This window comes from Sorex fumeus, unplaced genomic scaffold (assembly GCF_029834395.1).
Source record: "Sorex fumeus unplaced genomic scaffold, SorFum_2.1 ptg000067l, whole genome shotgun sequence".
In the NCBI taxonomy this organism is placed as follows: domain Eukaryota; kingdom Metazoa; phylum Chordata; class Mammalia; order Eulipotyphla; family Soricidae; genus Sorex; species Sorex fumeus.
Window position 1 is genome coordinate 3,257,850 of NW_026606124.1, and position 68,505 is coordinate 3,326,354.

A 68,505-nucleotide genomic window follows, 5' to 3' on the forward strand; every position below is an offset into this window, starting at 1 on the left:
GAGGGGGCTTTGACACAAACATCGAGGGAGCTGCCAGAGGATCCCCAATCCGGGGCGTGCAGAAAAGGGCAGAGGGAGAGTCCAGAGGGTGGGGGGCTGCGCAGTAACGGCTCCTCAAGGGACATCTGAGAGGGGGCCAAGCCACAGAGATGCCCTCAGATGCTTCTAACCTCGTCTCTCGTTTCCTCTGGCTCGGGGGTCCACGGTGGGGCAGGCCGCATTTTGCAAAGAACAGTCACGGGGTGGGGGCAGGGGCTCGTTCCACAGTCACTGGGTGGTGAGGAGGGGGGCGATGGTGGGAACTGTGCCTGGCCTTGCTGCGGAACTCCACCCGCAAGGACAATGGGGGGTGTGTGGGGAGGACAATTCCCACTAGAAGCCCCCAGTAGTCCAAGTGGGGTGGGTGGGGCGAAGTACGAGTGAAGGTGGGGGTGGGAAGGGCATAAATCCGGCCAGCCTGCGGCTTCTGCCCCCGGTGAGGCGCTTCAGCCCGCGGTCTGCCGGTAGTTGCCGTTGATCTCTGGGGCGATGTTGACCGCCTCGGCCCCCAGGGGCAGCCGGTCACTGTACTCGGAGCCCGCCTCGAACTCCTCCGGGTTGGCCTTGGACTGGCACTCGGCCAGCGAGCAGGCGGCCAGGCTCTCCTCCCGCGGCAGGTGGCCGCCCGCGTCCCCGGGCTCCGCGTCTTCGTCCAGACCCTCCCCGGGGGCCTCCTCCTCGGGCTCCTCGGCGCCCGCCTCGCCGTTGTCGCCGTCGCCGGCCGGGTAGCTCTTCTCCGACTCCAGGTAGGAGGCCCGCGGGTCGAAGTCGGCGGCGATGCGCTTCTGCATGGGGTCGGGGGCCTGCGGCCGCAGGATGAGGCGGTAGGGCTTGCCCGGGTGTTTGGCTAGCAGGTGGCAGCACGCGGCGCCCAGCAGGGGCACGGTGGCCAGCACCAGCAGGAACACGCTCACCGCCACGATGACCAGCAGCGAGGGCAGCTCCTTCTTGGTGGCGAACACCACCTGCACGTGGCAGGCCTCGCCGGCCAGCGCCAGGCACACCGAGTAGTTGGTGCCCGGACGCAGGCCCCGGAACCAATACGCGTTGACGCCCTCCTCCACCCGCGACCACTGCACGGCCGCGCCGCCGCCCGCCGGGCACAGGTAGAGCAGGCGCAGGGGTCGCCGTCCAGGTCGCCCAGCTGCCCCCACCGCCGCAGCGCCCGAGCCCCAGCGAGACGCCAGCGGCGTCAGCTGCACCCGCGCCTCGCGCTCCGCCACGTCCAGGGCGATGACGCCCAGCTCGAAGACGTGCGGCTTGAGCTCCGCGCTCTGGTTGAATGCGTGATTGGACACGTACCGCGAGGGGTCCCCGCGGCCACAGCGCTGCTCCTCCATCGGGTCGGCAGAGACCTGGTCGTCCTCTGCCACTGCCTCCTCTTCCCCCTCGCCCGCCTCGTCCTCCAGCCCCGTCCCAGTATCCCCGAGGATGCTGACCCGGGCCAAGCCCTGACCTTTGATTTTGCCCTCGGGTTTGGAGGGTAAGACGCTGTTGCCTTGGCCTTTGGCTGCAGACTTGCGCTCAGAGGTAGGCGTCTGACCACCGAGGCCTCCCCCTGCACCAGGGGCGTGCTTGGGGGGCCCGGCCGCAGCAACCGTCACCCGAACCGCCGTGGAGTTGGAGCCCAGCTCATTGCGCGCACGGCACGTGTAGACACCCGCCTCCTTGGTACTCAGGACAGGCACCAGCAAGGAGCCGTTTGTGAGAGCCTGGAAGCGCGGGGTGGCTGGGGGCGCGGGCCAAGCGGGTGCTGGCGCCGGGGTTGGGGTCTGGGTCTGCGTGGGTCCGTCGCCGTCCACTTCTCCCTCTGCGTCCTCTGCCGCGTCTCCTCCATCCTCTCCGCCCTGGAACGGCGGCTCTAAGACCACCGTGCCGCCGGGGATCTGCAGTTCCCACTGCAGGCGTGGCGCGGGGTGTCCTTCGGCCACGCAGTGTAGCATGAACGCCAGGCCAGCACGCAGGGGAGTGCCGGGAGTCTCCAGCGGCGGCTCGGCACTTAGCCGCACGCTGGGCGGCACGCACGACAGGGCGGGTAGGCGGTGCACCGGTACCCCCTGCAGCGCGGGAGGCGAGGCGCACGCGATGGAGTCGGGCTCGGGTAAGGAGACCCGGGTGCTCGCGGCCCAGGCCTGCAGCCACAGGAGACTGCAGCCGCAGTGGAAGGGGTTGTGATAGAGCTGCAGGTGCGAGAGCGCGCTAAGCGCGTCGAAGGTGCCCGGCGCCAGGGTGCGCAGGCGGTTGTTGTTGATGCGCAGAGAGCGCAGGTCCGGCAGGGAGACGAGGGCGTCCCGGGGCAGCGAGCCTAAGTGGTTGTGGTTCATTTTGAGCAGCTGCAGAGCGCTCAGGTTCCGCAGGTCGCCCCACGGGAAGCTGGAGATGAGGTTGTGGCTCAGATCCAGGTTCTTGAGCTGGCTGAGCACGGCCAGCGCGCCCGGCTCGACGGTGCGCACCTCATTGTGCGCCAGCCACAGCGACGTGACTTGCGTGACGTCGGCGAAGGCCCCGCGCCGGAGCACGGCGATCTTGTTGGCCGACAGACTAAGCGTGGTCACGTTGGCGGGCAGTCCTTCGGGCACCTCACGCAGCTCCTTGTAGGCGCAGTCGGCAAACTGGTGAGCGTACTTGTCCACGCAGGCGCACGGCTCCGGGCACGCTCGGGCCACGCCTAAGAGCGCCCAGGCCCACAACGCGGCCCACAAGGGCACCATCTCGGAACCTACAGAAGAAAGGAAGGGGTGGGAGGAGGGTGGAGAAGCTGACTCCTCACCCCCCATCCATGCTCCCTCTGGGACAGGCTAGGGCGACCTTCAGCTCCGCACAGGGGCCTTTCGTTAGCGGGATTTAATAAATACACGACCCCCCTACACACACAGTCCCCCTTCGTCTGGGGCCCTTGAATTGTTCGCTAGCCCCCCAGGACTCACTCCTTTCCCTCCTTCTAGCCTCCCATCTTGGCTCTGGCCTGTGCATAGGCCTGGTCACTGACTGGTCTGCCCTGGGTTCTAAGCCGACCCCTGCCTCCGCTTCCAAGCCTTCATTGATCCCATGAAGAGCCACACTGAAATTGTTGGTTCGCAATTGGTGGTGCTGCCGCTAACTCTTTGTCCCATGCAGGGCGCTGCCACCTGCGCCCACATGGGCGCACCACAACACAAGGGGGCTGGGGCTCTGCCGTCCAACCACCCACTTCCGTAGGGCTTTGGAGTTCCACAGCACACGAAAGCACACGGGCACCCAGACATCAGACACAGAAGCCCTGGGAGACCTCATTGTTCTCCGGGCTGGGCTCCTGCATTTGTATAGCCATTTCCACCACGCAAAGCACCTTCCTGTTCTTTGTGAGAGCTGACAGACACAAGGTCACAAATCCTCACGCTATAACGGACCCACCCACAGGAGGGGCTAGGTGCACGAAGTCCTCTCGTCTGGCTGTGTGAACCTGCGGGATGGGATCCCGAAAACCAGGCTCACAGCCTCTCTCTGGCTCTTGCACAGCCTTTTTTTTTTTTTTTTCTCAAGCTGCCTGCCTGGGCTGTGGCTCCCTCCAGGGAATAACGGGGAGGGTGATCCTTCTGCCTCCTCCCCCAAATAGGGTCCCACAGAGTCCAACCAACTTCCTAGGGTGGAGACGGGTCCCTACCCAACAGGTTATGGGGGTGGCTATTAGGTAAACAAGGAGAAGTCTCAATAATTTGACCCTCTTCCCGCCACCCCCCCCCATCATGCCCGAACGCCCCATCGTCTCTCCCCAACAACACACAAAAACGTTTTACCCCCAAGACACAAATGCATTGGTACAGATACCAGCTCCCACCTCGGGCGCCCAGAGGGTTCAGCAGAGCCCCTCCCACACGCGCTCTCTGGAAATGCGGGTCCCCCACTCCGCCTGTCTCGGGCGGCGCTCGCCCAGACGGCGCCGCGGAGGAGCAGGGCACCCTAGGCGGAACCAACTCTAGCCCAGGTCTCAGGGCACTGTCCCGACTTACGCTGCTCGCAGCCTCCCGGCGCGCAGTCCCGGCTCTGACGCCTCTTCTCCAGACTTGGGGTCGCGGGGCAGGACGAGAAGCCCCGATCACTTTCCACATCTGTTGCTGCAGCTGTAGGGAGGACGGTGGGGTGGGGGGCAGCAGAGAAAGGGAAGTTGGGGACCTCCCCTGACCCTGAGGTCCGACTCCAGGTTCTCCTCTCGGTCTGTTACCCCCCACGTCTCGCTGGCTGCAGACCCAGGAGCGCGCGAGCGCGCGCCCGGGCCCAGCAGGGGCGCGCACGGCCCCTTCCCCCTCCCGAGTCAGCGACATTGGTTAAAGCCACAGAGACTCGCCCGTGGCCCGAACAGCTGGGGCCCAAGGACGCTGCCACGCCACTGCCCTCCTCCACTCCCCCGCCCCTCCCCATTTACACATCTGCTGACACCGCCGCTTGCACATTGTCACCTGCCAACACAATGCCCCCACGTCCAAACACATTCGCACAGACACAGACGGACTCTCACGCCCTCCCGGCACCGGCTCCTCCTCGGCTTAGAAGGACCCCAGCGCGGTAGAAGCCGGGTCTTCTGCCCCCATTACCCGCACCCCCCCCCCAACACACACACACACACACAGTCACGCGCTCACCTTCCGGCGCGGGTCTAGCCAGGGCCCCAGCTTCGCTGCTAATTGGATGCGAGGTGCCTTTCACGCCCTGCAACCTGTGAAATAACCCATCTTTGAGGAATTGGGGGGACGGAACAGAAGGGCACGCGGCGGAAGGGGGGCGTGTCTCTGCGATTAAACTCTCTCGTCTCCCCTCCCCCCCATCCCCAAATGCGGGAGGTGGTGCAGACAGACACACAGAGGGACGAGTAGAGCTTCGCACAGCCTGGCTGGTGCCGGCAGGTCTTTTCCCCTACGTCCCCCCTCCTCACCGCCGCCCCCAGCGGCTTCCTCCTCCCCGAAGCCACGTTCAACACGATGCATAATTGATAGTGTTAGCAGAGCGCCTAGCCCTCCCCGCTTTCCCCCAGCCCACTTAATCTGAGCCTGGTCTCTCCTACCCCCACCCTTCACTCCCATTCCTCCAGTCCTACCCACTGGAAGAACGATGTCCCCTCCTAGACCCCCTGTTTAGCAAGCAATGCCTCTGGGTTTTTATGTGGCTCAACCAGAGGTGGAAGCCACTTCTCTCTTCCCCAAGCTCCGGCTCACAAGTATCCACCTCCGCTTTCAGGGAGCCCGCCTGGACTGGCCCCAGCCATTCCTCTTCGGTTGCGCAGGGCTGGAGGCGGGTGGTCAGGGCCTCTCGATGCACAGGAAGGGATGGTTACAAAACCTCTCCTTTGGACCACCGTAGACTGGGACACAAGGCCCGTGCATCTCTCTGCCTCCTCCTCCTCCTGCTTCTCCTCCTCCTCCTCCCTTGAGAACCTTCACAGCTTCTCAAGCAAACGCACAGCCAACCTCACCCCTACCCCTCAAAGCATCCACACTCCCCGTGTCTCACACCCTCACCCCACTGCCGCCTTGGCAGACTCCAGTATCCATGGTGCGTTGCCCCCTCCCTCCCCATCCCCCCTCACTCCCGACATTTCCCTTCAGCGACGAGGAGGCGGAGGCGCCTGGTTGTCGAGGCGTTTGGCTAAAACCCGGCTCCTACCCCCACTGTACTGCCCACGGCTGCCCTGGAGCCGGGACTCGCAGGCTGGAATTGGGGTAGAAATACCGGCTCACAAGAGCCCTTCTTCCCAGACACCTCACTGGGGGGCAGGGAGCCATGGGTCCCCCAGCCTTCACCAGGAACTTGGGGGTCTCTGGCGGTGGGTCGATGGCGCGGGCTGTGGTCCTCAGCAGCGATCAATCACTGGATTTGAGTGTGGAGCATTTTAATGAGCTGGTGGAGGCCAGGCGGGCCAGGAGCGCCGCTTCTAAAGAGACCACCCGACCCCGGTTTGGAGGCGCCTTTGTAAATTAAATATGAACCGACTGCGCACGCAGACCCGGCGCGCCGCGGGCTCCCTCTTCCACCCCTTCGGTGGCTACCGGGTGCGCAGCGGGCCGCGACCGTCGCGCCGCGCTCAGCCCAGAATTGGGAACTCGGCGCGGCCCGCGGGGGTCGGCTGTCTGCGGCGCGCACGCAATCTGCACAGGCGTCCCGCGGGGAGAGGTGGCTCCGAGGAGCGCAGAGGGTGCGCGCGCGTTGAGCCCACCATGGGGGAACGGGAGAGGGGCGGCGAGTCAGGGTGCGAGTCCCTCAGGCCCGGCAGGGTGGGGGAGTAGAGAGGTGGCCCGCGCGCCCCTCTTTGTCTGCAGAACAGGGGGAGGGAGGCTGTTCTCTGGGCCGGTCCTCCGCGTCCAGGAAATGCTACGGGGGTGGGGGATTGGTTCTGGGGAGCCTTAACCAGAAAAGAGGGATTTGGGGAGGCGGGAGATACGACCTGGAGGACGGCGAGTCGGTCCCTGGGAGCTTCCCAGGCAAGGGGAGGAGCGCGGGGCGGGGAGGCACAGTGCGCTTGGGCCCCCCACACCCAGTTTTCTCCGCTTTTCTGGTTCTCTTTCTGCCTGTGGCGAGAAGGAGGACCAGGAGGAGGACCGGGAGGTGGTTGGGCAGGGACTGCTTAGGAGGATGGGGGTCCAAATGCAAACAGAGATTGGGAGCGTAACGAGAAAGGGCTCCCTCGCTCTCGGGGGCAGCGTTCCTGGCCGCAGGGACCAGCGGCTCCAGTGCGCCAGGAATCTCCGGATCTGAGGACAAGGGGGTGGGGGTGGGGGACCTAAAATCCTCTTTCTAGTTTCCTTGCCGGGGATGCAGGAACCGGGTGAGAATACCAGTGGAGCCCCGACTCAGAGCGGGATGCCCGGCCACTCGGACCCCCGCGGCGCCCGTGCGCTCCCCGCCAACGCTTTTGTTCCCGGACTCCGCCCGGCAGGAAAGACAGCGCTTACCCCCTCCTTGGACCCTGCGCCGTCCGGGACCGCCCCGGCGGACAGCCGCGCCAGTCACCCCGATGGAGTCCGCTAGAGCCCGGGGTGGCAGCCGCGGTTCCGAACGCACCTTGGAGCTCCGCTCAGAGGAGACTGAGCGCTCGCCCGCGCGCAGGAGCCGTTTTGATGTTGATAATGTTAATAACGGCGCAGTTAGGGAAGGGCTGGGGAGCCGCGAGCGGAGAGTCCACCCCCGCCGCCCACGTCTTTGATCGTTAAAGAAACAGGCTCCTCATCAGGTGTGTGGAAGTTGGCGCGGGGAGAGGAGGGATCCAAGGTTCCCGGACGCCGCCCCTTTGGGCATGCACGCGTGGAATCCAGGAGAAGGATTTTGGACCGGGCTGAAGTTCTGGCTCTAAGCAGACCTAGGCGGGGAGACCCCATATACGGGGCAGCTCTTTGCTGAACGACCTCTGACCCAGAAGATGCGGGAGGCGCGCTGGGTTGATACCGGGTGGATCCCGGTGCTCGGCATCCCGGGGATGGGGAGACTCCGGGGCTCGGGCCCGGTTCGTGCGCGCCCCCTGCTGGACACCATCCGTCGGGCGCAGAATCCGGGGCAATGACTGCGGGAGTTCAGGTTCAGCCAGAGACACCTAGACTAGACTTCCAAGCTTTTCTCCCATGTCTATCAAGATCGTGTCCCCTCCTCTGCCCCAAACAGGGCACCGCGTCGGATTCGTAGTCCATTGTGTTTCCAGTGGCCAGAGCAGCCTGGGCACCCCACCCAGCGCGAGCCAGAATTGACAAATGAGGGTTTTTTCTTTTTTTGGGGGGGGGGGGAGGGGCACACCCTACCGCGCTCAGGGCTTTTTTCCTGGTTCTGTGCTCAGCGATCACTCCTGGCGGGATCAAGGGCATCATGTGGGATGCCGGGGATCCAACCTGAGTCTTTCTCGTACATAGCAAATACTCTACCTGCTATACTGTCACTCTGTCCCTGGGATTAATACTATCTTGTCCACCTTCCCTCCCTCTACATCTTGCAATCGCTACCCTGTGTAGTTACCCACAGCAGCCAGTGCGAGTCTATGAAATGTTTGAGATTTGAAATATACATATCTTTATATATATATATATATATATTATGCCAAAGAGGGGGAAAGAAAAACATGTAAGGTTGGAAGTAATAGGTGTTGAATCTAATGTTTACACATAACACTGTGCAAATGATCCTGCTGTGGTTGTACATGTCCTTGCATTTGGCTTGGCATTCCAGTGATTAATGGGCAAGCCAGAATGGAATAGGTCCTCAGATATCCCGAGTAAACATAGCAGCTTCCCCAGGAGCCCTCTCTGCTACTGCACCGAACCAGCCACTATTATTCTTTTGTTGTTGTTGTTGTTGTTTGTTTTGGGGTCACACTCAACAATGCTTAGGGTTTATTCCTGGCTCTGCACACAGGATTATTCCTGGCAGCACTCCAGAGACCACATGGTGTGCTGGGGATTGAACCTGGGTTGGCCACATGCAAGTACAAATGCCCTAACCACTGTACTATGGCCCAGGCCCCCCACTTTTTTTTATAGATTTGATATATATTTATTTAATTTTTAAAAAATTTTTATCAGTGAAACACCATGAGGTACAGTTGTAGACTTACAAATTTTTGTGCTTGGGTTTCAATTATACAATGACCAAGTACCCATCCCTCCACCAGAGCCCAGTTTCCACCACCACAGATCCCAGTATCCCTCCTCCTCCCCATCTCCCCTGTCCCACCCTGCCTCTGTGGCAGGGCACTCCCTTTTGTTCTCTCTCTCCTTTTGGGTGCTGTGGTTTGCAAAAGAGGCATCAAGTGGCAATCCTCTTCGGTCTATAGTCTGCTTTCAGCATGCTTCTCCCATCCTGGGAGGATCCTCCCAAAACCCTTTGTTTGGTGCTCCCTTCTCTATCTGAGCTGCCTTTTCCCCTAGCATGTGTTGCTGGCCTCCAAGCCATGGAGTAAACCTCTTGGTACTTATCTCGGCTAATCTTGGGTATTAGTCTCCTATTTTGTTACTTTATGTTCCCCAGATGAATGCAATCTTTCTATGTCTGTCCCTCTCTTTCTGACTCATTTCACTTAGTATGATACTCTCCATGTAGTACCATTTGTATGTAAATTTCATGACTTCATCTTTTCTCACTGCTGCATAGTACTCCATTGTGTACATGTACCAAAGTTTCTTTAGCCAGTCATCTGTTCTTGGGCACGCAGATTTTTTCCAGATTCTGGCTATTGTAAAGAGTGCTGCAATGAACAAACAAGTGCAGATGTCACTTCGACTATACTTTTTTGCCTCTCTGGGATATATTCCCAGGAGTGGTATTGCTGGGTCAAGTGGGAGCTCAATTTCTAATATTTTGAGAATCGTCCATACTGTTTGCCAGAAGAGCTGAACCAGTCAGCATTCCCACCAGCAGCGAAGGAGGGTCCCTTTCTCGCCACATCCGTGCCAGCACCGGTTGCTTTTGTTCTTTTGGATGTGAAGCCCCCCCATATATGACCCCTTCCAGTATCTTCAGCTTTTATGACCCCTTCCTCATCCACACCCCATACATTCACTCAGTATTTCTATCATCCCAGCAAGAAGCTACTTTCGCTACCTATTTCCAGCAGGAAACTCGCATCTCTGGGAAGTTAATCTCTTTATTAGCTCCCTACCACCTACCCCTTTCTTCCCTTCATACACTATCTAGTGGTTGGAAGGAAAGTTCTAGCACCAGACTCTGCCATGTATTAGTTGCGTGACCTTGGCCAAGTTATTTAGCTGGTCTGTGCCTTCAAGGAAAGGTATAATACACGGTCCATTTGATTAGGTTCCTATGAGCCTTAGAGTCTATGCCTGTGAAACATTTAGTCCCTGGCATTCATAGATGTGCTCCTAAGTGACGTGTGTGTGTGTGTGTGTGTGTGTGTGTGTGTGTGTGTGTGTGTTGCACATCTGGTTACAGGTATGGTGAGGTACACTCATGCAACCCCCTCCATGCTTGTGTCTTGCCTCCACGGGGAACATTGCTCCCCAAATGTCTCTCCTCACCCCACCCCACTCCCAACATCTCATGCCTTAGGCAGCAATCAGAATCCCTATTCTTTTTCTTCATTTTTAATTTTAATTTTTTTGGTTTTGGGGTCATACCCAGTGGTGCTGAGGGCTTGCTCCAAGCTTTATGCTTAGGGATCATGCCTGATGGTGCTCAGGGGACCCCAGGCGGTGCCAGGGATTAAAAACCCAGGTCAGCTGCATGCAAGGCTAGCACCCCACCTGCTGTGGTATCTGCTTACCCCCCAAACCCTAATATTTGTGAGGTTTCTAGTCCCAGAGATGTCACCCGTCTGCCTGGTTGGGAAGAGAAACCTGCATCTGTTGCTGTAGTGAAAGTTTTTAATTAAAACCACAATCTGTTTAAGTATTTATGGCCAAAGTGACTTTAATGACTTTCCAGGGAAGAACAATATATCCGTATATATACACTTGCACCCTGGAAAGATGCCGATGATTTTAGAGGAAAGTAGTAACCTGTGGCTGCTTGCCGGGGGCCGTGGGGAGGCACCTCCAGAATGGCACAGATAAAGCTCAGCCTTATTAATAATCTGGGCTCCGGTCCGCGACCTTCCTCGCGGTGCTTTCCTGAAATCAGCGCGGCTTGCTGGCAAGGCCCTTTATTGCCATCAGAATTAATGACAGCTCTTCCGGGGGGTCTCGGGTAATTATCTGAGCCTGGGCTTGTCTTGCTAAAGATGAGGAACTCCTGGGGGTGGAGTGAGAGTACAGTGAGTAGGGCATTTGCCTCTCACACAGCCAACCAGGATTCAATCTCCAGCATCACATACAGTCCCCTGAGCACCGCCAAGAGTGGTCCCTGGGTGCAGAAACTGAGCATTGCTGCATGTGGCCTAAAAACAAACAAACTAACAAAAAATGAGGAACTCCGATCTGGAGTAGGCCACCCTTGCTGCTGTTGTGCCCAGACCTGCAGGATGGGATCTCCTGAGAAGGAGAGTCCCAGGCTGCCAGCCCCACCAGGGAAGCTGGGGGCAAGGCAGAGAGAAGGGTCACCCCGCTGTACAGAACAAAGCCCCACCTCCCAGAGTTCTCTCTCTCTTTCTCTCTCTCTTTTAATTGAATCACCGTGAGATCCAGCTACAAAACTTGCATGTTTGAGTTTCAGTCATACAAAGATTGAACACCCATCCCTCCACCAGTGCGCATTCTCCACCACCAATGTCCCCAGTCTCCCTCCGCCCCCCTGCCGCCCCCATTCTACTCCTCCCCCTGCCTCTATGGAAGACAATTTCCCTCTTACTCTCTCCCTACTTATGGGTATTATGGTTTGCAATACAGATAATGTGGAATATAAAATATCCTGGAACTCCCTCTATGTCCACATTTGGGTTCTGTTGTTTGTGCAGTGGCAGGGACCTCACACACACTCGCTTGGACACTTGTCCTCGGTGCTTGCTGGTGGGCACACACTTGGGATTGTCATCCTTGCACATGCATTCATGGGGGTCCACACGCCTGGTCACAGTGTTCATACTTCCTTAGCTGCGGCGTTCACGCCCCTTGCTGTGTGCTAATGCTCACCAGGTGAGAAGGTGTGGGGGGTCTCAGACAAGGCTGCAGGACTGTATTTGGTGCGTGTGGGCAGCATCGGGACATTCGACATGAGACCTTGCATTGAGTAGGCTGGAGCCTTTTACTGCCAAGATATCCCTTGTCTCCTCAAAGAGCTTGAATTCGGGGGTTGTTCTTGTTTTAGGGGATCAGATGCAATGCTGGGAATTGAACCCGGTCAGCTGCATGCAAGGCAAGTGCTTACCCACTGTATTATCCCTCCTATCCTGAGTTTTAAATGATTATATCATACAACAAGCAGAAAGCTCCATGATGTTGAAAGATCAGTGACATCCACAGGCTTAGGATTTTTCTGTTCTCATCTGCCACTGTTGACGGGGCTCAGGTCAGAGATTTGTGCTGTTGGGATGCTTTGGCTGAGCCTGGGGTACCAGCAGGAGAGAGACACTCGACTCTCTTCCCAGAAGCCAGAACCTCTCCTTAGATCTGATTGACAACTAACCTGATCCACCTTTGCACTTATCACTTAATCACTTACCTTCCCGTTAGTCGTCGATTTGCTCGAGCGGGCGCCAGTAACGTCTCCATTTGTCCCTGTCTCGTGCTAGTGTAGCCCAATGGCATCTGTTCGCTCCGGGAACATGAAGGGCCTCAAACCGATCGTTCATGATCTTGACAAAGAAGTCTGACCATCTGGTAGGTGGGCGGCCACGCGGTCTCTTGACATCCCGTGGAATCCAATCAGTAACAGCTCTAGTCCAACGGTCGTCTTTAAATCTCATTACGTGACCAGCCCATCTGATTTTCGACACCGTGGCAAATGAGACAGCGTCCCTGATCCTTGATCGTCGACGGATGTCAGAACTCCGGATTCGTTCTCTCATTTGAGTGAAACGTGATATTCCAAGCATAGCTCTTTCTATTCTTCTTTGGGAGACCTGAATAGCGTTCTCATCTTGTTTGCGTAGGGCCCAGGTCTTTGCACCTTTGCAAGGGTGAAAAATCAGGAATGAGGGAAATTTTAAATTTCAAAGAGACTTTGTGAAACTGCCAACTGTATGCCTTCTTGGGCTTAGAATGCCCGTCTCTGAGCCTCTCTGGTCAGCTCAGTCAGCTAGTCCTGAGGTGGACAGTGAGGAGTCAATCTCGAGTCACTTCAGGGCCTGGAGAGATAGCACAGTGGGTAGGATACACGGTGGACCCAGGTTCGATCCCCAGCACCCCATATAGTCCCCAGAACCCTCCAGGAGTAATTCCTGAGTACAGAGTCAGAAGTGAACCATGAGCACTGCCTGGTATGGCTCAAAATATAATAATAGTAATAGTAGTAGTAGTAATAATAATAAACAATCACTTCAAGCAAGAAATCCCCTTTAAGGAGGCCAGAGAGAGAGTCCAGTGGGCAGGGCACGTGCCTTGCTTGCGTTTGACCTGATTTAAGCTCTGGCATTCCATAGGATCCTCGAGTCACTCCAGGAATGATCCCTGAGTGCAGAGCCAGAAGAAAGCCCCTGAGCACAGCTAGGTGTGTCCCCCCAAAAGAGAGATCATCTTTAAATATAAGTGTTGGGGGGGGTAGGGCTCAGCCTTGCATGCAGGAGACCCGAGTTCCAGCCCCAACACTGCAAAGAAAGACACTGTAGCACTGTAGAACTGTCCTCCCGTTGTTCATCGATTTGCTCGACGGGGCCCAGTAATGTCTCCATTTTGAGACTTTTTGTTACTGTGTTTGGAAAGACAAAGATAAGGAAAATAATCCAGCTGGGAGCTGGGGCTGCTGATGCCACCAGGCGCATCTGGGGAGGGGGTGTCCCTGGGCCTGCAGGCCCAAGCAGCACGTGTCCTTGGATGCTCACACCCACCCAGATGCCCCCAGGGTTTCCCCTGAGCACCTTTGGGAAAGCCCCCTTAAAATGAATAAAATCCAAAAGCTGGGGAACTGCAAGCCCATTGAAATCTAACACTGTGTCAGAATGAATTGAAATGAAAGTGCAGTAGGTGTCTTGAGCCTTGGCAGATGCCCCCTCAGGAGAGCCTCTGTCCCGTGTATGGCTGGGACTGAGCTGAGTGTGACCAGGACTGGGTTGAGTGTGACCGGGACCGGGCTGAGGTGTGTCACCGGGTCACACTCAGGAGCACACAATGCAGAGAAGTCTCTGCTCTCACAGAATTCTTGAAAGGAAGAAAATCTGTTCTAGCAAATGCCAGCGCTGGGGTGCAGAGCTATTTCGGGAGTGACGGGGGAAGAGTGTCTTTCCTGGAAGACGCGGCTGCTCCCGCATGACCTCACACCCTGAACCTGTCACTGCTCGCCTTCTCTCAGGGTGGGAGGCAGGAGGGACAATCCACAGCCACTGCCACCGCCCGACACCTGTGCTCTGAAGGCCCCTGGGCACAGGCTGGAAGAGGGGTCCTCATCTGCCCAGTGCTCCATTCTTTCTCAGCCAGTGGGGTTTGGGGGGTAAGTTGAGGCATCTGGGGGGCTTCCTGGAGCACTGCAGTCTTCAGGGGATTCGGAGACAGTATCTTGTCCCCCCCCCCCACCAAACAGCAAGCTACCTCAAACTTGTCCTCAACTGGTCTGTGGTAAGAAGTCCTGCTTCCAAATACACCTTTAGACCCTTTGCAGGATCGGAAGGATGAAGGGGGCCCGGAGACTAATATCCTTAGCATTAATCCATCCCAGGGTATCTATCTCAGGGGTCAGGAGGCACGGCCAGGGGTCTCCTGACAGGGTGGAGGGGAGCAAACAGAAGGAGCCCAGATACTTCCTGTGGGTCTGGCACTCCTGCCTGCTCTGGGACCCCAGGCTCTCTCCGAAGATGTGGAGAGAGGCCACCGTGAGCAGTCTAGAGGTGCCCCCCTGCCCTGGCTGGAACTCAGCCGTCAGCCCTGACTCAGAAATCCAAGGGCACTGCAAAGCCTTTCCCTTCCTCCACGCCACTCAAAGCCCAGAGAGCACAGGGCTCCCGCCTCTTCTCCCTGAGCATGTGGGTTCTGTGCTGCTTTCTGGGGTGACTTTTGCAGTCTGGAGACTTACTGTGTCTGTTGTATGTCTGGACTGGGATGCCAGCGTGCACTCACAGCGAGACATAAGGGGTGAAACATCATGGGGTTGTGACCTGGGGCCAGATGCCAAGTTTATTTTTTTGGGGGGGCACACCTGGCAGTGCTCAGGGGTTACTCCTAGCTCTGCACTTAGAAATCACTCTCCTAGTGGTGCATGAGTACCATACGGGATGCTGAAATGAAGCCAGGCCGACCTCATGCAGGGCAAACGCCCTATCCTCTGTATTATGGCTTTCTTTCACTTTTTGATGGGGGGGGGGGGCGGGCAGAGGGAGGGTCACACCCAGTGATGCTCAGGGCTTACTCCTGGTTCTGCACTCACGGGTCATTCCTGGCAATGCTCAGGGGACCATATGGGATGTGGCGGATTGAACCTGGATCTGCTACGTGAGAGACAAGTGCCCCGCCCACTGTACTATCACTCCACCACTGTCCTGGCTGGCTGTGAGGTTCCTGTGATATTTCTGGGTGACAGAGGTTCCCTATTAGCCCCCTCCCCCCCCCACTGCATTCCCTATGTCGGGAGAAGCAGATTTGATAACAGCACGGATCCCTCTGCCCCCCCCCCCCCCCACTAGCCAGCCAGCCCTCTTAGCAAGATCCCCTCCATGAAGCAGCTGATGGGGCAGAAGTCCTTCTGGGGGTGGGACCTGCTATGGAAGGGTCATGTGCACGGGCAAGCTGGACATTTCTGATACCCTTGGCATGGGGGCAGTTGGACTCAATATAGTATCGGGGCTCCAGAGATGGGGACGGCACCTGCTTTTACAGTGATTAAAGGTAAAGGTAAAGGCCCTCCCGTTGATCGTCGATTTGCTCGAGCGGGCCCAGTAACGTCTCCATTGGAGACTTTGTTGTTACTGTGTCTGGCATATCGAATACTCTCGGTAGCTTGCCGGGCTCTCCGAGAGGGGCAGAGGAATCGAACTCGGGTCGGCCATGTTGGCCGCTTGTAAGGCGAACGCCCTCCCCGCTGTGCTATCGCTCCAGCCATTATCCTATGTGATTATCCTACAGTGATTATCCTATGCAATCCAGAGGAAAGCCACTCTCCTTCTCCCTCAGTTGCCCAATATGCACTTGGAGCTGATCATCTTGCCCCGCCCTCCCGCTCAGCTGGGACTCCAGCTCTGATCTGTCACTTTCTTGTCCATCAGACCTGCCCCTCCCAAATCCAATCTCAGGGTGAGTGTCCCCACACAGCCTCCCTCCGGCAGGCAGCCCCCAAGCCTCCCCATTCCCTACAGTCTTCTTAGAGCTGAAAGCAGGTTTTTCCCTGGGCGGAGACCCCGGTGGAGGTAGGCGAGAAGGGGAGGTCCCTACGCTCTTATCGCCAGCCCCAGCTGGAAACTTGATGTGTTTATTTGCTTCTCCCAGGACCTCCTCTGTTCAACCCACATTCTGGGGGGGGGGGGGGGGGGGGGGAGGGGGGAGAATCGGAAAAGTGACCTTCCTGCAGACGGCTGCATCTAGCAGCCAGGGAGGGGCTAGAGGAGGCCCTGGCTGTAAATCCTTCCTGACTGGGGTGGGTCCCTGGGGCTGGGGAGACCTCTAGGAAGCTTGGAGAGCTGGAGACTGGGGCTGCAGGGGAAGGAGCTGGGCATGGAGCTGTCTAGATCTCAATGAAGCTGAGAGGAAGGGAGAGAGGAGAAAGAGGATGGAAGAGAGGAGGGAAAGGGAGGAGAGAGAGGGAATGGGGAGGAGAGAAAAGAGAAGAATGAAGAGGAAGTGAGGAGAGAGGAGGAAATGAGGAGAGAGGAGGGAAGGAAGGGGAGGGGAGGGGAGGGGAGGGGAGGGGAGGGGAGGGGAGGGGAGGGAGAAGGCCACAGTGGTTCCTGGGAATTAGCATAATGAATGCTCTCCTAAGTGTTAGATCTGTAGTTCTTTCTGTTGTTGTTGTTTGTTTTTTGCTTTTTGGGTCACACCTGGCAATGCACAGGGGTTACTCGGTGGCTCTGCGCTCAGGAATTACTCCTAGGTGGTGCTCGGGGGACCATATGGGATGCTGGGAATCGCTGGGAATCAAGCCCGGTTTGGCTGCATGCAAGGCAAATTCCCTACCTGCTGTATTATCTCTCCAGTCCTAGTTATTTTTTTTTTATTGAGCATAGCCAGTTCTCTAAATTAAGTCCTTCCATGTGTTATTATCTCATTTAATCCCCACCATCTTGGACCTATGTGTTATCACCCCCCAGTTTGCATAACTTGTATCCCAAGGGCACACAGCAGAGCTGGGGTATGAACCCAGGTTCCCTCCACCCTTCTTCCCCCAGGGGACTCTTTCTGCCCATGGCCTAGCTGCGTTCACTGATTTACTTGGCTCTAGGCTCCTCTTACCTGGTGTGATCTGGGCTTCTGGGCTGTGGAATTCTGGGAGAGGGTCGGTTGGCGGGGGGGGGGGAAACCTTGGCTACCCCCTTCCCGCCCACCTGCCCACTTGGGTGCTGGCTGTGCCATGGTCAGACAGTGACACTGGATGTCAGCTTCCCCCAACCCCAAATCTGGTTGGCCTTGTGGGAAACATCTGTGGTTACCTAGCCAGCTTTGAAACCAGCTTGGCTATCAAGTTGGGATATTTATAATTATAAACTGACTTTAGCACAGTCTGGGCAGCTGATCTTTAAAGAATTCCTCAGGGCTGAGTTTGAGGAAGAAGCTGGAGCCAAGAATCAAGGAATTTACCACTTGCTGTCAGCACAGGCAGGGTTGGATAGAGAGATTTCCAACATTCTGTTTGGTTCTGTTTGGGGCAGGGGGCAGGGAGAGGAAATTCTAGGACCGTCTCTTGGTAGGCTAAAAGGGCTGCTTTATCCATAAGGTCTGAGATAGGAATAAATGGGGGTGATGGCTTGCCCTGATGCTCCCAGCGAGCGGCTGAGTCCAAGAGAAGGTCCACCCCCAAAAACATGTCCTCTGCCCACCCTGCACCCCCACCACACCCCAGTGGTCTCCCTGAGCCCTCAACTACCTCATCACCGTTTGAGAATTAGCCTTATGGAATGGTTAGCCCCATCATGGGGAGGGTGAGAGGTGACAGGGGGACCGTAGTGGGGTGCTTGGGGCATTTTGGTGGTGTAGATGTTGTGACTTGAAGTCAAAGCATCCACCGTGGTTCTCCTATATAGCACTGATGTGGTTTTTAAAGAAAGAATCAAACACCACCCGTGGTATCCTGCAGAATCACTGAGGTTGTGACCTCACCGAGTCACACATTCTCACTACAGACACTCAAACTCCACAGAAGGCGAACCGGTTGAGGGCCAGGGGGTGAAGTACAGTGAGGATGACAGTGGTTTTGCACAGGACAACCCAGATTCCATGAGACCCGCCAGCAGTGACCCCTGAACACAGAGCCAGGAGTAAGATCTGAGCATCACTGGGTCTGGTCAGCTGCCAGCCCCACCCCAAAAGAAGTGTCTGCCCTGTAAAAGAAATGACGACCACACTGAAAGGAAAGGGGCAGGGCCCCCAAGACCTTCAAGTCGTCCCTGGTTCCTGGAGCCCAGAGGAACAGGTGTATGTGCAGGAGGTCATGTATGGGTGTGAGAGGAGAGAGGATTTTGCAGGTAGGAAATTCTAGGGCTGTACTGTGTTTTCTCTGTATCACAATTCCGCTGGAGGAAAACCAGGTCCAAGGAAAACATGTCTGGAAGGGGCCTGATGGGTCCTGGAGGGGAGAAGGATCTCAGAGGCATTGCCTGAAAGGAATCAAGGTTGGGATAACTTCAAACTCTGAGTGTGTGAGCTCGGCAGCCAGGCCCACCTGCAGCTCTGTCATTGAAACATCAATGACAACCAGGGGGATGTCGATGTGGAATAACAAATTTTAAATTAATTTAAAACTAAAATGGGGTAGAGATGCTTCCAGACCCAGCGCCAGGCTGAGTCACCCAGGACACCCCAGAGAGGGGCGGGTGAGTCCACCACCCACCCAAACAGAGCCCTGGCAGCCAAAAAACTCCACATACCACAATCACTGCCATGCTCACGGTTGGACTCTGTTACTCTGGTTGAGTCTCAAAACCCAAACAAAAACAAAAAGAAGGATCAGAGTGATAGTACAGCAGGTACTTCTGCTTTGCACGTGACCAACCCAGGTTTGATCCCCAACATCCCATATGGTCCTCCTGAGCACTGCCAGGAATAATTCCTGAGTACAGAGCCAGGAGTAACCCTTGAACATCGCCAGGTGTGACTCAAAAAATCAAAAATAGATAAAAAAGGAAAGAAAACAGAGACCAAAGAGATAATCCATTGGATAGGGCACTTGCCTTGCACACAACCCACCCTGTTTTTATTTTGGTACTGCATATGGTCCCCTGAGCTCTGCTAGGAGTGACCCCCTGAGCACAGAGCCAGGAGTAAGCCCTAAGCACTGCTGGGTGTGCCCCCCATCAAAAAAAAAGGGACCAGAAGGTGGGTGACCAACCTTCTAAGAGCTGCATTTCTCTTCACCGGAGATTCACAGTCATGAAGGCAGAGGAGGAAAGGGCAGGAAATGGGTCACAGGCAGCTCCAGTTTGGACATAGGCTGCCATGGGCTAAAGCCCTGCATGGCCACAGCCAGGATTCAGGCCTCCTGCCCCTTCCCCGTCCACATGGAAAAGGAGGTGGACGCTGGGGCGAGGAAACCAGTTCCTCCTGCTGGATGAAAGTAGCACCCACAGGAGCTGGAGCGATAGCACAGCAGGTAGGGCGTTTGCCTTGCACGCGGTCGACCCGGGTTCGATTCCCAGCATCCCCTATGGTCCCCTGAGCACCGCCAGGAGTAATTCCTGAGTGAAGAGCCAGGAGTAACCCCTGTGCATCGCCAGGTGTGACCCCAAAAAAAGCAAAAAAAAAGAAAGTAGCGCCCACAGGGTGCCCATTGTCCCCGGGGTTCCCTGAGCCCTGCTGAAACAGAGTGTGCCAGGAGAATGCAGCCTGCTCTCAGGTGACCTTCTTGAGGGCAGGAAGGGGGGGTCCTGTCCATGTGTGCATTCCAGCATGGATTTTTCTCCCCAAATTTTTAATTTTTATATTTATCTTGGTAGAAGGGCCACAACCGGCAGTGCTCAGGGCTGACTTCTGGCTCTGTGCTCAGGGATCAACCCTGACAGGGCTCGGGGGACCACACCAAGTGCCGGAATCAAACCCACCCGCTGCACTAGCGCTCTGACCCCTGGACTTCTCCGTTTAAAGTAATAATACCCGGGACCAAGGTTAGCTCCAACCTTAGCTCACTCCTAATCCTCGCTGTCAGATCTCTGCGGCTCCGTGTGCCCCTGGAACGAAGCCCTTCTCTGTTGTCTCGTGGTTTAGCTTAGCTGAGTTTTCCTGAGCTTGGAGTGACTCGGTATTTGCCCTTTGATTAGTTCTGCTTGGGACAAATCCCACTTTAGTTACCGTTCTAAGTGTGTTTCCCAGATCACAGTTTGGATTCGCTGATTCTACCTTTTCGAAAGCGTCTTCAGAGGCATGTATGCACCAGCAGTTACCACTCGGAATAAGTCTCCCAGGCCCAAAGGAAGGATGGAGGCTTTTAAGATAGAGACCCCGCGGCAGGGTGTGTAACCCCAGCCCACTACCCAGTCTGCCCAGGCACACAGGGCTGCAGCGCCCTCTGCTGGCCGCGGCTTGGAGCAGTCCCAGCTCAGCTCTCTTGCCCACGCTGGGCTGCTCCTGGATTGGGGTCTGTCTCCATCAGTCCCTGGAGAGAAGAAAGTCCCTCTTCCCGTCTGCAGAGAAGCCGAGGGGCGCCTGAAATGTGGGGTGAAGGCGAGTCTGAGACTAGGGGCGGGGAGATAGGAAGGAGCAGGGCAGGGGTTAGGGACGGGGCCTCGTCGGGCTTGGGTGGAGCAGAGGTTTGGGCAGTCAGCGGTCAGGGCTGGGAAGTAATGCCAGGAACAGGGCGGAAGTGGGCGACCAGGGTGGGGCGACACTTCGGGCCAGGTCAGGGTGTGGCTGGGACGGAAGGTGCAACAGCTGGGCAGGAACTGATGTCTGGGTGAGGTCCTGGGGGGGTGCGTGGGGAGTCCCCCAGCAGGGGCTTGAGGCGCAGGACTCCACTGGTGCTGGGCTCTGCAGGTTGGTGGGGATGGATTCCGCGCCGAGACCAGGCAGACCCCTGTGTTTCTTCCTGGCTCCCCAGGTCCCTCACTCTGACTCTTCATTCTACAGAACCAGCACAGGCATTTGAGGGCTGGGGCCTAACATCCCTCTCTGGTCTTTCTAGACTTTATAAAGCAGCACAGTGGCAGTGGTGTTTGGGAGGGAACTCAGATCTTCTGCTTGCATGTTTTATCCCCCCACCCCCCCATTTTGAAGCCACACTTGGCGATGCTCAGGGGTTACTCCTGGCTCTGCACTCAGGAATCACTCCTGGCAGTGCTCGGGGGACCATATGGGATGCCGGGGATCAGACTTGGGGTGGCCCCATGTAAGGCAAGTCCCCTACTGCTGTGCTATTGCTCTGGTCCCTTTGTGTGGTTCTGCCTATGGCCAAAAGCTGTTCTCACAAACCTCTGCGTGTCCACCTACCCACCATCCTGGGTCTGAAAACCACCCATTTCACCCCACAGGACAGTCAGAGACTGAACGTTAGCAAATCTGGGGTCCCAGAGCAGGGTCCCAAGTGTTGACTGCCCAGCAAGGTCCCAAGGGTCCAGGAAAGGAATGGAGGCTGGGGCCTGTCTCTGACCCGGCTGTGACCTGTCTCTGACCCTCCTCTGCCGGCTCCCAGGGTCCATCTGGGGGAGCAGCCCAGGGCTGGGTGTTGACGTGGGTCTGCTAGAATGCCCACTGGCCAGGGCAGTGCCTCGGCTGTGGGGGTGTCAGGTGGGTCCCTCGGGCATCCATGCGGATTCCTGGTGACAGCCGATACAGAGACTAGACATGACACTCACACGTGGGTCTGTCGGGTCTCCTCAAGTCCTGGCAAAGGCTCCAATATCTTTCTGCCCAGGGTGCGGGCAAGGGTACAAAGAGCCCCCGATGGGGCCAGAGATCCAGCTCTCGATGCCTGGGACTCTGTGCTGATGCCCTCCGGGGATCACTCGATCGGCCTCCCTCCTTTTCCCAGGTTTGTGTCACACCTGGTAGTCCTCCTGGATCACTCCTTCTCTGTGCTCACAGATCATCCCAGGTAGGCTCGAGGGGCCATGCAGGTGTGCCAGGGCTTGAACCCAGGTCTGACAAGTGTCCAGCCTGCTGGTAATAGCTCTATGGCCCCCAGGAGGCTACTCGTGTTTTTTTTTTAATTGAATTACCCTGAGATGCAGTTACAAAGTTGTTCATTATTGGGTTTCAGTCACCCAATGTTCCAACACTTGTCCCTTCACCAGAACACATTTCCCACCGCCAATGTGCCCAGTTTCCCTCCTGCCACCCAACGCCCCAGCCTGCCTCTATGGCAGGCACATTTCTTCTTTCTCTCTTTCATTTTGGGCATTATAGTTTGCAGTATATATGTTCATACTATTATGTGTATCCCTTGACTGACTCCCAGAACCTAGTTATTGTCCAGAGTGATCATTTCTGCCTCTTTGTCATAGTGGACTTCTCTATCCTAACTGCCCTGCCCACTCCACCCCTTGTAGCAGGCTGCCAACCTGTGCCAGTCCTCCTGGTCCTGGTTTCTCCTGTCCTTAGGTCCTAGTCCAGGAGGCCACTCTTTTGTTTTTTGGCTTTTTGCGTCATACCTGGTGATGCACAGGGGTTACTCCTGGCTCTGCACTCAGGAATTATCCCTGGTAGTGCTCAGGGGACCACATGGGATGCTGGGAATCGAACCCGGGTTGGCCGCGTGCAAGGCAAACGCCCTACCCGCTGTGCTATCACTCCAGCCCCAGGAGGCCACTCTTGATGCTGGTGCCCCCGCCCTTGAAGATGATGCCAGCAGGCCCACCCTGGTCTCCCCTATTTCCCAGGAGGTTCTCCTGCGGCCTTGAGTCCCCACGCACTGATGAGGTGGGGCCCTCAGCTCTGTTAAGTACTGGAGGTCACAAAGACCAATTGTACTGGCCCCTGTCTGCTCTCCCCATACCCGGGGACACCCCCACTTCATCAGACAAGAGGCCGAGCAGTATGTCTGGGGGACACTGAGCACTGAGCAGGGAACAGCAGGCTTGTCAGATTCTGAGCTTTACTGAAGGTGGTGATGGTGGGGACATTGAGGCAGGCTAAGGGGGATCACACCCTTAGCTCCTCAAGGTCTTAAGGCAGCAGGCAGGGTGGGGGCAGGGGTCTGCGGGAAAGCGGTGGGTGCCATCAGACCTGGGGGAGTTGGGGATGGGACCCTGAGCACTGCCATGGGTCCCCAGAGCCCACCCACCTGTGCTCAGAGGGCCTGGGGTGCCCTGCTTGATGCCAGGCTGCTATCTGAGTGCATCGGGTCCAGGATTGGGGCGGCTAGGAGCACACTGCACCCCATTCCCAGGAGACTCGCTGAGGAAGTTGGGGGCACAGTGGAGCTGCAGGTCAGGCAGGGGGCCGTGGGCTGCAGGCTGCGCTCTGATGACCCTCAGGCGGGGCCCCAGCTTTGGATCCCCTAGCTGGGAGCGCACACAGTCTGTCCTGACCGGCGTCTCAGAGGCTGTGGCACTGTGTGAGTGCCCAGAGGCAGCACATGACGGACCCACTGGAGGCCTCAGGAAAGACTTCTCTGAGGTCTCACTCCTGTTCCCCTCTGCAGCTCTGTGGAGGGCAGGGCCCTCGGATGGGGCCCTCAGGACCTTTGGTCCGGATGGGCTCCCATGGGCTAGGGCATGGGCTCTTGGGGTGCAGGTCCCACAGGCCCCCAATTTACCTGGTTAGCAGCCTGGGGTGATCTCTGGTTGTGGTGGGTGGTCTGGGGTGAGCAGTGCAGAGAGTTGGGGGGCGGCCTGAGGCTGGAAAGTGAGACCTAGTGAAGCAGGAGGGAGTGAGGAGGCAGGGCCGAGAAGGAAGTATGAGTGGGAAGCAGTGAAGGCTGGTGTGGGGCCTGGGTCTGGGCAGATGTGGTCTCAGGGGCCGGAATGCCCGAAAAGAAGTGAGGAGAGAGCGGGCCTCAAGCAGGTGGCCGGGGGGATGGGGGAAGTGGGTGGACCTTGGGGAGGGCATTATGCTTACAGAGGCACTTGGTTCTAGGGAGCCACTGGTGGTACAGCCCTGTGGGAGCTGGCGGAGTCAGTCTCCCCAGCTCACTCACGGGGACCCCTCAGGGATGTGTGGACGGCCTGTCGGGGGTGAAAGAGAAGGAAATCTTGTCCCAGAGAAGCAACTCCTGATTCTGGACCAAACACAAGCCAGGACCCAGGCCCAGAGGACGCTGTACCTGGAGGGGCTTGGCTCGGGGACCCCAGCCCTGTCTGGCAGCAGAGATTTCCGGCCCCTCAACTCTGCTGGGGGTTCCCTCCCCACTGCGTTGGAGCTGTGGCCGGGGCTGGCGGTTGTGGTCCCCAGGTTCTCCACCCTGGCCTAGACCAGGCTCTGTGTCAGGCTTTTGAAGTAGGAGCTCAGGGCCTGCAGGACGGAAGTAGACTGGGTAAGGCCCTCCGGGGCCCCCGGCAGGCTCAGGTAGCGGCTGTACCTTCTCAAGCCGCCGAGGGGGTCCTGCTGATACGTGCTCTGCAGCTCCGTGAAGTCCACGTTGCGCAGGGCCAGCACACGGGCCTCCGCCCGGGCCAGCACTTTCGCCTGCACCAGGGGCTGCAGGGACGAGAAGCAGTGCAGGTTGCCGAAGGAGTAGACGTGCCGGAACAGCCATGGCCCGGGGGCCACCTCCAGCAGGCGACACAGGTCACGCATGGTCAGCACGGAGGCCAGCGCGCTGCTCTCATTTATGGTCCGCGCCAGGTAGGTGGTCGCCAGGCTCTTGAGCTGGAAGCTCTCAGCACCCGGCACGTGCTCCCGGATGAGGGGCAGCACGGCCAGGAAGCCCGATGTGACCTCCTGCAGCTCGCCCAGCCGGTTGATGTCGTCCAGGGCGTGGAAGAAGAGCGGGAGGCTGGACCCCCACAGCTTGTAGCAGGCCAGGACGGGCCGGGGCATGGTGCGGAGGAAGCGGAGGAAGTACTCCAGGCCCACTTCCAGGGACACGGTCTTGGAGTAGACATTGAAGCTGGCCTCGGGTCGGATGAGCACCCGGAATTTGCTCTCCCCGTTCACGGCCGCCAGCTGGCTAATCTTCTGGGCTGGGCAAGAGAGAAGGGCAGGTGAAGCCTCGGGACACGGCAGGCCTGCAATGGGGCCTGGGGGACACCCCCGTGCCCGCAGGCTGCCCCCCACCCTCTGGAAGTCACGGTGGGAATGAAACCCCAGCCTCCGAGCGGGCTCTGACCGGGTCGCTGCCAGCTCGCAGCTGCGGCTCACACCTAGTGAGGCTCTCACCTAGTCCCGCTTCCCTCCCGGCCCGGCCCCCTGTCCCAGGGTGGCCCCAATAGGCAGGTTCCTACTGTCTCCCGACAGCCTCACCCACTGCACTCCAACACACGGCCCCATGTGGTTGGCATAAGCCCCCACCCACCCTGCCCCATGCGGCGGCGACTTTGCCATCACTGAGTCCCTTCAACATCCCAGGACAGACGTGGGTCTGCCAGGCCCATTTCATTCAGAGCTAGACAAGAACCTTCCCCAGAGAGCTACGTGTGCCTGTCCTGTCTTAGGGGGGCAAACGCCACTTTGGCCATCAGGGCTAATCCCACAGTAGCTGCTGCTGGGGACCTGCCAGTTTCAGACAGGGACGCCACAAGGCCAGGGAGAGTTCACAGGCCCTGTGAGAGGGGCCCATTTCCTGGGAGGAGGGGCCCTATGTTCAGGCCAGCACACGGCCCAGAGGCGTGGACACATGCCTTGCACAGGCAAGGCCCTGAGGTCACTTCCTGGCGCGCTGGCCCCAGCTCTGGGTGTAGCCCAGTGCTTCCCGCACCTCAGGGTCCGAGCAGCGCCACATTAAATGCAGGGACTCAGCACGAAACCCGTCTGAACCAGAACTGGAGGCAGCTGGAGGCCTGAGCATTGCTATGAGCCCTAAGCAAAAAGGGTTCGTAGCTGAGAGTACAGGGGTAAGGCACTTGGCTTGCACGTAGCTGACTCAAGTTGGATCCCTGGCATTCAATACGATCCCCTGAGTCCTGCCAGGAGTGATCTCTGAGCAGAGCCAGGAGTCAGCCCTGAGCACTGCTAGATGCAGCCACCCGCCCCCCGCCCCCCCACCCCAAAGAAAAAAAAAAGAAGGGGACCAGGCACACACACTATGTCTCGGGGCCACTCAGACGTGTGCAGTGAGCGCTAAGGCCGGGCCAGAACAGGGCACCCCACACCCCTCAGTTTACCAGTGAGCTCCAGAGGGACGCTGCGGTCAGAGATGAGCCTGGCAGGCCTGGCCCCCCGCCTGCTACCATCCCCGCAATCAAGGGGTATACCTGGGCACCCTGGAAACGTGGACCCCTGGGCTGTGCGGGTGGCAACTCAGAGACCGAACTACAAAGGTGGGGGTGCCCCTGAGGGACGCACTTTCGCTGTCAATCCTGAGGTCGAAGAAAACCAGTGGCCGGTCTTCTGCCTGGGGATCAGTAAGGGCCTCCTCCACGTCCTGCAGGGAGTTGGGGCCTTCCAGCTGCACGTTGCTGGACTCGCTGCTGCTCTCGTCCATGTCCCGTAAGGTCTGCAACAGACAGACATGGGTTGGGCTCAGAGGGGGGCCCCAGGGAGGGGGCAGGCGCAGGAGTGCGTGGGCACAAGTTGGAGGTGGGAGCTGGGCAGTGCAGGCCCGTCCCTGGGCGAGGGAGGTGTGACCCTACGGCGGGGGGTGGGGGGTGGGGAGTGGCATCCCGGAGTGGGGATGAGCAGGTATCCCCTGTGGAGGGGATACCCCTCTAACACTCCTTGCTCATGTGCCGGCAGCGGGCCGCATGCAGGGGTGAGGGGGTAAGAGCGTGTGAAAACATGGGAAGGGGGTGCACACGCGTGCGTGCATCCAGACAGGCGTGTGGGGGTGACTCTATACCCTGTGTAAAGGATGTGCCATGTGGAGGGGTGAGAAGGTCCTGTAAGAAGGGGTGCAGGGGTGCCAGTGTGAGAATGTGTGTGAGCACAGCGTGGAGGTGATGTAGGCAGGTAGATGGGGAAAGGCCCTGGACAATGAAACAGGTCAGCCAAGCTTCAGGGAGGAAAATTCCAAGGCTGATCCACTTTGTGGCTATGGCTCAGACCCTGAGCGGCGGACCCTCAGGAGATTGGACCCCCTCCCCATGAAGGAAATTCCTCGAATATCCTCGGACCTCTCCCTCAATCTGATTAACCTTAGTGATTCAAAGAAGACCATCACCACTCCCAACCTCCCTGATAACCTCCTCACTAACAGTCTTTTACCTAGGAAAAAGCCCCACATGAGGGCAGGTTGGAAAAACCCTATGAAAGCCCATCTTGAGCAAAGAAAGGTTGTGCGTATGCTGCCTGAGTCCATGTGCTGCTTGGGCCCACGTAGCCGAGCGCATGTGTCGCCCGCATCTCCCCTCTGGAGATGTGGACTTCCATTCTTTCGTGTCCAATGCTGGGATGTGTGTGGGGGCTCTCTCTCCGCTCTTGGAGAAGCCCGTGTTGTGTCTTGAGCCCGTTACACACACACACACACTCTCTCTCTCTCTCTCCCCCTCCACATCTTCAAAAACCCTCCAAATAAAATCTATTTACTTCGCTGCTTGTCCACTCCTGGAATTCCTTTCTGCGAAGTGAGACAAAAACCCAGCAACCCTGGGTCCTGGGTGGTGGAGGCAGATTTGGAGAAACTGACTGTCTTTTTCCTTCCCGCTTCACCCGTGGGGCCCACCGACATCAGAGGGGTGAAGTTTTGGGCAGAGGTTTGGGGCAGGGCTGAGGGAAGATGTCACTTGGAAGCCCAGCTGTCACTCTGGGCCAGGAGCCAACTGAGAGGTGGGAGAGCCACTGGGTCTCGCAGCCTGGCAGGAGAGTGCTGGGTCCAGGAGGGTGCTCCAGGCTGGCTACTGAGGTGCTGTTCTCTTGGGGACAAGGCCAGAACAAGGTCAGCACATGTGAGAGAGGCCTCGGCGTGGGTGTGGGAGGCTCCAGGGGTTGGTGAGAGGGCGGAGCTTCTCCTGAGGGAACCGGCTCAGGGTCCACACAGCAGCCAAACCGGCCCTTCAGTTGGGGGCACAGCAGGCAAGTAGCATCCACAGCAAGCAGGCTCCGGGCTGGCTCTCCGGCGAGTGATGGAGGCCTCTGTCAAGCTGGTTCTGGACACTGTCCAGGCCATCTTACCCTAAGCCCTTCTGCTCTTGGGGTGAAACAGAGAATTTCAATGTGTTGTAAGGACAATTGCACCGGAAGCTGAGTCATCAGGAGCTGTAACTGCAACTGCCAGGATTTGCCTGCATTGCGACCTCTGGCTGTGAACTGCGTCCCATAGTCCCACCCAGTCCTCTGCTTCCCCGGCTGCTGTTGGACTCTCACTAGGGACTCGTCTGGGCCAGTTGGGCTGGGGGATGTTGAGTCCCAGGGCTCTGCGACACCCTGAGGGGCTCTCCAAGGCCATCCGTGCGCCGGCATGCTCCAGCCCCTCCCTCCCAGTAAGGCACCTTCTCCTGGTTTCCTGGCCATGGCTGTCACTCGGTTCTGCCCCACAGCAGGGGGAAGGGGTGGGGGGCACTGTCCCTTCTCCTGCCAGCGCGGCGTGGTTTCCTTTCCTCTGGGGTTGGTGGGAGGGTCAGACGCCCTGGCTTGGTCCTCCCCAGGCTCCTTGTCAACAGCTACCAAGCTGCCCCTCGGCCGAGTCCTCTCTGCTGCCTACACAGCACACTGGGTTTTCTCTTCTTTCTGCTCCAGCCTGGGCTGCAGAGGCCCAGGCGGGGCTCCTGTGCTTCTCCCTGTTTCTCCTTCTGGTGGCATCTCAGCAGCCCAACTCAGTCCCAGGTGGAGGCAGGGTTCTCCCAGGGCTGAACTCCCTGCGGTCAGCTGGCTCCCACCTTCCCACCTTCCAGAGCCTCTCACGTCCTGAGTTCCTGTCCTTTTCGTCATCACGGACATGTCCTTTGCAGACCAGTGAAAGGACAGCCCTGCCCAGGGGCCAGTGGAGGGGAAGGCTGAGCTGCCGGCCAGACCAGTCTCTTTCGCCCCTCAGCCTGTAGGGGCCTTCTGGAAAGGACGGCCACTCTCTGGGCCGTCCTTTAACACACGGACACCCCGTGCTCCAGGGAACTGCACCGCCCTCCCTGTCTGATCCTGGCCACGCAGCTGCTGAGCGAGCGAGCGTCGGCACATCAAACACAGACAACACTTTTTCTGCAGACCCAAGTTTAATCGCACAGGCCGGCAGGGGGCACCTGAGACCCCAGCCTTGCAGTTCATGCCTGGACCCACCCCTCTGCCTGCGTGTGCGTGTGCGTGTGTGCAGCACAGAGAAGCCAGGAAGGAAAAAGTGAGGTGCAGGGAGAATGCGGGGAGTGGACACGGAAAGCAGTGGAGCCAGCGAGGGAGACGGGACAGAGGAAGGGAAGGTGGCGTGAGTGGACTCGAGCAATAAGGGAGGCCGCGCTCGGCAGAGGGGCTGCTCTGAGGAAGCCGATGGAACCTCCTCACCAGTCTGGGGGAGATAGCAGGGAAGTTAGCTGGTTTCTTTTTCCATTTTCTTTCCCAAGACACTTGGGCCTGCCTTAGGGGTCAGTTTAGTTACTGGGGCAGGCGAGGCAGGTGGCAGACACTGGGAAAGGCCCGTCCAAGTCTTCATTTGGCTTTTCCCCACCGTGGCCTCCAGGTGGTGCTGTAGAGACAGAGTGTGGAGAAGCGCCCTAAGTGGCCAAGGAGGGAAGGCCAGGGCAGTGGATGTCCATGGAGCCCAAGAAAGCACCTGGGCAGGGAGACGAAATCTAGGAGGCAGGGGTCTGCGTGGGTCCTGACTGGGGAGTGGCAGTGAGCTGGGCAGGGGGCAGTGTTACCACCGCAGGGGCTGGGCACCCAGATCCCCCGGGGTTATCTCAGCATGGGCTGGAAGAGTCCAGGGGGGCGGAGGGTCTTGGCCTCCCCGCCCACCTCTGATGGTCCAGGGGAGGAGAGAGATGTTGTCGCCCACGGGAGAACTGGGTCATCACGTGCAAATGAGTCTTTTGAAACCCGCATCTACGGAGCCAGGCACCTCGCCCGCCGGCTCTGAGGCGGACCCTACTCCTGGGGGCCCAGGACCGGGGTGGTCCTGGCAGGGGCCCAGTAGGAAAGTGAGATGCGGCGGTGGCGGGGGGGGGGGTGGGGTAGGGGTAGAGGTGCAGAGGGAGAGAGAAGAGGCCAAGGGATTTGACGCAAAGGTGGCAGCTGTCAAGTCATCTTGGCTAATGGTGATGTGCGTGGAGCTGTCCTCGAGCAGATGGACAGGACAGATCAGCCGCAGCCTGGAGGGCGGGCAGCTACAGAGGGAGGTTCTAGGTTTCACGGGGGGCTGCATCAGTGGGGCGGGGGAAGTGTGTGTGGAGGACCCCCCTGTGTGTTCTGTCTGGGGGCTGTGGTGACTGCAGAGGGATCTCCCAGGCCCTCCAGGGTTCTGCTGGCAGCAGGATTCAGCTGGGCAGTCACCGTGGACAGAGGCAGAGCAAAGAAAGCGTTGAGCCACCGGGTGAGACGGGAGCGTCCCCGCCGCGAGGGGCGGGAGCGGGATGGCACTGGCCTCCACACCTGGCTGGCTGGGCGGTGGGGGGCGAAGTCCCTGGGGCTGGCCTGCTGGCTGGGGGTCAGCTGACAGGCGCGCGTAGGGACACAGGCCAAGGGCAGGTTGTGGAAGCCCCGGCGACGGTACAGGGGCAACATCGTGCTCCTCCCGTCTGATGGGAAGCCCTTCCCCTGTTGGCCGGGGACCTGCTCCAGGGGGCCGGCAGGGTGGCCCCAGCTCTCCGAGCCTTGCTCGGGGGCGGGTCGGGGGGGAAGCCTAGCTGGAGGCCCGGGCATGTTGGAGACTGCAGCCGAGGGAGCGGTCAGCAGGCGGACTAGCGAGGAGGGCGCAGCGCTGGTCTCCGCAGCTCCTGCATGTTTTCCAAGAGAGCGCTCCAGACTGCAGGCTGGCGGGGAGCTCGGGGCATCCCTGGGCCTGCCCGGGTCTCCGTTCAGATGCCTCTGTCCCTGCACAGGCGACTGGTCCAGCCTCTGTGAAGGATCCTTCGGGGACAGAAGGATCCTGACTACCATCCATTCTCACGGTGGCAGGCGCAGCCTCCCAGAGCCCCAGGCCAGCTGCAGTGAAGGCCTGTCCTCCGTGCTGAGGATCAGGGCCCAAAAAAATCCCCCAGGAAACTCCCGAGAGCCAGCTGGTCCAGGAAAGAGACGGGCCTGGGAGAGGGAGCTCGCGGGCCCTATCAGAAAGAGACCGGTCGGCAGGAGGCGCTCGCGGGCCCTGCCAGAAAAGCAACACGTGGGCCCCTCTGGGTGGGCAGTGCGGGTGCAGCCTCCAGCTGGGACTCAGGCTGTTCCCAGGACACCCAAGCACCCTCCGCCTCTCCGGAAGACTCCGCACCGGCTAGCACTGGGGCAGGTAGGCGCGTGGGGACACTCACCGAGTTCTCAGTGTCGGACTCCTCGGAGCTGCAGATCAGGATGCACTCATCTGCCAGGGAGAGAGGGCAGGGGCAGTCAGGCTCTGGGGTCGCCCGCAGGCTGGGGCGGGAGACCAGGCGTTCACAATAGGTCCCTCAAAGGGGGGAAGGTGCGTTGGCCCATGTGCATGACTCTTCATCACTGCCCTCTCTCTACCAGTCCCGACACAGCCTGGACAGCAGGAGGCCTGATCGCTGCCCTGGTGTGGTCCTGGGGGGCTGTTTGACAGCCCCCCTGGGGGTTTCTGAGTTCTCAGTGCCAGCCAATGGGGGAGCAAGGCCGGCGGTCACTCTGGGACTCAGAAGGAAAATGCAGCCGAAGGCCGCTTGAAGTCAACTCAGGAAGAACTATGTAGAATGTTCCAGAATCCTCTAGGTTGACTTCGCCCTCACAAACAAGACCTCCCTATGTCCATAAAATGAACCTCAGATCAATGAAGTCCCTGAGGTGGGTGGCCGGGGCAGCAAGCCAGGGATGGATACCAGTAGGTATGGACTTGACCCAAATCCTCTCTGGGTGGGTGAGGTAGCCTCTGGACAGTGGCGCAGAACTGGCACACCAGCTCCAGCCAAACCCACAGAAACCCCAGGCACCTCAGCCCCGTCACCCCAGCACGTCCCTGCCCCAGAGGGCAGCAAGCAGGTCCCAACCTCTGCTCCCTACCCGCCTCCTTAGGGATGTCATCCTGGTGGTTGATGTGGAGGACCAAGTCCTCGTCTTCCCCAGGGGGCTCCTCCGGGCAGGGCGGGGAGACCGCCTGGGAGGTGCTAGGCCCCGGCTGCTCGGCCATGCTGGGCGCCAGCTTCGCTTCCCCGTCCTCCTCCGACTGCAGCCTCATCATCTTCCTGGGGCTCTCCGTCTGGCAGGCCTTTCTCTTCTGGGGCGTGGCTTCTAGGCGGTCCTCCTGGGAGCACAGGGCGGGGTCAGAGTCTGGGGGTGCAGAGACCCAGTCCTGCAGGCCAAGCGCCTATGCCAGCCACTGTAGCCACCAGCTGGGCATGGCCACAGAAGGGGCCAGTCAAGGGCAAGGGAGGGGGCGGGAGAGGTGCTGAGGCGGCCTGGACCCCTGCCTGCCCACTCCTCACCTCTCCACATGCGGCGTCTCTGATGGAGTAGGCGTGCACGGGCACCGGGTGGGCTCCAGGCATTGGCTGAACCACAGCTTCGGGCTGGGCCTGAGCTGGGCCTGGGTCCTGGACCTCAGCCCCCTGCACCAAGAAAGCAGAGTCAGAGAGGACTGGGCAGCAGACGGGGTCCACTGCAGCCGAGACCCTTCCCCCACAGCCCCCATGTCTCTGCCACCTCCTGACCCGCTTCCTGGACAAGAATGTCCCCCCTCCCCCAGGGGGGATGGATTCTCCAGGAGTCGAGGGAGATGTAACCAGGCCCTGGAGGTCAGGAGAAGGGCTGGGGAGGTCCCCAGGGGTTCTCTGTGGCACTGTGGCCTGATGTGTGGGATGTGTGGTCCAGCGGGGCCTCCTGCCTTTGCTCCAGCCCCCCCCAGTACATCAAACTCCACGCACTTCCAGTGGTTGACCGTCTACCAGGAGCCGCCATCCATCCTCAGGATTCCTCCCCAGCCAATGAAATGACCAGACTAGTCCCTCCTGCATGGCAGAGGGTATGGGCAGGTCCATCCATTCTGGCAAAACAGCAGGAAATCCCCCCCCCCCCCCATCCTCCTGACTCACACAGTGGCCTGGGCTGGAAAGGCAGGGAAAGCCCAGCACAGAGGCACCAGAAGCCCACCCGTGCTCTCAGTTGGCCCAGGAGCTCCCTCGACACTTGCTTTAAGGCACTGACTTCCCTCTGAGCTTCCGTCTCATCTCCTTTACAAAACGAGAGAAATGCTGAATCTGGGTCTCAGGCTAGAAGGGAGAGAATGCAGGCTCGCTCCCAGCCTCTGGCCAATGATGTTCCACACCAGTGTGTCTACACTACAGTCTGTGACTTGCTAGCTGACCATGAAAGCCGTCTATGCAGACTGGCCAGCGCATACCACAGAACGGAAAAGAAAGGCTTCCACCCTGTGTGATACGTGTGATTTGTTTTACAAAACCTGATGTGGCCGAAAGTATGGGTGTGTGCATGGGTATATCCTGTTGTTTAGAAGAAAAAAAGAATTAAAAAAAAAAAACGGGGCCACACTTGGCAGTGCTGGGGCTTCAGAGTGTGCCGTGTGCAAGGCCCTAGCCCTAGCCCCTGCACTTGGTTCTGAGGTTGGAAGGTCCCGCCCAATCCCTTTGCATCTGCTCCACCAATTATGTGTGTAAATGGCTTGTTCCACTGGGCTGGTTCCCCTCTCTGTCCCTGACACACTGCCTCACACCAGGTTACTGAGCAGTGGACACACAGGAGGGGTCAGAGAGAAAAACTCACGGTGTCTGGTCTTGGGCATGGAGTTGCTTCCATCTATTAAAGCACTATCACATCGTTACAAAAACACCCAGGAGGAACAGGAAGAGGCTGGTGGGCTTCCACCCACCCCAGACCCCTGGCTGGGCCTGCAGGTGGGTTCTCTCCTCTCCTCCAACCAGGTACACAGGTGCAAAAAAAAAAATCAGTGAGCACTTTGGGTGGGCGGGAGGGGCAGTGTTGGGGCTCTAAGCAGCACAGCAGCCTTCCTGGCACAGGCAAAGGGCCTGACTTGCCTCTGCAGCCGCCAAACCTGCCAAACGGGCCAAACCTGCTGGACTGTCAGCCCAACCTGGGAAAAGTGAAAGTGAGAGACTTCAAGAAAGAGCAAGAAATGCCCAAGGCCAAACTGTTCAGTGGAGGGAAGAGTAAAGTCATACCCAAAGGCCAGACTAAATGTCTCAGGGCACTCTGCAGTTACTACAGTCAGTGCTCTTGGGTTTCCTGCTAGCATTGTTTGCAAAGCCAAAACCACCTCTATATGCACAGAAAGGGGCCAGGCTTAGTATGGCAGGTCCCATCCACTCAAACGTCCATTCTGGGGCCAGAGAGATTGTAGGCAGCTTGCCTGGCATGCTGGGGTCACACTTGAGCACAGAGCCAGAAAGAGTGCCTGAGCACTGCTTGGTGTGGTCCCAACCAACCTGAGCCTTAAAGAGTTAGATTAAAAAAAGCATCAGGATGCTTGCCCACAGGGTAAAATTTCTGGACTACTTTCTCCATCCAAAAACTCGGCACAAGACCACGCATAAAGGGCATTATGCTATCCCTGTGCCAAAAAGTAGAATGGAAAGCAAATGTCGATAACCATGCATGCGTTAAGAACTTCTGGAAGGCTGTGTAAGAAATTAATAAAGAGGGGCCAGAGCAAGAGACAGCAAGGAGGACATGTGTGGGCCCTGCACACAGCCCACCCCGGTTCTATCCCTGGCATCCCACATGGTCTCCCCACTCCTCCACGCCATTCCCTGTGCACTGTCAGGAGAAAACTCCTGAGTGCAGAGCCAGGAGTAACCCCTCAGCAGCACTGGATATGACCCCCCAAAGAAACAATTATTAAAGAGAGATGTCTGGTCAATAGAACTGGAGAGAAGAGGAGTGAGACCATGAGATACTTTTCACTTTCCAGCTGTTATTTCTGACCACTCAATAGTATGGAGGGAGGGGGAGATCACTTTCACTTTTTAAGCTCTGTCCATGGGGATGCAGGATCTGAGAAGCTTGGTTTCTAAGTCCTGCCACCAGCTTGCTGCGGGGCCTTGGTCAAGCCGTACCCTCTCCGGAGAGGGCCCTCCACTCCAGGCTCTTTTCTAGTTCTCAGGATCTAAGTGCTTCCTCCTCCAGGAAGCCTTTCCTACTTGCAGTGATCTTTGTCTTCAATTGATGGGCTTGCTAACTGATGGCCCCTACCAGAAGTGTTGATCTCCAGGAGGACGGGTCGGCCCTGGGTCCAGAGCCTTAACGGGCAGGCACATGCACACCTGATGCCCAGGACTGGGAGCCCAGACACCCAGTCTGTAAAGGAGCTGAGGAAGTGTATCCTGGGGCAGAGAAGTCAGGCATGCCCGCACTCAGGAGGGCCAGGCAAAAGGGTGCCATCCCAGCATCGCATCCCTGCCCACTCCATGCATCCTCCTCAGCCTGAAAGCCCTAAGCCAGCCAGCCAGAGACCAGAGAAGCTTCTCGAATGAACATGCTTCCTGGGGCTGTGGACTAGGCAGTAGTGATGGGGAACCGGGACAGGAGAGAGGTGAGGGGAGGGGCATGAGACAGTGGTGAGGGGGATGGGGCAGGGGTGAGGGGATGAGACATTGGTGAAGGAGACAGGACAGCAGTAAGGGGGATGGGACAGTGGAGGGGGGATGGAACAGTGAGAGAGGGACAGGATAACTTCAACTCCTGGCACCACACAGTTCCCCCGAGGCAAGGTGCAGTTCTAGAGCCCCCGGGCACCCCAGGGTGTCCTGGGAGTCCTGGGCACTGCAGATACTGATCCACAGGCTTGGTTGGTCAGAATCACCGTGGCACCCTGGGGGTTCCTGAGCATCCGTTGGGAGGACTTTCTCCCCCCAAAAGGAATGGCTGCACTTCCTGCCCCTGAGAGCTGACAGCCAAGCTTGGGTGCTGCAGAGAGAAGGCCTGAGGGCGGGAGGGCACCTGCCCGACACAGGCGAGCTGGGAGTCACAGCAGAGCCCAGCTTGCTCCAGGGCTGACTCCTGGCCCCACTGTCCATTCTCTGCAGACGCCCATGTGCAGGCAGAGAAGGGCCAGAGCTATCTGCTACCTGTGTCACCCCCTCCACTCCTGTCCAGCCTAGGTCTAATGCCTCCTGAGTCACACTGTCTGGGGAGCCCAGCAGAGCCACCACTGGGTGGCTGGGCTCACCCCTCCCTCTCCCGCCAAAAGATCCATCTGGACACTTTTCAATGTCCAGAGCATTCTGGGTGTTCTCCCTACTCCGCCACCTGCAGGGGTGGCTAACCCCAGTCCCCCACCTTGCCCCACCCTGCCGCACCCTGAACCACTTCCCCTCCCCTGCACCTCAAACCCAGCTCACCGAGTCAACATCAGAAGTCGGGGGCGTGCTGGCAGGCTGTGGGCTGGCTCTCTCAAGCGGAGGTAAATCTGGAGAGGACAGAGAATGCCACGGGTAGGTCAGGGACATTCCTGGCGACAGGTGCCTTGGCCAAAACATCATCTCCAGAGATCCCGGCAGAAGAGTGCAGTGTCAGGGGCTGACCGCTGTTAGGAAGTTTCCGGGTGCAGCGGCAGTGAGCCCAGCCTTTAGGGAGTTGCTGTTTTCAGCCCAAATGCACCTGTCTCCTCTGAGCTTCTGGCCAAATGTGCTGACACTCTCACACCCTGACACCCCTCGCACTCCTGCAGGCAGCAAAGGACACATTGACTTACTCTGTGGTTTGATGAATGTTACAAACTGCAGCACCACATCAACGTGTTACTTTGCTGATGTTACACTGCACAGAAATCTCATGCTTTAGCTCCTTCTTCTGCCCCTGCCCTGCAGGGCATCATTTCACTGCCTCGGTGGTCCAGGGCTCAGGACACGCATCCCAGTGCAGAGATTTCAGAACACGGTTAGTCTCCTGCTCAGCCTGGTCCCCCTCTTTGCATGTGCTCCTCTCTCCATCCCCCAACTCCATCTCCCTTGCAAACGCTCCTGATGCTTCTACCACACCTGTGTTGGAATGGGAGGGGCCGGCAGTGCCTCGGCTCTCCGGATCTTCCCTCCCAGTTACATAGGGCACCGATCTGCCTGTGTTTCTCTGACATCTAAAGCCAGGCAGGACACACAGAGCTGGGCAGTGGGTCCAAGTGGCAACTTATCCGGGGACCAGAGGACTGGCCCCATTTTGCTGCAGTTTGGACCAAGTACCCAATACCTTAGTGTGTGTGTGTGTGTGTGTGTGTGGTTAGGGAGAAAAGTTACCTGAACACTGCCAGGCTAAGAGAACTGGTTCCCTTGAGGGTACACTGACACTTTCATGGCCCAGTAGCTTTCTAAATGGCCCCAAGCAAATCCTTGAGGGTCTTGCAAATAAGTTGGTCAAATGCGACCTCGCTGGGTGCCAGCACCCCATCCCACGGCCTTGAACCAGGATGCAATCGAACTGGAGGCTTCAAACGTACCCTAATTTCCCTTCTTGTCATGAGACAACGACCTTTCTGTTCTGTCTCCTGTAGATAGGACGGGGCAGTAGTTAGACACGAGCCTGTCCATGGCCAACAAGCTGGCCAGGCAGGTGGCACCAAGGGGACTTACCTGCGCCTTGAGTGATGCCTGAGACCAGGTCCTGCAACCGCTCCTTGACCTCAGCGAAGCCATTCACGCACACAGTGGCTTCTGTGCTCTGGGGCTCCTCCTCTTTCAGGCGGCAGAGCGCCTGGCGGAGGAAGCCGTGCATGTCTAGCACCTCCTGGTCCGATGCGTAGCACCTCATCCTCCGGACCAGCACGCTGCCCGTGCGGATGCGCTGCAGCACGGCGTCCAGATGCTGCAGCCGGCCGGCCACCGCGTCGTAGTCGCGCTGGTAGCTCTGATTCACCGCCTCCAGCAGCGAGTGCTCCTGCTCCCGGACGTAGGCCAGCACCTGGCTGATGCGCGAGTGGATCAGCTTCTCCATGTCCGTGCGCACTTGGCCCAGCTGACTGACCGCGGTGCTCATCTGGGCCTGCGCCGCCTTGAAGGCCACCTCCTGCTCCTGTAACTCCTGCGTCATGGAGTCCAGCTCGTCCTGCCGCTGTTCGATCTCCTCGCTGATGTCACACCTGAGGTCTTTGTGGGCGTCGCCGTCCAGGATCACGCACGAGCAGCACAGCGCCTTGGCGCAGCCCCTGCAGTAGATGCTGCGGGCACACAAGGCCAGCCTGGTTTAGGGCTCTCCGGTGTCTGCAACCCCCTCCCCTGCCACTACCACCTTTAAAATATTTTCCCATTACTTTCCGATCCCCCAAGTGACATTTTGAATCATGGATGTTTCTTGGTTCATGTTTATTCCAATCTGGTGTTTGTGGTGACAGTCCCAACTACCAGAAAGCATTAGAAGGTTAAAATTGCGATGCTGGGGAGCAGGAGTGATAGCACGGCAGGTGAGGCGCCTGCCTGGCATGGGGTGTGTGTGCGGGGGGAGACCGGGATTCAATCCCTGGCATCCGCTATGGTTTGCTGAACACCACCAGGAGTGATTGCAGAGTGAAGAGCCAGGATTAACCCTGAGCATTGCTGGATGTGACCCAAAAACCAAAACCAAACCCCAAACCGAAATGTGATGCCAGGGGACAGCACGAGAGTTCAGCAGGTTGACCCAGGTTTGACCTCCAGCACCTCATACAGTCCCCTGAGCACCATCAGGATTGATCCCTAAGCACGGAACTGGGGGTAGGCCTGAACACAATTGGATGTGGCATTACAATTTTTTTTTTTTTAACTAAAACACATACAAGAGCACAGCGGTAGGGCGTCTGCCTTGCATGCAGCCGGCCCGGCAGAGCCGAGTTCGATTCCTCCGCCCCTCTCGGAGAGCCCGGCAAGCTACCGAGAGTATCTCGCCTGCACGGCAGAGCCTGGCAAGCCACCCGTGACGTATTCGATATGCCAGACACAGTAACAACAAAGTCTCCAATGGAGACGTTACTGGGCCCGCTCGAGCAAATCGATGATCAAGGGGAGGGCCTTTGCTTTACTTACTTACTAAAACCTTTACTTACTAAAACACACACACACACACACACACACACACACACACACACACACACACAATGCCAGTAAGAGTTGCCTGCCTGAGGCCATAAGATTATAATCTTGAAAGGAGTTTCAGGACAGCTGGTGCTGCAGTTTTACTAAGCCAACCTGCATGTACAGGATATATAGTCTAAGTCCCACGACAGTTCATTTCCCGTCTTAGACCCTAGGCAAGTGGGCTTACAGAAGCAGAAGTGAGTCAAATCAATGCTATTTTGACTTCTATTATTTCAAAGCTAAAAAAACATACGCCTTGGGCAGGGGCCACAGATAAAACCACAGATAGGGCGGTTGCCTTGCACAACAGCAAGGTTGTGGAGTGAGCACGGGAGCAGCCCCAGCCTGCCCTGCCTCCAGCACAGCTGGGTATGGCCAGATAAAAGAAAAACAGTTACACCAAGGAGGGAAATTTGTGTCCAAAACAAAAGCAAAGGGGCCCAACCTGGGTTCCATCCCCAGCATCCTATATGGTCCCTGCCCCCAGCACCACCAGGAATAATTCCTGAGTGCAGAGCCAGTATCATCACTGGGAAAGAAAGGAAAAAAAAAAAGAAATTGAGGTAATTAGCTAGAGGGCAGCATCAAAAGGGCCCCCGTCAGCCACGCCCCCTGACAGCAGTAAAGCTTTTAAATGCAAAGGATTCCTAGCACTTGGGAGACCCCCTGGGGAAATGAAGACAGGAGAGGTGGTCCCGGCAGTGCCTGGGCTACTCTCAGGAAGTGAGGGCTGGAGAGCCACAACAGGTTGGGGCTCTGGATACTGGAGCCCCAGATTAGGCCCTGAAGCATTTCAGGCAGCAAACCCTGAGCTAGGAGCAGCTCCCAAGCACTGTCCAACTGCTCCATGGTTGAGAGGTGGCAGCAGGAACTCCTGTCTCAGAGGTACTGAAAATCCAAGAGAAACAGCCCAAGGACAGGGCATGGAAAGAGGAGGAGCCCGAGGGATGGTGCAAGGAGTTGAGGCTCTTGCCTTGCAAACGGTTTACCACAGTTGATGCCCGGCACAATGTAGAGTTCCCCCAAGTGCTGCCAGGAGTCACTCCTGAGCACTGTCAGTAACTCCTGAGTACTACAGCGTGTGGCCCAAATGCACCCAAATCCCCCAAAGAAGATGAAAGAGCAAGCCTGGTCTATTTCACGCTGTGCACTCTGGTTGGATGCTGGCCCACACCCAAGAAAACATGGAAAGTCTATGATTTCCTCCCTTTGTCTCTGTGTAGGTGGACATGGGCTTGGTGGCTGGCGTTCTCTAGAGTGACACTTCTCATTCAGGAGGAACCAGACTGACCTTCCTGCTCTCCTTCAGCACGTGGGACTGTTATTCAAAGGCCACCCTAGACAGGGGTCCTGGGGCATTCCTCCAACTAGGAGACCTTATTGATTCTACTTCATTTGCTTTCAAAGCCAAAGTAATTTAGGCAGGGAGGTACATAGGGAAGGGCCCATAAGTCAATGGAATTCCCAGGAAGTAATAAAACCAATAGCCCTAAGGCCCTCAGAACCCACCTTGTGAGCATGGGAGCTAAGGCCTGATAAGGTTTTGCCACTGTCCCTCTCCACCCAAAAACTCCAGCAGAAACAAAGGCTAAGGAAAGGAATTTAGAAGAGGACCATCAATCACTTTGCAACCACCCTAGCAAAAACTCTTACATAGCTAGAAAGCCCACGTGGGGCACCTATAAAAGCCACCTTGAACAAAGGAAGCACGTGCTTATGCTGCTGAATCCATGTACTACTTGTGCCCACATGGCAGAGCACATGTGTTCCCCAAGCACAAGTGTCTGGAGATGTGTCTCTCCGCCTTTGGAGAAGCCCGTGTTCTCCCTGAAGTGTGTTACTCTCTCTCCCTTTGCTCTCCCTCTTTCCCCTTCCTAAAAGTCTCCACATAAAACCCATTTTTACTTCACTACTCATCTACTCCTGAAATGCTTTTCTGTGAGACAGGAAAAAGTACCTGGAAACCCTGGGTAAGACCTAGGACTGACTTTCCTTTCCTACAAAGAGCAATTCCCATGCCAGCCTGAGTCCGTGGCTCCCCACTGGTGGTGGGGGTCAACTCCAGAGCTGAGAAGCTCAAGCAGATGTCAGGTGTGGCTGCACGGCCACCCGATCAGGCTGGTGGGGCTTGGGCCCGTGCAGGACAGGGGCTCATCCACAGATTCTATCAGTCCTAGCCTTCCCAGTCAGTCCCGTGGCAGCCGAGGTGGATGGGGAGAAAGTGGCCATCTCTCTCCTCTCTGCCTCACGTAAGGCACCCGTGGGCCACTGTGCAGGACGTGGCCGTGCAGGACGTGGCCGTGACGGGGCTGGGATGCAGAGTTGGCGCGTCTCTCCTTCGGGCCGGTCCAGAGACACATCAGCAGCGCAGACAGCGGCACATACTGAAGCGATGTGGCTATGCCTCTCTGAGAGCAGGTGCAGCACAGCTGACCCTGGGTGCACAAGGTCTGACCACCACCAAGCCTGCATTTCAGACGGCACCTTAGTGAGGCAAGCAAGCTCGAGCAGCTCCATTCTGTTCTCCACGAGTCTGTTGCTTAGACCCTCATACTCCCCCCTGCCCCGTGGCCTTTGCCCAGTTTCTCAAGACTAAGGGCTGTTTTCATGCACTGTTAAATGGACAGGAACCCCGGGCCCCCGAGGATGTCCCGAAAGGCTGGCCTATAGATCCAGGACACAAATGATGCTTCATGATCTCCCCTCACATTTTCACAAGGAACCAACCCTTGTCCCCGCTGTAGTTCAAGAAATCACCGGTGCTGTTGGCTGATTGGGAGACTCAAACCCCTTCTCTCTCTCCCCGACACATCACTTGTTTCTGTTTGAACCTGTTTTCCCAGCCAGCCCTATAGAAGCTCCTCGTTCTGGTCTAAGAGTAAGACAGTGTTTCAGAACGAGAATCCACCAGCCTCCAAGGCTGCCACCATCTGAATAAACCTGTTTTTTCTCGCATCAACTTTCGCTGGAGCGATAGCACAGTGGTAGGGCGTTTGCCTTGCGTGCAGCCAGCCCGGCCGAGCCGGGTTCGATTTGTCTGCCCCTCTCGGAGAGCCTGGCAAGCTATCGAGTGCGGCAAAGCCTGGCAAGCTACCCGCGATGTATTCTATATGCCAAACACAGTAAAAACTGTGTTAGTATATAATATAATATATTATATATTATATTATATATGCCAAACACAGTAACAACAAGTCTCAAAATGGAGACGTTACTGGGCTCCCTAGAGCAAATCGATGAACAACAGGACAGTGTTTGTTTTGTTTGTGACAACTTGACAACTTTTGTCTATCCCTATTGGCTTTCCAATGGCAACTAAGTCTCAAGAAACACAGGAAAGGACCCTAAAGTTATTTTCTCTTTCTCCTTCCTCCCTCCCTCCCTCCCTCCTTCCCTCTCTTCCCCTCCCCCTTACTGTTTACTCCTTCCCTCCCTCCCTCCCTCCCTCCCTCCCTCTCTCCCTCCCGTCCTCCTTTCCTCTCCTCCCCTCCCCTTACTGTTCCCTCCCTCCTTCCCTTCCTTCCTTTCCTGTTCTGGGAATCAATATAATCTCAGGAATCGCACCAGAGAGTAGTGGCAAAAAGAAACCCAGGCTTCACAAATGTAAGGCCTGTGATTTACCACGGAATCACAGCCCCAGGTCTTATGATTTTCTTAACAACACTTCTTTTCCAGGTCAGTTTATCATAAGAAAACAATAAACAGTACATATAACATGCAAAGTATGTGTTGACTCTTATTAGTAATCATCAAAAGCAGGCTATTAATAAAATCTGGGGGGGGGGGGTGTCAAAGGCTGTATGTTAATTTTTTAGTATACTGAGGCCAGCAGCCCTAACCTCCACATTCTTCAAGTGTCAACTGAAAGTTGAAGGACAAATAAAGGTTTTAGCTTCACATAAATTCTACTTTAGAGGGGATTCCATTTGGGAAACAAAATTAGATCATCTAGATAGTCATGGAGTTTTAGAATAACAAACTAGAATGATATAGCATTGATATAGCAGTGAGCACAAATACAATCCAAACTTTTTTGGCTAGTAAATGTTGCCAGATAATGAGACAAAGCTTAGTTAGGACAGAGATAAGCAGGACAAAGGAAGCAGAGTCTTGCAATGAACTCCGGTCTAACTTTAGTGAATGAAGTAAATACAGAATTCAATAAATAAAATGAAACGTACATGAAAATAAAGAAACAAATTATAGCCACAACTGAGTAACCTACCCTAGATGATTAAGTCACAATAAACATATTTTAAATATAACAGAATGCAGAACTTTTTATTAGTAACATTGTGTTTCAAGATCAAGCGCCTATTTAGTTAAGCCAGACGCAGAACATCTCATCAATTCTTGTCTGTTTACTTTGGGGCCACTGTGTCCTGTGTTCAAGGCTTACTCCTGGATTTGTGCTCAGGGATCAGGACTTTGTTATAAAATTCAGTAACTTTTGATGTTAATTATTAAAATGTTAATAGACTTTTTGGCATAGAAACCAGACTGTTAACTCCTTATGCAACAGGAACAACCCTGATATTCTCGTGATCCGCTGTGGGAAGGGCCTACTAGGACGGGGAATGTGCTCCAAGGGAGAGAATTATGGCGTGCCAGTGTGAGGCCCTGGGGGCCAGCCCCACACAGCAGGGGTCCCAGAGCACCACTGGGAGGGGCCTACCACAGTAAAACTTAAAAATGTATTCAATATGGACTGGAGGGTTAGCACAGCGGGTAGGGCGCTTGCCTTGCATGCAGGTTCGAGTCCCAGCATCCCATATGGTCTCCTAAGTCTGCCAGGAATAGTTCATGCATTCAGGAGTAACCCCTGAGCATCAGTGCATGTAGCCCAAAAACAAAACAGAAAGAGAACTGTTTCTCTGAAATTTAACTGTGTTTCGATTTCTTTTTCTCCACCTAAAGTCAAGAAAAATGAAACTGAACATTTTTTATATAGTGTTTCCTTTGTAAGAATTTAACCTCAGGCCAGAGAGAGAACGTCCTGGGTAAGAAATCTCCCTGTACTTGGCCTGCCTGGGTTCAATACCTGGCACTACGTAGAGTCCCCTGAACCCTGGCAGGAGTGAGCACCGGGCTAGGTGTAAGCTCTGAGCACCACTGGATGTAGCCCCCTGCACAAAACAACAAGAAAAACGACAGAAGCTAAAACCAAAACAACCAAATAATTTATTCCTAAATACTGAGTTCCAGCAGATGGCTTGAAGGCTACCTTTTTGCAAGTTGCTGCCATTGTTAATTGAAAACTACCCCAAAGCAGAAGCTGAGGAACCACGGAAGGGGCTGGAAGGGCTGGAAGGGGCTGTGACGCTGACTCAGAAGACAGTCTGTATCGGGGAAGGAATGAGGTACAGCCCCCCCACAGTGACAGACGTTGAGCAGGGGGGGGGCCCTACTGCTGAGATATAGATTCAGATGGACACAATCAATTGCTATCTGGTCACCATCCCTATTCTGGACTCACAGCTCCCCAGAGCCTAGGAGCTTCCTAAGGGTTGAGTGACAAAGGTGTCCTTTACTCTGTCTAGTAAGAGAGGGTCAGTTCCTAAGGAGGGGAAGGGGCAGGTTGCTAGGGGAACGGACCAAATGATTCCAGGGCGGCGGCTTCTAGTCCCACCCCTCGTCAATGGTCAATGCGGCCATCAATCATGCTTGTGTAATGAAGTGGCCTGGGGTAGGAGGGCTTGCGTGGGGCCCACGTGACAAGTGTGACAGTGTCATCACACAGCTCTCCAGAGTTCCCCAAGGCTGGCCCTAAGCATCTCTTCCATGGGCAACAAACAAACAAACAAAAAAACAAACACTGTCCTCCCGTTGTTCATCGATTTGCTCGAGCGGGCCCAGTAACGTCTCCATTTTGAGACTTTGTTGTTACTGTGTTTGGCATATTGAATACGTCACGGGTAGCTTGCCAGGCTCTGCCGTGCAGGCGAGATCCTGAATAAAATCCTTTGGCCTAAACCTATGGACTAGTGAATGAATTGAGTTCTGCACCATTCTAGCAAATAAACACGGGAGCTACGGGGGGTGGGAGGCGGAATGGAGGGGATGGGTGGGGTCCCCCAGTCCTTCAGAAGTACAGATAATAACGTAGGTTTGTGGTGAGATGCTGGGGAGCAGGGCCGCCTTGGGGAACAAGAAGTCTTTTTTCCTGGATATCTGATCCTTTCCAATTTTAGTATATGTGAAAGGAAAGCTGAAGACCTCCGGGCCCCAGCCAAGGCCATGCTGGGACCACTCTCCACACACTTGGATGAGCCTCACACATAAAAGAACTGGCAGAGGAACCCAGGTGTGTGGGACCCGGGGCTGACATCTCCAAGCCTGCACGGTTTGGGACTGGACCTGCCAGTAGCTAGACAGTTACACCTACCAACTGCCGTGTAACCCCAACAATGACCAGGATCCAGAGATTATCACACTCAGCTCCCAGAAGCACGCGGCTGCGTGACATCTTAATATCTCATTCCTACTTTGGACAAACTGGCAGGCTACCGAATGTAACCTGCCCACACGGCAGAGTCTGGCAAACTCCCCGTGGGGTACCCAATATGCCAAATACCAGTAACAATGATGGGTCTCATTCTCCTAACCCTGAAAGAGCCTTGGATATGGCACTTAAAAAAAAAATCTCAGGGCTAGGGCCAAGGAGACGTTACTGGCGCCTGCTCGAGGCAATCGACGAAGAACAGGATGGTCGTGATCGTGATCTGATCCTTTCTGGGAAGACATAATTGCACTGAATCCTTGGATAAGTCTGAGGATGCCTGAGAGCTGCTTACGTGAGTGTGTGGGTCGGAGAGGTGGGGGAGGGGAAGGACTGTAGCCTCTGGATGTCCACTCTGTCAGAATCAGTCTCTGGCCCCTTGAAACAGTTGGAGAGCAGTTTGTGAGGAAGCCCTGCTTCCCTGTAAACACAGCACAGCAGCATCCCTTTCCCGCCAAACCCCTTAGGAAATGGAGAGAAGGAACATATCCCATGACCCCCCCCCCCCGAAAGTGCTCTGGTGCGTGAATAAGACGCAAAATCCACCCAGAATGCTTCACTCTCTGCCCTTTCAGTCTCTTAATGAGAAGCGACTGCAGGGACCCCGTGTCAGGGAGCCCCCTCCCCTGAGGCTTCAGACCTATCTGCTATTCTAGAATGTTCTCCCTGCTGTGTTTGTGGGCATGAGAGCTGGGCACCGTCCTGCTTCTTCCTGGTCCATCAGAGCTCAGGTCTCCCTGGAAGAGTCACACAGGGGGAGCACGTGACTCAGGCTGACTCCATCACAGTGTCCCCAGGTAACCCCAGCACCTCCTCTCTTCACGGACAGGATTCCACCAGCCCTACTGACGCTTGCCTCGGGGTTCTGGGAGAGATCGTCTCCGCAGGCATTAAGAAAGGGCCTGGAAACTCCCAGGTGTTGCGATCACTTGCGAAGGGGTGTGTGTGTACAAGGAAACAAAACCAGAACTGACAAGGAAAGGTGCTCTCCAAAAAACACAGAGAACTAGGTCCTGGGGACATAGTTTGTGTACTAATCAGAGTCTGGCTCACTCTCTGCAGTTTGCCTTGGCTATTTTCAGCCTGGGTCACTCACGAGCACTTTTGTCCTTCATTTATTTGTTTGAGCTGCAATCCAGACAAACTCCTAAGGTTAAGGTACAGTTTACATGTCAACTCTGATCCAAGTTTCCCTGATCCTTCCAATTAACATGACTTTCCCCTCCTTAAACGTGCCGCGGTCAATGGTCAGTGCTGTTCCAGAAGACTGAGCCCAGTGCTCATTATTGGGGTGGTCTGGGTATCCCCAGCATTGCAGGGACCGAGCACGACTGTATTCTCGGGTTCCTGCACTGAACCAGTAGCTGGTTGGCCAAGAATCCCTGGCCGTGTGGGGTTCGAACCACAGGGCCCCTGAATTTTCTGAGCACCATTTTGGAGGTCCCCCCAAAAGTGTCCCAGCAATTTGTGGGAATGGATCTTCCAATGTCTCGGGGGTCCTGGCATGGAACATAGCTGTGAACCCCAGAAATGTAACTGAAGGTGGAAATACACCTCAGGTTCAGATTTCAAAGACTGGGGGTCCTATTACCTGGGCCATGATCCTCAGACACAAAAAGGAATCCAAGCTCAATAAATGGCTGTTCCATGGCTGACAATGGACATGGTACCGGGTAGTATGATTTGAGAAGCTGAATTTATTGGGGTGGGGTGGGGAGCAGACACTCAGGAGGGGTAGGCTCCGAGGCTCACTGGAGTGCAGGACCCGCTATTGGAGTGCAGATCCCCAGAAGTCAGGATTTGGGATGTTCTCGGTCCCACAGTCATCGGGGGTGAACTACTCTCTGGCCTTCACACTGTCAAGTTCAGCTTTAGACTTGGCAAAGCCCTGCTTCATCGAGATATGGCTCTTCTGGTGTCCAGTAACCCCAAATACCAGTAAATAATCCTGAATTATCATTGTTCTGAAACTGCACACATTTTAAGAGCAAAATAAAAGCAAAACTTTCATACAGAATGAAGTTCATCCTATTAAATAACTTCAGAATCCTCACAAAAGTAAGGATTAATGTGGAATTACTCAGATCCTGGCACACAACAGATTTGCAAACATACACATGACACCATGGTCAAAAGGCCATATCAGATCAATCAGTGTTCCAGTTAGAGAGAAATGTCAAGTGTGAGGATGTATTCCTACCCTATATTGCAAAATTCAATTCCTATGAATCAAGGATTTAATTGTAACAACAACAAACCAAATCATAAAATTATTAAAATAGAAGACAAGCAAATTTTTTAAATTTTTATTTTGGGAGAGTGGTCAGGCCCAGTGGCACTCAGGGACCACTCCTATGCTCAGGAGCCAAACACAGCAGTGGTCAGGGGACCACAGGCCGTGTGGGGTTCGAACCACTGTCACAGCCACAGCCACATTCAAGGCAAGTACCTTAACCTCTGTACCGTCCCTTCAACTCCAAGCAATTATTTTTAACACAGGTCTGGGAGAAAACTATTTCTTAGGATGAGAAGAGCCAGGCGCTGGAAAGGAAGCGACTGACTGATTAGATTTGAGTACTTACAACTAAAATCTCGAAACATAATGTCCTTATTAAATGAAGTGACAAAGGCCAACACAGAAAAAATATTTGCACTATGCACAGGCTTTTAGACTAATTCCTGGAAGCGAGGGATGGTGATGAAGACAGGCAAATAACCCTTACGTAGGTACATGGATGAAGAAACACACTGACTAATAAGTGGAGAAAAGCCACTGAATCTCAACCTGAACAGCAAACAAAAAAACCCAAATTCAAGCCCTGATGGAAGCTATTGAGGAATGCAGGGTCAGAGTCAGGCAGAGCAGGTGAAACATCACTGAATAGGAAGTGAGATATACTTTATCAGACTGGTAACTGTGGGTGTGGCCCCATGGGACCAAATACTTTCCTTTTGTAAGAAGACCTCCGGGGCTGGAGCAATAGCACAGCAGATAGGGCATTTGCCTTGCACTTGGCCGACCCAGGTTCAATTCCCAGCATCCCATATGGTCCCCTGAGCACCACTCAGTCCTGAGTGCATAAGCCAGGAGTAACCCCTGTGCATCGCCGGGTGTGACCCAAAAAGTGAAGGAAAAAAAAAGAAGATCTCCAAGAACCTGGGCTGGAGCGATAGCACAACGGGTAGGGCATGTGCCTTGCACACGGATTCCTCCGCCCCTCTCAGAGAGCCCTGCAAGCTATCGAGAGTATCCCACCCTCATGGCAAAGCCTGGCAAGCTACCTGTGACGTACTCGATATGCCAAAAACAGTAACCATTCTCACAATGGAGATGTTACTAGTGCCCGCTCGAGCAAATCGATCAACAACGGGAGCACAGTGCTATCGACAGTGCTCCAAGAACCAGCACACATAGAATCTTTTACACTCAGTTTTAAGAGAAGGATAGGCTGAGAAAGGGTGTCAAATGCTCACAGGATGTGGAAAACTTGTGAAAGAGGAACAAAAAGGCATCAGGAGATTATATATGTCCTTCCGCTTACCGATTTACACCTGGAAGCAAAGCGTTTCACAGGAGGGGTAGGGGGAGAAGTAGCCTCGATGACCAGGGCCATGGGACAGAGTGGAAAGGAGATTTAGACTTTTTAAAATAAATTTTGTGAGTTTTGGAAACTTACACACATGCATTAGGTATCTAAAACACCATCTCATGTAAGTTACTAATGCTGTCTAGATCTGACTTTTCTCACATGTTCACATGTTTCTAAAGAGCACAGCGTTTTACCGTTGACTTTTCAGACGGAAATTAACCACCTGCAGCCCACCCTAGAATCCAGCCGCTCTGAGGTTTCAGGAACCACCTGTGGGAAATGCCTTTCTGAGACTTTCTAAAAAGCAGAAAGGCAGCACATAGAAAAATGCAAAATTGCTTCAACTCAGCCACAACATTTCTAAAACTTGATCCTAAATATATATATATATATATATATATGAGCAGAAAAGCATGCAAAGATGATTCCTGTTGCGGCATTTTAGTAGAAAGAAATCAAGTAATACTCCCGTCCCGCATGGGAAACCCTAACTTGTGGCCATCTGCTAACCCATGCTGTGGACGCCGGCACTGCAGCCTAAAGTTCCTCTTCCCAGCCCCGACTCTGGGTCTCCTCGACTCTGCTCTCTGTACCCCTGCATCCGGCGGCTGCACCCCATCCCAGGCGCATGCTCACCTGGTCGGCATGGGGCTGGAGTGACGCCTGTGATGAGAGCAGAAGATGTTGTTGGTCTTGCGCATGCTCTGCAGGAACTGGCGCACCGGCTGTGCGCGGACCTCCTCCAGGCGCTGCGTCTCATGCTTCAGGTAGTACCCGTGTGCCTCGCAGCACCTGGGGCAGAGGAGCTGCTCACACTGGGAGCACCAGAAGTGAGCCGGGTTCTTGCAGCGAGTGCAAGCGGCCTTCTCATCCACGACCTGCCGGTGCAGAGACAGGTGCCGCTGCAGACTCTCGAAGAATATGTTATCTAGGACGGGTTGATCGGTGTCCGGGGCCCCAGGCACGTTACAGATGGAACACTGCGAACGGTGCTGCTCCAGACATCCCGAGCACAGCGAGTGCAGGCAAGGCAGCAGTTTGGGGCACTTGGCTTCGTCGTTGCAGCTCTGGCAGTACAGGAACTGGAATTCCTCCGAGGTGGGTTGCTGGGGGACCAGAGAGGCAGGTGAGGCAGGAAGTCCCCAGAGTCCCCACGAACCCAGCATCTGATCCCCAGGCTAGAGGCCCGCTGGGATTTGGTTTGTACTATTCCAGACTTCCAGAAGGGCTTTTTGGCTGTGATTTGGTTTCAGTTTTGGTTTGGGGCCACATCTGTTTGTGATCAAGACATACCCCTGGCTCTGTGCTCGGAGATCACTCCCGAGCCCAACCCACCTTATTTTCTCTCCAGCCACAATGTGAGGCAACCCCCAGACCTATCCAGACCCACCTGCTTATTTATCCAGGCTTCCCCCTCTCACTTCATAATTTATTGAATATCTACTTCTCATCAGACACAGTCTCAGCCCTGACACACAAGGGTGTACAGAATACAATCCTGCCTGCAAGGGGTTTCCGTTTAGAAAACAGGTACGTTAGGCACCACCTCATATGAAGTATTTACTAGAGTTGGGTCAAAGTTAAATAGAGTTCCCATAGGAGTCAGTCCTCTTACTCCTAGAGATTATCTTCCCCTCACTAGAAACATTCAGACAAGGGACATCAGTTCACAGCAGCATTAACCACACAGCCAAAAGGTGCAAATAGCCCTAATGCCCACCACAGATAAACACGTAAGAAAATGTGTCATGCACATCAAAGAGGTCTTTAAAACAGAAAGGCAGTTCTGACATGTGCTATAGCTGGATGAAACTTTGAAGACATTAGGCTATGTGAAATAAGTCAGACACAAAAAGACAAATGTCATATAAATTAGCTAGAGTAGGTAAATTCAGGTACAGGGAGTCAAGAACACATTCCCAGGGGCTAGTGGGGAGATGAGCTATTGCTCAGAGAGCACAGATTATCTGCTCAGGGTGATAAGACGTTCTAGAGATACAGGATGCCGTCATAACACAGTGAACTGATTGCGACTCAATTGTCCCCATAGGAAATGGAAAGTTGAAGTACTTCATAGACTATCTGGTCCATGTGAGGAGTTCGTAAATGTAGCATGATCAAATAATAAGATTCCTAGTTGCATAAGTAATAAGAGTTATGACAATACAGTGCTGTTTTCTTCATGTGGGTGAGCAGGGAAGTCTGGAAGAGCAGAGCAGGGATGAAGCCTGGCCTTTGGAGGTAATTGCTGGGGGTGGGGGGAGGGGGGCTTTGTCCAGGGACAGAGAGAGGGTGGCAGCTTCCAGAAGGACGCAATAAATGAGCCCCTAAGAGTCTGAATCGGCGGGCAAGTGTTGGAAAGGAAGGTTCAGGAGAATAAGGAGGAGAAAGCGCAGGGATGCGAGGCGACTACCTTCTGTGAAGCAAGTGAGAAGCAAGCCAGCTCCCTTCTCCCCAATCTGTGGTCCTTCTCCCAAGGCAGGGACCAGGGCACAAGTCACAAAGTGGACAGAGCACAGAGTCCGCAGCTCCTCTGGGGAGGGTCAGCCAACGGGTGCCGGTGGAGAACAGAGCACGGGGAGCTCCCGGCCCCTGCGGAGAGCCTGCAGAAAGTCCCCACTGTCCGGGCTTCTCGCTTTGGGTCACTCCTTGGGGTACTTGTCCAAAGCCCCCCGTCTTCCCACCTTTCCCCAGCCAGAGCGAACCATCGAAGTTTACATTCTCTCCCGCGACCCCCCAGGGGCACCCCCAAACCCGGGAGTACCTCTGCGGCGCTGGGGTTGGACGGGTGGCCTTCGGAGAGGGGCTCGGACCGACGCATGGTGGGCCTGCGGGGCCGTGCAGAGTCCTGCAGGGCGCTGCGAGTCGGCGCGGGTGCGGGTTCCTTCCGCGTGCAGCCCAGCACGGTTTCGATTCTCGCCTGGGAGCCTGGCGGGCGGGGACGAAACTCAGCCCGAGGCGCGCGTCACACCGCGCACCCACCGCAGCCTCCCGGACGGACGGACGGGAGGAGCCTACGGGGGCCACGGCCCCGGGAGGAAGTGAGGCCCGAGCGGGGCGGGCTCTGCGAGCACCCCGCGGGGAGGTAGAAGCCCGGGGAGAGGCGGAGACGCCCGGAGGCCCGCGCGCAACGCGAGCGCAGCGGAGCCGGAGCGCGCCCCGGAGCCGTCCGTCCCGTCCGGGCCGCTCCCTCGGGCCCCGCTTTCCCACCACCGCTAACCCCAGCGAGGGCAGAAGGGAAAGGGCTTGGAGCACTGAGACGGGAAAACCTCAGACCGAACGGCAGGACCGACCTCTGAAAATCGAGATTTTTTTTTTTTTTACGTTTTATGCATTATTGGCACTGGCTGAAAGCCTGGCTCAGCGGGGCTTGAAGGAGCAAAGGAAGTTCACTGAGGATTCAGGGGTGCGCGGGCACTTAAGATAGCAAGGCAACGGTTTGAAGCAGAAGATTCGAGTCGCTTTCGGATTTAAGAGGGAAACACATGCTGTCTGCAAGGACTGGGCTAGGGATAAAGCAGAGGGATCATTTCTATGGGCGGTAGCAGCCTGTTCCCAAGACCTATTGGGTCTCTGACACCTCGGCGGTGGCAGATCTAGGAGAGTGACTGCCGGATGCAGAGGGGGAACTTTGTCAGAGACTCTGGGAGAACAGAATGTCACCTTTGCTACAGGCTGGTTAACTAAGAATTGGAGTCTGCCCTGCCCTCTGTTCTCTGGGGTGTTAGAGGGAATCCTTCTCAAGTGGGCTGTGCCTCAAGGCCAGGGGCTACTGGGACAGGCAGGGAAGTGACATAGGAAACATTTAAAATGTCTTTGCTCTAGGGGCTGGAGCGATAGTATAGTGGGTAGGGCGTTTGCCTTGCACGGGGCTGACTTGGGTTCGATCCCCAGCATTCCATATGGTTCCCTGAGCACCACCAGGAGTAATTCCTGAGTGCAAAGCCAGGAGTAACCCCTGTGCATCACCGGTGTGACCCGAAAAAAGGAAAAAAAATAATAATAAAATAAAGTTTCTTTGCTCTCTTTAGAAGCCAGACAGCCTGCTCCAACTTCCTGTTGAAAGTTATTGCTTCTTAAAGTAAATTCATTTTGCTTTAGGTAAAGAGAGAGCTAGGAGGCCTGGTCATGTAAATTGGAGCAGATACTAATGTCTCTGAGAAAAAGAAGAAAAAAGAAGACACAAACTCAAAAGCACAAAGGGTTTTTAGACACAAGACCCATTGGGGAAGTCCAGAAACCCTTTAAGATGCAGAGTTTCACATTGCCTCTTTTGCAAACCACAACACCCAAAAGGAGAGAGAGAACAGAAGGAAATGCCCTGCCACAGAGGCAGGGTGGGATGAGGAGGATGGGGGGTGGGAGGGATACTGGGATCCGTGGTGGTGGGAAATGGGTACTGGTGGAAGGATGGGTATTTGATCATTGTATAATTGAAACCCAAGCACAAAAATTTGTAAGTCTAAAACAGTACCTCATGGTGTCTCACTAATAAAAATTAAAAAAAAAAAAAAGATGCAGAGTTTCAGGCCCAGAGCATCCTCTGGGCTCTGGGAGGAAATGCTGGGATGCTGGAACTAAGGCCAGCAGAGAAGGCCATTAAAGGTTCCACGCTCCCCCATGTACAAGGAACAACCCCAGCAACAGGTTTTGGGGAAACCACTTGGCAAAGATGCATGTTTTCCCCAATCTGGGCCACTTACATCTCTACATCTCTAAGATGTGAATTCTCTTTGGATTTATGGCACCCATTTTCCATCCTGAGGGTGTATACTTGGCTCTCCTCACTCTGTAGGAGCTGGTGTTCTTTCTTGAGCACAAAACTCTTTCTCTGCTCTCATGGTCCCCAAATAAACTCATTTTACCTCACTAATCATCTCCTCTCTGGAATTCTTTTTGGCCTCTGTTGGAGTACACGGAGCTTTGGTTTTTCAGGTCGCACCCATCACAGTGCTCCCGAGTCACCCCCATTACTTTGTTTGTCTGTAACCACTTCTATGCTCTCTTCCCCAACCAATTTGTAAGGTCTCATCCTTCTTAGACACTGAAGCTGTACTGTAAGTTAATATTGCCTTTCTCCTCTCCTTATGTTTTTTGAATAGTTTAATACAATGGCCTTTTTGTATAGATACAGGAAGACAATTAATATTATGCTTTATAACTTGGGACTTAATTGGCTTTGAATGTTATTCACTCCCTGGCATCTGATTTCTCAACTTAAGCCTCAGTTGTCCTCACTTCCTAGCACCTCAAGGGCAGGGTCCCGATGTGGGACTGAATGGAACCAGGGCAAGCCGGTAAGTTATGTGCTACCCTGGCATCGCGATGGGCCAGGCCAAGGTGCCACAATTCTTAACTATCGGTTAAGAGTTTGATCATAGGCAAATGCTGTCATGATCCAAAAGTAATGACGAGACTAGGACCCTGCTGCTAGGAATAGGAAAGATATCTGGCCTGAGCACTGCAGTCTGAGATTGAGATGGCCCTAGGAGAGCAATTCTATAAGCTCAAAGTATTTCTTACTGTGTCCATACAAAATGATTTATATTATGCATGCTTATATGTTGGTCGGACAAGGAGAGGAGAAACACACCCAGGGAATTCTGTTCTAGTGTGAGTTGATCTGCTAAATGAGAATCTGTCCTAGAAGCAGTTTTCCTGTGTGTCCTGACTAGCTTGGATGAGACTGACCTTTTCTCCCCTTCAAACTGCCTTCAGTAAATGATTTCAGTATATTGAGGCAGTTTCCCTTATCTCATAGGAACCTAGCTAGTCTTAGGTCTGCAGATCCCAGGTGCTAAGCCAGGCCTGATCTTTGAGAAGTAGATGCCTGGCTCCAGGCAGGCTGATCTTTGAGATGTAGACTCCAAGCTCTAGCAGATTGGTCTTTGATGTGCTAATCCAAGTGCTTGTAGCTTGTAAAAGGTGAGGCCAGGATTACTGGCCTGGATGTAAAGAAACAACGTATGGCTTGCTGCCTCAATGTTCTTTCTGTAACTCCTTTTGATGACATCACTATATTGCGCCCTTTAGAGGTACTATGATCTATATAAGGGTGATTTCAGGGCTCTCTGGGGGGACATGTGTGTCAGAGAACCTGGGAAGATGGGGCTGAGGACAGAAGCTGAGAGAACAAAGGAGCATGTGCTTGAGAGATCCTGGGGCCTCCATGACGTACATCTCTTCCATGTAATAAATTGCTGCTAAGACCAACCAGCCTGGCCCTTGTTTCCTTCCTCCTCCTGACCATTGCCATTGACCTCCCTGGAGTGGGGAAACGGCCTGAGGCTACCGAATGCGGGAGAGATAGGCCCCTCTCCGGTCCTTTTTTTTTGTGTGTTTACACAGCCTCTCCTGTCCCCACTTCACATAAGTCACCTGCAACAATTTCTGAAGCATGTAAAGGTAGGTTAGCTTTGATATCTTATTTGATTTTTGGGGGTGCCACTCCTGGCTTTGCTCAGGATTTACTTCTGTCTCTGCACTCAGAAATCATTCCTGGTGTGCTCTGGTGACCATACGGAATACTGGGGGACCGGACCTGGGTCAGCTTCGTGCAAGACAAGGGCCTCACCAACACTGTGCTATCTCTGGCCCCGCGCTCTGGTTTCTGCATGAAAGGTATCTATTTCGGAGCCTACCACTGTTCTGGAAGTCATTTGGCGTCAGACCCTTATTGCTGAGCAAAGCACAATCATTTGCTCACTATTTCCTGGAGAAGGGCTGGAGCGATAGCACAACAGGTAGGGGCGTATTGCCTTGCACGTGGCCGACACGACTGACCTGAGTTCGATTCCTCTGCCCCTCTCGGAGAGCCCGGCAAGCTACTGAGATGATCTCATCCACAGGGCAAAGCCTGGCAAGCTCCCCCCGTGTCGTATTCAATATGCCAAACACAGTAACAAGTCTCATAATGCTACTGGGCCCGCTGGAGCAAATCGATGAACAACGGGAGGACAGTGACAGTGACAGTTCCCGGAGACACCCAAATTCTAGACCAGGACCCCCCCACCACCTGAGCCTCCACCCACTCTGGGAATTTGAAGAAAAGCTGGGGCTACTGGTCTTTCTGGAGTTGCTTGCGTTCCTGGGGATATGCGTGTGTGTGCAAATCCCTGACAAAGCCCAGCTTTCCCTCCTACAGGTTTTCTAAGACTCCGAGAGAGCACAGGGAGGAAAGCACAAGTCCTGGACGCGAGAACTCAGTCCGTCCACTCCGCACGGCCGCAGTTCGGTCCTCCCGACGCAGAGGGCGCTGTGGGCAGCGGCCGCGCCCGCCCCGCAGGTGAAAGCGGAAGCGGCGGCCGCAGGGGCGGGGCCGCAGGGGCGGGGCGGGGCGGGCGCGGCTGCGGCGCTGCCCGGGTTGCGGGTTGCGGGGCGCGGACGCGGGGCTGGCGGGTCGCGGCTATGCTCGGCCGGTCGGGCTACCGGGCGCTGCCCCTGGGGGACTTCGACCGCTTCCAGCAGTCGAGCTTCGGCTTCCTGGGCGCGCAGAAGGGCTGCTTGTCCCCGGAGCGGGGCGCCGGGGGGCCGGGGGCCGGTGAGTGGCCGCCCAGCAGGGCGGGCCGGGGTGCGGGGTGGGGGGTCCGTCCGCACCCGCAGACCCTGGTCCTCGCGAGGCGCTGTGAGCTCGGGCCTGGCCAGGGTCGCGGGGACCGCAGGGATGGCAGGGATCGCCGGAGGGGACCCGCCCTGCGCCGGAGCGCCCAGCAAACCTCGCCCCATTGTGTCTCCCCCCGATTCGTAGCAGCCCTTTAGGCGAGGAGGGGGCTTCATTCCTCTTTAGGAGGATGTCAAGGCCTGGGCAGAGGTGGGGGGACCCGTTTGCAAAGGACACGCGGCTGCGGAGGGATGGCACAATCCTCCTCCCGTTGGCGGCTGCCTCCCCAAAGCCCTGCGCCCGAGCAGCCCATTCCCCCGACCGTCCGTTGTGTCCACTCTAATCTGGGCGTGCCCCAAAGCCCGGAGGGTCCCGGTAGCCCTCGGTCCGGCTTCCCCTTTCTAGCTGACTGATGCCCGGTGGAACATTTGCTCTCTCCCAGGCCCTTACTAACTAGAGACAGCTGCCTCTAGCCAGGGGGGCCCTTGGCTGCAGGGGCTACTGGGCCAGAGCCCAGCGGGGAAAGGAACTTATTGTCCGAGCCTTGGAGAGCCAGGGTCTGGGATTCCTGGGAGGGTGGAGCAGAGGCACCTTCCCCAGTTGGAGAGAGGGATGGGGGAGTAGACAATAACCTCAGAGAGCTCCTGGGTTCTGGAACACTCTCCTCCACTCCAGGGACCCTGACTGGTGACGCAGCTATGGGCATGCAAGAGGGGTGAAAAATCTGTGAGCCTGGGGCTGGAGCGAAGGCAGGGAGGACACTTGCCTTGCACACGGACATCCCAGCGGGTTCGATCTCCGGCATCCCATGTGGTTCTCCGAGCATTGCCAGGAGTAATTCCTGAGTGCAGAGCCAGGAGTAACCCCCTGAGCACCACCAATGTGGCACCCTCCCCTCCCCTCCCCCCCCTGCAAAAAAAAAAAGAACTGTGAACTTGGAGAGAGCATCTTCACCCTTACCTACGGCTCCTGTTGATAAGCCACAACTGCATCACCTTTTGGGCCCAACCTGTATTATGGCCAGTGACATCCAGTTTAAGCCAGCTGGTGTTTCCAGATGCCCAGGTACTCCTGGCTCTGCGCCCGGCATGGGTCAGCAGAGTAAATCGGGCAAGGACGGGACCAGACTTTTGCATCGCCCACAGAAGAGAGAGCATCTGTGGATTGAATCCGTGGATGTCTCTGTGGCTGCTGCATGGGCCTGGTGACGGTGGAATGGGGGACTGATTGGGTCCGTTAGTTCTTGTTTGCCCCCTGCCTGCAGGCTAGTTCTAGACAAGAAAGCAAATCGGGAGTACCGAGGGGGAATGAGCTTCTGGAGGGGGGAGGTGGGCAGGAGTGTCTGCGGAACTGGGGTCCTGTTGCTGCAGCGACTAGCCAGACCCGTCTCTGCGTTCTTGTCCTCAGAGGTGCCCCAGAGCTGGCCGTCCTGCCTCTGCCATGGTGTCATCAGTTTCCTGGGGTTCCTGCTGCTGCTGGTCACCTTCCCCGTCTCTGGTTGGTTTGCCCTGAAGGTAAGTCTGGCCAGGGCAGCTCACAGGGTGGATGGACTGCGAGGAGCTTTGGTATTGAGGGACAGATTTTCTGCTCTCTGCCCTGGCTCCGGAGTGTTGTATTATCCCACCCCTGTTCAGTGGACTGGGCAGAGATGGCTTATCCCCATCTTCCAGGAGAGGAAAAGGAGGCTCAGTATTGCCCTGAGTCTTGGTGGGCGCCAGTGGGTCAGAGAAACGCACCTTCCCAGGTGCTCAGTGCTGAGGCCTGCTCTCTGGCTTCAGGGAGCAGCCCTGTGTCTCTGCCAAGTCACCCTCCCTTTTGGCTTAGACTAAGTTAGAAAAGGAAACTTCATTCTGGCCCAGCAGGGAATGAATCAAAGAAACCCAGGCCCCATTTCCCCAGGGCTTGTGCCAGGAAGGGGGTGCACTGTGGGCGGGGTGTTGCCTGCAGGTGCAGGGAGCTAGAGCCCGTGCAGATGCAATGCCCGGTGCGCTGGGCTGGCCTAGCAGAGTGTCCTTAGGAGTGTCAGCTTCCTACTCCAAAAACTCACCCCAACACAAAATCCTGAGCTTGTGCCAGTCAGTTTGCCTTTTTTTTTTTTTTTAATAGTTTATTTCTTTATTGAATCACTGTGGGAAAAGTTACAATGCTTTCAGGTTTAGGTCTCAGTCATGTAAGCATCGAACACATTTCCCTTTACCAATACTTACTTTTAACCGTGAACCCCAATAGAACCCCACCTCCCACCCCTCCCAATTCCTGTGAGGCAGATGAGTTCTAGTTAATACTCTATCTACTTTGACTAGATACATTGTTTCGATAGAAGATACACAATTATTGTTTAGAGTTTACGACCCCCCCCCAATCAGATATGCTGCAACAGTGTTGTGAAATGATTTGCTTTCTACAGCTGTGTTTAAGAATAAAATGATGTCGCGCGGCCGCTATTGCGGCCGCGTGGTTTTGGATTTCTGCTGTTTCACTTATTAACCCTGGAAGTATTTCTATTAAAAGTTAGATAGTTAAGAGATTGGTTTCTGTGCTCTGGAGTCGTGGCCGTGCCGGAGAGCCGCTCGTGGGGGGCAGCTGGTGACCTCGATCGGGCGTGAAGGACGGCCCAGAACGCCCCCCTTCCCATGAGGCCCCCGCTGCCCCCCGCCCCCGGCTCAAACCTGCTGTCCACAAGGCTCCCGTGCGTCAGTTTGCCTCTTGGGGTCTTTGCCCGAGTCCCGCTGTATTTGCTTCTTTGAGAACTCCGGGCCCTGGTGCTGCTCAGCCGCTCCGCCTCTCTCCTGGCCCGAGCGCAGGGGTCCCGGTGTCTGCTTTGAGACGCATCCCGCTTCAGACCACAGAGTGACACGGGTCTCTGGGGATCAGAGTTGTGCCCGAGTTTCAGATCCCCAATTGCGGAGAGACCACACACAATAATGCGAAAGCAGAGGAGCTATTACTAGCTTGAACTATTGCTAGCTGGAGCTAGGGTCCAAGTCTCATCCAACGCAGAGGAGTCTTGACAAGGACCCCGACTCCAACTGACAAGCAGTTTGTAAAGGTTTCAGAGTTAAGAAGCAATTTATATACTGGTCTGTCTTTTAGCATCAGCCCCATTACAGTGTTGGAAACATTACAGCATCAGCCCTGTTACAGTGTTCTTGGTCAGCAGTTAGGAAAGGGTTAGTAACAGTTTCTAAGGAGGGTACAGTAACCTTTCATGACTGGCCAGACCCGACTGCCTATTTCCTTTTCTCAGCAAATTACTCAACCGGGAGTCTGCCAGGAACTGCAAGTTCTGCTTTGGGGAAACGGAAACTGAGGCCTAGTTGAGGCTTGACGTTAGCTGCAGCTGGTCATGGCATCGGTTTCGCCCTCACACAGTCAGATCTGCTTCCAGATCTTACTTGTCTCGCTCGCTTTGGGGCTGTGTGATTCCGAGTGGATCGCTTAACCTCTTTGAGCCTTGTTTTTTCTCATTCACAGAGTTGAGAGGGCTGGAGAGATAGGTCAGTGGGGAGGGCGCTCGCCTTGCATGTGGCTGACCCGGGTTTGATTTCCCTGCACCCCATATGATTCCAGCCCCCACCAGGAGTGATCCCTGAGCGCGGAGCCAAAAACCCAGAGCTGACCCTACTCACTTAACACTGACCGGGGCAAGGGGCGAGCGGGGAGGAGAGGGAGTGGGCAGATGCCCTTGCCAGCTGGCCCTTTCTCCCGGCCCTGTGGACAGATCGTACCCACCTATGAGAGGATGATCGTGTTCCGGCTGGGCCGGATTCGCACCCCGCAGGGGCCGGGCATGGTTCTGCTTCTGCCCTTTATCGACTCGTTCCAGAGGGTGGATCTGAGGACCCGAGCTTTCAACGTCCCCCCGTGCAAGGTGACGGCTTCTCTGCCTGGCAGAGGGAGGGTGGGCACGGGCAGGGTGGATTGTGGCTGTCTGGGCCCTTGGTGGGGGGTGGAGATGCCAATGACACGACATGGGAAATTGGGGCTGGTGGCGGGGAGGCCATCGTGGCTTTGTCGGCCTGGCCCCGTTCACCTGGGGACTCCAGTCTGCCCCATGGAGCAGGGACTATGGGGGGGGGGGTCGGGGACGTCAGGCTGGGGAGTCCCCTTGGACCTGACCCCCGTTGTCAACTCCCTGGGCGTCTCCTCGTGTTCACCTACCCCCACAGTTGGCCTCTAAGGATGGGGCTGTGCTGTCTGTGGGCGCCGATGTCCAGTTCCGCATCTGGGACCCCGTGCTGTCGGTGATGACCGTGAAGGACCTCAACACGGCCACGCGCATGACGGCCCAGAACGCCATGACCAAGGCCCTGCTGAAGCGGCCCCTGCGGGAGATCCAGATGGAGAAGCTCAAGATCAGCGACCAGCTCCTGGTAGGCCAGAGGCCCGTGGCCAGCCCGGGTCAGTGAACCCCAGCGAGCCTCCCCCACTCCGACCACTCCTGCGGCAGGCATCCCACGGTGCCTAGGCAAATTATCTAGGCAAATTACTCAACTGGGAGTTTACCAGAAACTGCAGGTTCTGCGTTGGGGAAACAGAAACTGAGGCCTAGTTGAGACTTAAAGCTAGCTGCGGCTTTTCATGGCATCAGGGCACTGCAGTCTCTACAGCTGTCTAGCTGCCGCCTGGACAGCTGATACCCTTTAACTGAATTGTGGAGTGCAAAGCACTCCATGATTTGCCTGGACTCCAGCTTCCTCCTGCCTGCTGGAGCCTCTCTCTCTCTCCTCTCTGTCTCTGTCTTCCTCTCTCTCTATCTCTTTGCCTATCTCTCTTTCTTTTTCCATTTCTGTTTCTCTCCTTTCTTCTCTCTTCTCCTCTCCCTCCCCTCTACTCTCTCTTCTCTCCCTCTCTCCCTTTCTCTCTTCTCCTTCTCTTCTTTCTTCTCTCCCTCCTTTCTCTGCTCTCTTTTCCTCCTCTCCTCTTCTTTCTTCTCTCTCCCCCCTCTCACTTTCTCTCTCTCTCTCTCTCTCTCCCCTCCCCCCTCCCTGTGCCAGGTGGGATCTTGGCCCAGGCTCAGCTCCGCCCTCCATCCACTCTCCCCTGCCAGGTGCCTGGACACTGACGCCCGCCCTCCCTGCCCACCCCCTTGCTGCCCGCCTCCCCCCTCCCCTTGGCCCTTGCGCTGTGCACCCACCTTCCCTCCTCCTAGACGCTGCCACTTACTCCTTCCTGCTGTCCAGTCCCCTCTTCCCTGGCCTCTGGCCCCCACTGGACACTGATCCCTCAGCCCTGTTCCAATCCTGCTGCCTAAAAGCCGACGCCCATTAACTAAGACATTGGGGGGCACGTTAGCACCCCCCCTGCGCTGCCGTGTCCCTCATCTGTCTGTGCCCCTGTCCTCACGTGTCTGCAGGAGGCCCCCGGACCGTGCCCCTTGTGTCTCGACTCAGCCCCAGGGCTGGGGCCGCCTGTGTGAGTCCGTGTGCCTCCAGCTGGGTCCCCGCAGGTGTCTCGGGCACCGAGAGTGCTCGGCGTCCACAGCCTATGGCTCCTCGCACCTGGAGTAAACTCAGTGCAGGGGTGTGGTTGCTGCCCCCTCCCTGCCTGCCCCTCCCCACCTGCGGCCTTTGCCCCTGGGTCAGGGCCTCTTTGCACCCACGGCCTGGTGCCAGGTCAGTCTGCCCACCCAGGCTGGTCCGGGAGGAGCTGACTGAGTGAACCCTATTCCCACCCACCCCCCCCCCGCCCACGATGCCCACCAGCTGGAGATCAACGACGTGACCAGGGCCTGGGGCCTGGAGGTGGACCGCGTGGAGCTGGCTGTGGAGGCGGTTCTGCAGCCGCCCCCCGACAGCCCGGCGGGGCCCAGCCTGGACAGCACCCTCCAGCAGCTGGCCCTGCACTTCCTGGGGGGCAGCCTGTCGCCGGGTGCAGGAGGCGCCCCTCCTCCAGGGCCAGGTGAGACGCCCCAGGGGAGGAACTGAGCGAGTCTGGGGCTCTGTGACGGGGGTCCCCGCGCCTCGGCCCAGCACGGGCTGCAGCGCCCAGAGATTCCATTCCCGCTTCTTCTGGGTGGTGGCCGGGCTCCCCTGCCACGCCACTGCCTCCGTCGCCCGAAAGTCATTTTCTACCCAAGGCTGGAGCCGCTTTGGAAAGGGACATCGGGGTCACACTGAGAAGTCCAGGGCAGACACGGGAGCTGAGCGGGACTGGGCCCGCACCACTGGGCAGCCCGGCCAGCTCACGGCTGCCTCTCCGCGGCCCCTCCCTGCAGATACCTTGGAGCTGGTGAATGAAGTGGAGCCGCCGGGGGCCGGGCCCAGCCCCACTCCACCACCGCCCGTGGCTGAGGGGCTGCTGTCCGCTCTGCGGCCCTTCCTGTCTGAGGCGCTGGTCAGCCAGGTCGGGGCCTGTTACCAGTTCAATGTCATCCTGCCCAGCGGCTCCCAGAGTGTCTATTTCCTGGACCTCAGCACAGGTGCCACTGCCCCTGCCCCTCCTTCCCGCAGCCCTACTGCCTGGGCCCCTCCTCCCTACACCCTCCTCCCCACACCCCTTCTCTTCATACCCCTACTCCGTGTTCCCCTCCCTGCACCCTCCTCTCTATATCCCTCTTCCCTGTGCCCCTCCTCCCCTCATCCCTCCTCCCTGTGCCCCTCCATCCTCCCTGGCTCTCCACCCACATAGACATTAAGAGGGGTCCGTAGCAGGCAGACACCATTTGCAGACTGTTGTCCAATCTCTGTCCTTTGCTCTCAGCAGGACCACCCAACCTGCCGAGTCCACCACCAGGGCCGTGTGTGTGTGTGTGTGTGTGTCTGTCTGTCTGTCTGTGTGTGCCTGTGTGTATCTGTGTGTGCCTATATGTGTCTGTGTGTGCCTGTGTCTGTGTATGTGTGTCTGTGTGTGCCTGTGTGTGTCTCTGTGTCTGTGTGTGTCTTTGTGTCTGTGTGTGCCTGTGTCTGTGTGCCTGTGCCTGTGTGTCCCTGTGCGTGCGGGCTAGCACAGGGTCCCCTGGCCTTGGCCCACCCGCTCCCCAGGAGCCTGAGTGAGCAGGGATTATGGGACAGAGGCAGAGACTGTGCGTGACCCAGAGTCCTGGAAACCGAACTCCCTACTTGCTCCCTGCGGGACCTGCAGCCCCCCCCCCCCCCCCTCCAGCCCTGCTCCTGACTCCCCCTCTGATGCTGTTCTCTTCCCCACAGGGCAGGGCCGGGTGGGGTCGGGGGCACCCGATGGCGTCCCCGACGTGGTGGTGGAGCTGGCCGAAGCTGACCTGCAGGCCTTGCTGCGCCGGGAGCTGCGGCCCCTGGGCGCCTACATGAGCGGGCGGCTGAAGGTGAAGGGCGACCTTGCCTTGGCCATGAAGCTGGAGGCAGTGCTCAGGGCCCTGAAGTAGCGGCCCCTCACCCAGCATCAAGCCAGGGGGACACCGTGGAAGAGGTGGCACTGCACCGTGGATCCTGGTTCCGGCCCAGGCCGTGAATGGAGACCGGGAGATTTGGCGGAGGCCGGGAGGCGCCGAGGCAGGCTGCTCTGCCCTTCCCACCGGCCGGGGTCCTCTGGACAAGCCTTGGCCATCCCCGGGCCTTTGCAGAGGGCCCCGCCCTGAGCTGCGGACCCAGCTGAGGAGACGGCCTGCTCCGGGGCCAAGGCCCCAGGCCTGAGGGAGGCGGGACCCCGAGGCAGCACGGTAGTGCTGGCCGGGGCCTGGTTTGGGGGAGCAAAGCATGTGGCTCCAGGCGGGAGCGGAGAGCGGGAAGGGCAGGGGAGGTGGCCAGCACAGAGGCCTCTGCGGCAGGGCGGGCTGGGGAGGCTGTGGAGGGAGCGCGGCCCCTGCCCCGCAGCCCCTGAGCTGGCCACGCTGTCGCCCGCCCCGCCTTGCATGCTGCTGGGCCGGCCCGGGCTGCCTGAGGCAGAGCCCTGCTTGTCTGTCCTGCACCCGGGCCCCAGACTGAATAAAAGTGATGTTTACAGTGTCTCCGACAGAAGCAGGGGCTGGAAGCCGCGCAGGGCTACCAGGCTCGACTGCCCTCAGCCCCCCTTCCTGTCAGGCCACTGAGCCCCGGGCGCCGCATCCTCTTGGTAGTTGGGGTCCGACTCTGTTCCCTGTGGGGCACAGGGAGGTGGTGACCCCAGCACACGGAGCTGCCCCTGCCCCCGCTTTCAGACCCCGTCACTGGAGGAGCCGGCCCGGGCCCTGTGCGATGTGGACATGCGGTTCCTCTGGCCCGTCAGCAGCCGCTCAGGCAGCGCCTGATGTGCTCAGCGTGGGGACTGGTCCTCACCACACCAGTTTTGGGGGGACCCGTGGCCTCAGGGGAGAGGGTCTGCTCTCTGCAGAAAAGAAGACTTGCCAGGCTCATCGCCTGCTCTCACAGAGAAGAGTTTCAGGGCACACGGATAGTTAAGGTAAAAGTATATACTCCAGGGGCCGGAGCAATAATAGCACAGTGGTTAGGGCGTTGGCCTTGCACACGGCTGACCCGGGTTCGATTCCCAGCATCCCATATGGTCTCCCAAGCACCGCCAGGAGCAATTCCTGAGGGCAGAGTCCGACCCAAAAAGCAATATATATAATCCAGCGGCTGGACAACCCGCTTGGGTTTTCTTCAGGCTCCCTGAGCCCAGGGTCCTCTGTGCCAGTGAGGTCCAGTGAGATCCAGGGTGGTGGCAAGGGACTCCCGTGGAGCTTTCCGTGTGTCATGTTCTTACCATGGTGTTTTGTTCTGCTGAAGTGACCCCTTTCTCGAGGGGTCCAGGCCCTCTGCTCTCTGGCTCTGCCATTATCCCGAACATACCACAACCCTGTGCCCACCTGGCCAGTGGGGGCCTGTCTTTGGCTTCAGGGCTGCTAATGGTCCTTAGAGCGGAGGGTCCTGAGCTCATTTGCCCACTAAGGGCTTTCATCTTGGGAGAGAGACCTGGGACTTGGGGGCAGGGGTTGACAGTGGGGTTGTGCCTGCCCTCAGATCGCCCTGCGCCCCTGCGATGTACAGGTCAGTGTCTCCACTGGCCCCTGCCCTCTGCTCTCCCCCAGTGCTTGAGCCTAAACCTAGACGGAAAGAGAAGATGGCTTTTGACTTGTCTGCTCCAGGGAACGAGACTTGCTTCTAAGAGTGAGAAGCCCGCCAAGGCCTCTCCTCCAGGAGACCCCAGCCCCTCCCCAGCTCCCTCGGCACAAAGCTCCGGCCAGTGTGAAACCAGGGGCTCAGGTCTCTGCCCATCCAGCCGTGTCCCCTTGGCCCTTCTGTGCAGCGGCCCCTGCACAGGCATCACCACAGCAGGCGTGTCTGCCCGTGGCCCCTGCCTGTCTGCCTTCCGTGGACCCCCTCCCTGCTGTCCAGTATTCCCTCTCGGACCCCTGACCTTTAATTTCCACTGGGCTAATGTGCTCTGCAGCGCCCCCCCACACACACCTGGGGGCTGTCTCCACTGCGCCTCCTGCTAGAACTCTTCCACTCTGCTGTGCCCGCCCAGCCTCACAGGAGGGCCTGTACCCCCACACATGGTCCCCCCCACCCCAGGACGTGTGGACTGAGTTTGGGTGGGGAAGTGCCTGCCCCCAGACTGCCCTGGGGAGCACAGCTTAGTCTCGGGAGGAGATTACCTCTTGGGGGAGATGGGGACCCATTCATTACAGGGGTGGAAGGACCCTCGTGATGTTTAGGGGAGACAGCACTCTTCAGGTGCTGTGTGAGTGGGTGCAATGCCCCTGCCTGCGAGGGTGACTCAGCTTGGCAAGGCCAGCACCCAGGACAGTTAGCCCAGGACAGTGAGCCTCAGAGGACGGAGCTTCCCCGTCTGTGACCATTAGGGGGCGGGGTGTATTTCGTCCCTTCAACCCACCTGATGTGAAGTCAGCTGGCAGAGGACAGAATTTCCCCCTCCCTCAGGCCACACTCTGTTCCCAGGGCTCTGGTTCTGCTCCCATGGGTGGTGACTGTGACTTCCCCTCCTCCTGGCCCCTTCCTCGGGTGGTTGGGTGCAGGCACAACTTTGAGGGCAGAAGCGAAGGCTGGAGAGATGGTGCATCAGGGAAGGAGCTTGCTTTGCCCGTGGCCAGCCCAGGCTCGAACATATTCCCCGCTGCATCCCATATGGTTCCCAATCCCACCAGGATTCCTGAGCGCGGAGCTAGGACTAAGCCCTGAGCACTGCGGGTGTGGCCTAGCACCCCCACACCCTCCAAAAACAACGCAACCAACAATAAACAAGGCAAGCAGAAGATTCTGATGAGAAGGAGCCTGTGGGAGAGGCAGAGACAGATGGAGGTTAAACCCCAGGAGACAGGCGGCCCAGGAGCCAACCTTGTCGCTGTGGGGATGAACACAAGACCAGTGGTTACCTGGGAGGCGTCAGTGGTGGGGGCCCGCCTCCCCCCCCCCCCCCCCCCCCGCCCCCAGCCTCCTGGGCACCTTCCCTCCAGGCTGCGAACCCCCGTCGTGGGCTTGTGGCGCCACCTAGTGGTGATGTGCAGGATCGCTGGTTTCCTCCTAACTTCACCTTGTCCAATCACCAACATACACACAGCCGTGTGTGCCCAGGTCCATGGCAATGAAGGAGGTGAAAAAGGAAGAACACTTGGCCGGGATAAGTTTCGGGGAGGTGGGCTTATGTAAAGTTCATTTTAAGGGCCTCCTTTTGCCCCTTTGTGGTTCCAGGAAATGAAGCCGGGATGCCACGTGTGAAAGGCAGTGCTCTACCATTGAGCTACAATCCTGGTCCTAAGTGGTGACTTGTCATGGTCCAGCAGCAAATTAATTCCTTTCTTCGATTTGTTTTGTTCTGCTTTTGGGGGGGCCACACCCTGCGACGCTCAGGGCATGATCATGGCTCTACGCTTAGGAGTCACTCCTGGAAGTGCTTGGGGGACAGTATGGGGTGCTAGGGATCGAATTGGACTGGTTGCATGCAAGAAAAGCACCCTCTTCAATATACTATCTGTTCCCACAGCAAATCAATTACTTATGTGAACAGAATTGCTACATGAAATACCACATATCACTGTAAAATAGTGTGAGGTCATCTTAAGATGTTTACTTTGGAAATTATCTGGCTAAGAGTAATCCACTCACGGTATCAATCCACGAGTTCTCAACCCTCCATGGACCTTCATTTGCATTCTCAAAATACACCCAAAGTTTAAAAAAAATCTAAGCTACAAATTATTTTCAAACGTAATGAAAGTCTTATGAACAGCCCATTTATAATAAAAGAAGTTGTCAGAATGAAAAGCATTAATTAACAATTGATGACATTCTGTAGGCATATGATAAAACATTTATTAGGTTGGGTTATGCTGTAGTTTTACCATTTCAAGGAAGTCCTGTTTTTCAAGTCATTTAAGTTTGTGCAGGTCCAGAGAAGCTCAAAGATTCTGGCATTGTGTCCTTTAGGATTACATCACCTTTAAAAATGAGGGGGCCAACAGAATGGGAGACTAATACCCAGGAGTAGTAGAGATAAGGACCAGGAGGTCTGCTCCATGTTTTGGAAACCGGCCGTGCTGGGGGAAAAGGCAGTTCAGATAGAGTAGGGAACACCAAGTAAAGGATGTTGGAAGGACCCATTCGGGTTGAAAGATGCGTGCCAATCGTAGACTACAGACCAAACATGATGGCCGCTCAATACGTCTATTGCAACCACAACACCCAAAAGGAGAGAGAATAAAAGGGAGTGTCCTGCCGCTGAGATGGGGTGGGGTGGTGTGGGATGGGGTGGGGGTCGTGGGAGGGATGCTGGGAACATTGGTGGGGGAGAATATGGGCACTGGTGTAGGGATGGGTAAATGATCATTGTATGACTAATGCAAACACGAAAGTTCGTAAGTTTGTAACTGTACGCCATGGTGATTCACTAATAAATTTTTTTTTTAAAAAAACGAGGGTCCCTGGGAATAGCCTTCCCAGAGGAAAGCTTTAAAGAATAGACGTGGAGGGCACCAGGACGATAGTACAGCCAGGAGGGCATTTCTCTTGTACATGGCCAAACTGGGCCCCATCTCCGGCATCCCAAG

General features: G+C 56.3%; 3 protein-coding genes across 9 annotated transcripts; 1 reads left to right on the plus strand and 2 right to left on the minus strand.

The window, feature by feature from the left end:
* Nucleotides 1-474: 474 nt before the first annotated feature.
* ISLR2 (immunoglobulin superfamily containing leucine rich repeat 2) lies at nucleotides 475-4,572 on the minus strand. 2 transcript variants are annotated; one of them, XM_056128707.1, is made up of 3 exons: nucleotides 4,476-4,572; nucleotides 4,029-4,139; nucleotides 475-2,758 (listed from the first exon to the last, which is right to left on the minus strand). In XM_056128707.1, exon 3 carries the CDS (start codon nucleotides 2,748-2,750, stop codon nucleotides 486-488), a length of 2,265 nt encoding a protein of 754 aa, XP_055984682.1. In that variant the 5' UTR covers nucleotides 2,751-2,758; nucleotides 4,029-4,139; nucleotides 4,476-4,572; the 3' UTR covers nucleotides 475-485. The 2 variants fall into 2 exon arrangements, with proteins under 2 accessions (XP_055984682.1, XP_055984681.1); XM_056128706.1 differs by lacking the exon at nucleotides 4,476-4,572 and having other exon boundaries at nucleotides 4,029-4,211.
* A 16,889-nt stretch (nucleotides 4,573-21,461) lies between these two features.
* PML (PML nuclear body scaffold) lies at nucleotides 21,462-51,956 on the minus strand. Of its 6 annotated transcripts, none has more exons than XM_056128786.1 (9): nucleotides 51,708-51,955; nucleotides 49,580-50,049; nucleotides 37,379-37,962; nucleotides 36,155-36,222; nucleotides 32,267-32,389; nucleotides 31,845-32,085; nucleotides 31,142-31,191; nucleotides 26,106-26,256; nucleotides 21,462-24,784 (listed from the first exon to the last, which is right to left on the minus strand). In XM_056128786.1, exons 1-9 carry the CDS (start codon nucleotides 51,762-51,764, stop codon nucleotides 24,069-24,071), a joined length of 2,460 nt encoding a protein of 819 aa, XP_055984761.1. In that variant the 5' UTR covers nucleotides 51,765-51,955; the 3' UTR covers nucleotides 21,462-24,068. The 6 variants fall into 6 exon arrangements, with proteins under 6 accessions (XP_055984761.1, XP_055984763.1, XP_055984764.1 ...); XM_056128788.1 differs by having other exon boundaries at nucleotides 24,640-24,779; nucleotides 51,708-51,954; XM_056128789.1 differs by lacking the exons at nucleotides 21,462-24,784; nucleotides 26,106-26,256 and adding an exon at nucleotides 28,898-29,367 and having other exon boundaries at nucleotides 51,708-51,954.
* Nucleotides 51,957-56,328: 4,372 nt separating this feature from the next.
* On the plus strand, nucleotides 56,329-64,086 carry STOML1 (stomatin like 1). The gene is made up of 7 exons (XM_056128726.1): nucleotides 56,329-56,483; nucleotides 57,951-58,057; nucleotides 60,265-60,414; nucleotides 60,713-60,916; nucleotides 62,249-62,444; nucleotides 62,761-62,964; nucleotides 63,692-64,086. The coding sequence occupies exons 1-7, from the start codon at nucleotides 56,351-56,353 to the stop codon at nucleotides 63,883-63,885; spliced, it is 1,188 nt and encodes a 395-aa protein (XP_055984701.1). The 5' UTR covers nucleotides 56,329-56,350; the 3' UTR covers nucleotides 63,886-64,086.
* The last annotated feature ends 4,419 nt before the right edge of the window (nucleotides 64,087-68,505 follow it).

Bases quoted from the DNA above. Each gene is read 5' to 3' on its own strand.
- ISLR2 (XM_056128707.1), bottom strand. From the start codon at position 2,750: ATGGTGCCCTTGTGGGCCGCGTTGTGGGCCTGGGCGCTCTTAGGCGTG.
- PML (XM_056128786.1), bottom strand. From the start codon at position 51,764: ATGCGTCGGTCCGAGCCCCTCTCCGAAGGCCACCCGTCCAACCCCAGC. The intron at 37,963-49,579 runs GTGAGCATGCGC...GTGTGCCCGCAG, and splicing joins TCCAGCCCCATGCCGACCAG to CATCTACTGCAGGGGCTGCG. The intron at 31,192-31,844 runs GTAGGGAGCAGA...TCTCCCTGGCAG, and splicing joins TGACATCCCTAAGGAGGCGG to ATGAGTGCATCCTGATCTGC.
- STOML1 (XM_056128726.1), top strand. From the start codon at position 56,351: ATGCTCGGCCGGTCGGGCTACCGGGCGCTGCCCCTGGGGGACTTCGAC. The intron at 58,058-60,264 runs GTAAGTCTGGCC...CCCTGTGGACAG, and splicing joins CTGGTTGGTTTGCCCTGAAG to ATCGTACCCACCTATGAGAG. The intron at 62,965-63,691 runs GTGCCACTGCCC...TCTTCCCCACAG, and splicing joins TTTCCTGGACCTCAGCACAG to GGCAGGGCCGGGTGGGGTCG.